This window comes from Narcine bancroftii, chromosome 8 (genome assembly GCF_036971445.1).
Source record: "Narcine bancroftii isolate sNarBan1 chromosome 8, sNarBan1.hap1, whole genome shotgun sequence".
Taxonomy (NCBI): Eukaryota; Metazoa; Chordata; class Chondrichthyes; order Torpediniformes; family Narcinidae; genus Narcine; species Narcine bancroftii.
Window position 1 is genome coordinate 10,792,839 of NC_091476.1, and position 60,948 is coordinate 10,853,786.

General features: G+C 38.7%; 2 protein-coding genes, 1 long non-coding RNA gene and 1 pseudogene across 5 annotated transcripts; 3 read left to right on the forward strand and 1 right to left on the reverse strand.

The window, feature by feature from the left end:
- The first annotated feature begins 4,985 nt into the window (after positions 1–4,985).
- On the forward strand, positions 4,986–7,048 carry LOC138740357 (uncharacterized). The gene is made up of 2 exons (XR_011342861.1): positions 4,986–5,063; positions 6,680–7,048. It is a non-coding gene; the product is annotated as an uncharacterized lncRNA (long non-coding RNA).
- LOC138740356 (ubiquitin carboxyl-terminal hydrolase 12-like) lies at positions 5,899–48,216 on the reverse strand. 3 transcript variants are annotated; one of them, XR_011342860.1, is made up of 11 exons: positions 47,956–48,214; positions 29,237–29,317; positions 27,613–27,686; positions 26,721–26,914; positions 22,717–22,793; positions 12,924–13,007; positions 12,372–12,569; positions 10,690–10,768; positions 7,968–8,211; positions 6,254–6,325; positions 5,899–6,054 (listed from the first exon to the last, which is right to left on the reverse strand). XR_011342860.1 is itself a non-coding variant. In XM_069892888.1 (9 exons), exons 2-9 carry the CDS (start codon positions 29,260–29,262, stop codon positions 8,110–8,112), a joined length of 738 nt encoding a protein of 245 aa, XP_069748989.1. In that variant the 5' UTR covers positions 29,263–29,317; positions 47,956–48,216; the 3' UTR covers positions 7,878–8,109. The 3 variants fall into 3 exon arrangements, 2 of the variants coding, with proteins under 2 accessions (XP_069748989.1, XP_069748988.1); XM_069892888.1 differs by lacking the exons at positions 5,899–6,054; positions 6,254–6,325 and having other exon boundaries at positions 7,878–8,211; positions 12,372–12,473; positions 47,956–48,216; XM_069892887.1 differs by lacking the exons at positions 5,899–6,054; positions 6,254–6,325 and having other exon boundaries at positions 7,878–8,211.
- LOC138741970 (transgelin pseudogene) lies at positions 39,002–40,900 on the forward strand (annotated as a pseudogene).
- Positions 48,217–51,771: 3,555 nt separating the features above from the next.
- Positions 51,772–57,466, forward strand: rasl11a (RAS-like, family 11, member A). The gene is made up of 4 exons (XM_069896005.1): positions 51,772–51,981; positions 53,007–53,063; positions 53,157–53,236; positions 56,368–57,466. Exons 1-4 carry the CDS (start codon positions 51,840–51,842, stop codon positions 56,833–56,835), a joined length of 747 nt encoding a protein of 248 aa, XP_069752106.1. The 5' UTR covers positions 51,772–51,839; the 3' UTR covers positions 56,836–57,466.
- The last annotated feature ends 3,482 nt before the right edge of the window (positions 57,467–60,948 follow it).

Sequence of the window (60,948 nt, forward strand, 5' to 3'; positions counted from 1 at the left end):
TTCACACCTGGTCCACGTAATATAGTTGTGGGGGAAATGTGAGGCCAGCATGGTCCAGCTCATTATTTTTCACTAGAGCTTCCTTCCAGACTCAATTTATTTTAATCGTGTTCTTTGCTGCTTCAGATCTTGGAATCAGCATATTGGTTTCTACCATCACAATCCCCATAACATCTTTGTCTTGACCTGCATGCATAATATCCATCTACTGGTATAATGCTATGACTTAGTAGTGAGAATCTGTGAAATTTGTAAGGGACCTGTCAGTTACATCGGATAATTTGCAATGCACAGATGCATTAAGCATTTCACTGATAAATTTACCCTTTATTGCATGTGAATCAAAAGACGGCTGCAGATTTCACCATACCACTTGATTTCCCAGAACTTACTGCATTATTCAAAGTACACATTTCCATCTGGATCTCAACACAGCTCTATGGGCTTCAAATCTCAAATTTGCTGTGGTCGGGCAACATCAAGAAGGGTTAGACAGGTCAGCGAGGGGCAGTGAGTCAATGCCTGCTATTCAAGCAGCAGTAAAGACGTCATTTAAAAAAAAAATTCAGCTGCTTTTGAAAAGGCCAATGAAAACCCTAATTTTGCAACTCTCCCTGTAATTGCTTTGTCCCAAGAGAGAGCTGTCTGTACAGCAACACTTCCAAACCAGCAATATAGGTTAAAAAAAAAACTCCAGCCTAAATTCTATGCAGTGAATCATTTTCTGTTACTGCCATTGTCGATCAGATTGTATTGCACCCCAAAATCACAGGCTATTCTCCATTTGCTCACACACCAAAGCCTTAGGAAATATAATAGATGTTAAGGGATCAAGTACATAGACTTTATATCTCATGCAGTTGCCCGAGTGGCAATTTCCAAAAATAAAACTCACTGCATCCCAGATTTGAAAATTTACCCAACAATGGAGGATTGCAAATAAAATATAATTTTTATTTTGAAATTAGAGAGGAGTTTCAAGACATAGTTGGACATCTTTGACTGAAAATACACTGCTGGAATCTAATCTACAATTACATTTAAAAGAACTTGGAACAAAATTAATATTACAAGATTAAAATCACGTTAATTTTAACATCCAGTATTTTAGTTTCTGTCACATTTTCTACAATATGGAGACTCGCAAATCAGGATTAGGATCATAGAGAGTTTTTACAATGGGAACCAGCAATGCATTTGCACTTTTTACCCCAATCTAGTGTGCTCCATCAATGCTCAGGGTGATCCCTAGATTTGGGAAACCAGAGTTTGGATGACTCCCTTACAAAGCATATGCATAGTCTGCAGATTAAATCCTGCAATTCGTTACCCGTCAATATAATTCTCCATCTCCCCGCACTCGTTGCCTGTCTTGGGCCTCTTACACTGGTTTTAAGAAGGCCCAATGGAATCTGAGGAACAGCATCTTGGCATTTGTTTGAGCATGCTGCTGTATTCGAGCCTAAATACTGACTACTTCTGCAAGAAGAAATCTACCTGTAATATTAACAGATTTTTTTTCCCGATGGGCATTTTCCTTAGCTTCTGACCTGAAATGTAGCAACTTCCACATCTGATTTTTTTCCTTTCTCTAACTTCCCAAACTACTCTCAACAGAATAGACATCAACCCGATAACACTAGATTTTCTCTATCAGAATTACTTTTTACCCTATCCATTCCTTCCCTCATCCTCGCTTCAGCTTAAAACCAAGCTGCTTACCCTCTTTTCCCAATCTCACAGTTAATTTTTGGACTGAACATCACCTGTGTTTCTCTTTCCATACATGGTACATGATCTGCTTGATGCTTCAAGAAATGTTTCTTCCAGGTTTTCAGCATCTTCAAATCTTGGGAAAAGTTTGCTCCAACTCTGCTGCAAATTAGCAGTAAATTTGCAAACATCAGTGGGACAGTGGATAACATTCCTCATTAATTGTAACATAATCTCATACTAGGACAATCATCACTCCATCCTGATTAGATATACATACTATAATTTTCCTTTTGCACTCATCTGAACACAGTTAAACCTATATCTGTGAATGTTGTAACAGCTTCTCTGTTCAATGCTGAAGTCAAGGATTTTTTGAACAATAAAGGAATCAATGGATGTGGAACATAAGAAATAGGAGCAGGGGTCGGTCAACTGGCCCATTGAACCTGCTACTCCGTTCAGTAAGATCATGGCTGTTCGGATCATTGACTCAACTCCACCGACCTGCCTTTTCCACCATATCCCTTAAATCTTTCTTTTAAATGTAAAAATCTAACTGAACCTGAAATATGTTTAATGAAGTAGCCTCAAATAGTACAGGAGGGGTTAATGCACAGAATAGCAGAGATAGCGCAACAGGCCTATTCTCACCATTTAAGTTCCATAAGAGCTATCCTAATTGCAAATGGTGTACGCATACTGCAAAAGAGTTCATCCTATCTGGAGCAGTGGAGAATTGTTTGGTACAAATGCAAAATCTTACAACAAGATCTTCTTCAACCAATTTCAGGCAATTCCCATTACAAAACTTGCCAATTCTACAACAGGTTATACACCTGTAATTTTAACTCCCTTTTAAAAAAATCTCCACCAACACAGATTGAACTGTTGAGGATTTCCATCAGCTCTGTGGCCTGCATCTCACAGCTTTTAATCTCCATTTGCCCACTGCCTTCAACAACAACTTGTTCCCACAGCATCCATGGCCTCACCCTATTAAGATAATAGCTTCATTCTATCCATCTCTCCCCCTCTCTCTGCAACTTGTTTGGACATAGGGTCTTCAACCTGAAACATCCACTGTTTCCACCTGACTAACTGTATTGGTGAGCATTGTTCATGGTATGAGTGGTTAAGTATGATTTACTCTAGAATCAAAGTTATGTCTGTTCTTTAAAGAGAATCCATCAAACAGTGAAATTACTGATATATAAATTTACGAGGTAAACCATGTCCTACTGCTCTTCAATGCTTCACAAACGTTTGAAGTGCAAGATTCATAAAATATCTGAGAAACAAGAACAGATTCTTGTTCATGATGAACCATAATCCTATCGTTTTTGGATTAAACAGGTTTTGATGATGCCACAGAGAAAAACCCAGACATTTTCTTCATATTTCAGCTGATGTAGGTTTGTTTTAAAAAAATCATTTTTAAAATTATATACATTATTAAAAATCTGGTAAACAGCATTTTCTAATATTAAAGCAGAAAGACAACACACATTCATGGATTAACAAGGCATTTCTCAAGAACCTATGAGGAAAATAAAAATCTCAAAATGGTAAACAAAGAACGACGAGCTTTATCTGAACTTTTGGTGAGAAATTAAAAGATTTATAATCTCAAAGGAGTTGTTTAAACACATTATGGAACACAAAAAGTTAAATTTATATTTAGTTCTATTTATGCTTTTGTAATAATATTTGTTCCTAGTTTTCCTTCATAACCTTGAAATATAAGTCATGCCTGACATGTAGCCAACAGCAAAGGTAGGAAAGTGCCTCTGAAGCAAATTGTGCTGGGAATGTGATTTTAATGGTAATCAAGCAATCCATTATATTTACAGTCAGACCACACTAGTTGGTGCAGCACTGGGAGTTTTAACATCCTCAGAAATCAAGACTGAGCAATTTATTGTATTTGCATGTGTGGCCATTTATTTATCTCACCAGAATGTGACACAAACACATAGGTTAATTAGATTAAAAAATGAACTGTGAAAAATTTAAAATAATTTTAAATGACATTGAAAAAGCATATTAATGTAAAAAAAATTGCCACTCTGATTGTCAGCTTTTCACAGTAGTAGAAAGAGGGACATTAATGATTTGTAACCTTGAAGAAAGATTAGTGAAAAAAAAAAATCAGCATTAAAAAATTCCCCGGGGATTTATGCTGCCATAAATATATCAGAAATCTATCTGAAGCACTTTTATGTGGAAAAATAAACTCACTTTATTGATACGATCTCTGAATGGAATTCAAGGAGTTGGAATAAAAACGTACATATATAATGTATTGTGGGAAAATTGAAGAGAAATCTCACTATAGCTCAACAACCCCCCCACCAAAACAGATGAAAGGAAATGAATCAAGTACCATGGAGTCAATATTCACTTAAGCTGTCATAACATTACAAAATGCCCAAGTGCAAATCCATAAGAGCGAAAATAAATAGCAGCACCTCTTTAGAAGCGTGTTCACAGGCAATAATTGGAAATGCAATACTCCCTTGTGGGATTTTTTTTTAAAAACTGGCTAGGATGCTTCCCACGGCAGACAAAAAAATTCTCTGGTTTTCCCAGAAGTGAAAACCTTTATAGCATTCATTTTCTCTTATTTCCCCTTCAAAAGATAATTGGTTCGAAAGATCATTGGTTCAGTCCTGGTCTTTTGACAGTGGAAACTGCTAAAAAATGCTTCAATACAATAAAGTGATAGTTGTTTGAGTTTGCTTTAAAAAAAACTTAAACAATCTCAATCAAGCGCCCAAAATTAAGCACAAATTCATAATGTGACTCAAAGAAAACACAATGGCTGCTGTGAGAAAGAAATTAAAAATGGTCATAGGCCAAAGACTAAATTTGGAACCCATATGTGGATTTTCCTTTTCAACCTCAGATTGTTGATAAAGAAATGTTTAATTTCTTTAAAAAAATACTAATAGCTGGAAACATAGGAAAGGTTTGATGTAGTTAGGCCAGGAAACATCTGATAACAGAAGTTAGTCGATTTATTTTTTTGTTAACTATTACAAGAAACCTTTTGTCTTAACACATTTGATTCCATCAAGAACATTTATCTTCAATTATTTAAATAACTTAAATTGGAATTCAATTAATTAAAAATTAATTTAAAAATAAATTAAATTGGCCTGTTGCTATGCTGTCATTGTTATATGGAATTTGATAAATTTCTGAAAATAAATATTAACTGAATCTGCTTCCGCCACTCCTTTCAATGGATGTTGTTTGGTTTGGTTTATTAATTTAACTAACTGCCCAGTCTTACTTGATCTCAACAAGGTTGTCTGTTAACAAGGTACCAAAAGTAGTTATGGAAGGTAAAGAAGTGGAGTCATCTTAAAATATAATCTGTACTGCTTATAGAAATCCTGTTGCATTAGTATGCTAGCTGCCAAGTAATGGTCATTGTTCAAAAAGGCATAATGATAACTGAAGAGTAAATAAGAAAGTTACTGTGAATGCAGAAGAAAAGTGTTCTCAAATATTTAGCATTTACTTTTTTGTTAACACTAGAGTTCGAAACTGATTTTATAACTCATCAGATTAAAGTTTCCTAACTATTTTCCAGTTCAAATGGTTGAGAGCTGCAATGACCAATGTTACATTTGCTAATATTACAGCTTTAATACATTTTACAAAGAGAAGTTGCAGCTTATATTTTTTGGAGCACCTCTAAAGATTAACTATAGGAAACAACTGATCAAGATGAAAAGCAAAAATGCATCCATGCAAAAGTGATTACTCAAAATATTTTAAAGCCATTGTGAACAACAACGTACTCGCATTTGATGAAAAATTAAAGAAAAAATATTTTGAAGGTTATCGCTGTGGAAAAACACATAAACAGGTTGAAATTCTATCCTGCACGCTGTGGTCCAGCACGTTTTGAATCTGCCGCCATTAGTAGAAACTCCTTATAGACAGCGCGGCACTCAAACCCTGGTCCTAATTGCTGGCACTGTAAAGGTTGAATCTGACGCAATTGGGAACCGGGGTTCGAGTCTCGTGCTGACCCGTAAGGAGTTTGTACTAACGGCAGAGGATTCAATCTTTACAGCACTGGCAAACAGGACCAGGTTTCAAGACCTGTAAGGAGTTTGCACTAACATCCTGATTGCTGACTTTATAAAGGCATTGCACTAACCACTAGACTAACGATGCCGCTCCACAATATTATTTTCTGTTTTAACCTTTGTTCTTTCTTTGATACGTTGACAAAGGGAGTTCCTTGAGGGGTCAATTTCTGTTTTCTGGCATTTTCTGTGGTCCGGCAAAGGCCAGGTCTCGACCTGCACTGTTAGAGATAAACTGGAGCACATTTTAGAAATATTATTTATGCACTATTCTTGAATTTATTGATGTAGTCACAAAAGAACAATACAAGAAGAAAGATTTGCAGCCATACAAATAAGGATTCTGAGAACACCCATTTTCTAAGCTGAACCAGAATCTAATGAGGGACCATCACAGGAATATTGCTAAAATTAAAACTGCAATTATTACAGACCTGATATCCACTATCCATTGTTTGCTTAGATTTTTTTTTCATTCATATAATAGTAACTGACGCCATTGTCCTCTGGAAAAAAGCATGATAAATTAAAGGATATTAATTTACTGTACAGCTTTTTAATAGAGTTATGTGTATGTGATTGTTAATTCTCTGAGCTGATTTTTCTCATCAAGTTCAAACACCTGTTCAGAGGAGAAAAATCCCAATGTCTATCCTTGAACATTTCTTTTAAAGTTCTGCAGAACAATCTAGCAGCAAGTTCAAATAAACCTAGTGCTGCAATGTTGCCTTTTTGGTTATTTGCACTATACGATGTGTGGGCTGAGATAAGAACAGTGGATTTTATCCATGCTGCATATAATGAAAAGTAATCTTAGCAATTACCAGTAAATGCTCATTCTACATCAATGTTTTTTCTAGATGCGCCATCATGATATCACAGAGAGAGACATGTTTGGAAACAATTCACACCACAGCTCAACGTGCTGTGCATTTCACAGCTGACACAAGAATTTAATAACAAAATAATTCAAAGCAAAGGATGTGCTGAAGCTTCAACGTTTTGTACCGCATAGTGGCATGAAAGGCCCTTGCACTTCCAATGAACTTCCTCCAAGTTAGTGGCATGGACTTGAGAGTCAATTGGCTCTGTTGATAGGCACAGTACAAGGCATTGAAAGGCTAAAACAAAAACAGGAATATACAACAACTGCTAATTGAAGTCCATTAATCAAACTAGAGCCTTGATTGACCGATTTATGTTGTGCATTACACAGAATCACTTCAGAATTTCTTTTGGACCATGTGTTACCTTTATTCAACACAGGCAATATCCTTGGAATACAGAGTGTGTCGAACAAACCTCATAAATTATGCCTGTTCAGACACTTACAAATCTGTATCAAAAGTGCACTTTGTAACAGGTTTTCAATCTACAGTACATCCTGCAAGTTTTCAAATCACAAGCTTTTCATCTGTAAAAATGTTGAACCCAATATACATGTCTCCAACAACCTGAATAACTTTCCATTACAGAAGTTGGAGCTCGTGCTCACAGTGCCATTAACACTGTACTTGGCCCACTGGTATCTAAGGGAGTGTTAATTTAGTTTGTGGAGAGGGAAAATTTTAGCTAGTTGGAGCTCTGGTGGAGCAAAATAAAAATTGAATTAATCAAGATGCCTCCAAATTAAAATAAATTTTCACGGGTATTAAATTTCATTCATTTCTTACAACTTCATATATGCATTTTTGTCTAGTTTGTTGCAAGAATTAAAGATTTAGCAGCACCTGCTGTCAAATGTAGCCCTGATCCAACTAGTTCTACTGCAAGCCAATATACATCAGTGCTCACACGCGTGAAAATTCAATAGTGATCGTAATTGAACCCCCTCAATTTTAATGGGGGAGGAAATAACAGAATGTATTCTATTAAGAAAAATAAATCTTAAAGAAAACTTTCAGAATTAGAGTTTTAAAAAAATAATGTTCTTGCCATATCAGAATGCTTTCAAATGCTGAAATCAATGGACTTAATACATTAATAACCAAAAAAAAATGTTAGAGAAAAGCAGTTGGACCAACTTGTCTTCCTCGCGCTCCCCCCCCCCCCCCCAAATCTAAATAGTGCACAATGATTTTGGAAGATGATACAGAGCAACGGGAAGAGAGCGGTCAGGAACACAAACGTCTTGTGCTGTCAACATACATTCATACTCTCAGCCTGTATTCCAAAGTATCCTTGCCGTTCATCACTCTCTTTTGGTGGATCCAGTCCCACCACATTTGTGGAGAATGCTCTTGAGTACCAGCTTCCTTCAGGATGATAAGTAATTCCTACTTCAAATGTCTTAGTCCCTTGATTGGTAGAAAAGAATATAACCTGATTCTGAGTTTTTGGAAATGTCTGATGTTAACCCATAGAACTCATCAATTGCTTGAGCATCTATTTTCTGCAATTTGAAAAGATATAATATTTTAATATTAAATATTTAATTACAAAAATTGAAAAAATATCATTTTTTTTATTTGAGAGGATTGAGGAATTATTAAGAAGCGAATGGGAGGCAGGGCAAAAATATTGTATTAACAGCAAGCTACCAATATTATTAATACTAATTTCCAAATAAAAAAAGCAGATGACAAATCAAGTTAAAGCAAGATGCATATAAAAAAGTTCCAATGCACAATTTAATTTCTAGTATAGCAATCCTCTTTGCATCGAGAAAATTGTTTCTCATCATAATTTTCCACCAGTTACCATCAGTAAACATTTTTCATATATAACATCTGCATTGTTGTAAATAGCAATATCAGATATCAAAAAACTGTGGTCACCCGATATTTTCTGTATTTTTCAGATTTTCACATGTGTAAATCAGTGATTATATTTTATAACAACAGCTTGATACTATAATGCATTGTTGAAAAGAAACGGGTAAAATTTCTGGATCTTCCAGTTTGGCTGGTTTAATAATTAAAATTATACATCATTATGACATTATAGCATCAAGCTATTCATTATAGAATAATTTTGTAAAAACCCATTGAAATACAGGATTTGCACATGTGAAAATCTGAAAACCACTGAAAATATTGGATGACCACAGTTTTTCGATATCCGATATTGTTATTTAGAACAATCCAGATGTTACACAAAAAAATGTTTACCCTTGTAAACTTATTTCTCATTATAATTTTCCAACAATCTTCTCGCTGCAAATTGGCTATTAAATGCAATAAAGTTTTATTTATAGAACAATGTGTAATCATAAACAGGCCTATATTTTCTCTTAAACCACGCTCATCTTTCTGGTAATTTTAGTACTAAGAAATTCATCCTTGTATCTGGAGAGTTAAATGCAGATTATAGAGCTATATATTTAGAATTGAGGTCCATTGAAATAAATTTCGGGAGTGAGATACAATATGGAGACACTATACTTTTGTACATTTAGCGCCAGTAATCTAGGATTATCTGAAAATCAATCAACTGAAATTCCAAATATCCAAAAGTATTTTTTTCAGGTGAGACATGACGTCACAATTTGGAGAAAAGTTGAAAAAAGATTTTCCAACCAGGCTCAAATGGGGTTACAGGGAATTAGTTTTACAAAGGAGACATTTGTCCACAGGTTACACATTGAAGGAAAAGAGGGCACTGATTATTTATTTATTTATAAATGGTCCTTTTTTTGGCCAAAAGTTACTGCAACTTAATCGCATTTTTAATTGAATACCACGCTCTCTCCCCGCTCGCCTGCCTGAGCCACACACTCTATCAAATACCCTTTCAGCGGGGTCACTGAAATTCTGCTGGAGGACAATCCCTGTGCAATCTCCTCCCACTTACAGGTGAGGTGAGACCTCGGGCTCCTGGGCAGGATTGGTAATGGCAGCGAGGTGTCAGGGATCAGTGACTGTGTGGGGAGGCTTCGGCAATTGGAGACAGCCAATACAAGTATTCTTCTGATGCTATTGGACTGGTTTAAAGAAAATTTCTGAATATTCGAAATATCTACTTAACTGAGATAGGCCCGGTCCCAAGCATTCCGGAAAATCGGGATAATCATTTTGTTCTAGAATTTTATTGACTCAAAAGTCAGATTTGAATGCTAAGGAATTGGCTATTATAGTAATTAACAATTTAGGAAGCAATTATTTAATGGATTACACCTGGGCTTTTCGTGAATATTTGATCCAATTTACTTCCTTAATGCCTATGATGCTCTAACCTTCATTCTCAGGTTCCAGCCCATCTCCCATTTAAAAATGTTTCTAAGAATTACACTACAGCAATTCTTTAGACAGAACGCATCTTTTCTACTAAAGCTTCTCATCAATTTCATCACCACTTAACATGATGAGAGCAATCCTAATTTTTCTAAACTTTCCTTGTGAAGAAAATACCCCAGTGAAATATTTAGAGTAAAAATATTTATAATATTTGTGAAAGTTCTGTCAAGTAGGCATATACACAATTTCCCGTTTTTCAAACCATAGAACTGAAAGAGGCCACTTAGTGAGAGGACGACATCTGCATCCGAGGAACATCTACTTTCCCCCCCCCCCTCCATTTTTAGACCTACAGCATGGTTGCAGGACCTTGTGGACCATGAGCCTGCCCTGCCCAAATACACCTATGGGATCAATTAACCTACTACCCCTGTATGTCTTTGGAATGTGCGAGGAAACCGGAGTACCCAGAGGAAACCCATGCAGACACACAGAGCTCATGCAAACTCCTTACAGACAGTACCGGATTCGAACCGGAGTCGCTAGCTCCGTAATAGCATTGGGGTTAACCACGACACCCACTGCGCTGCCCCTATTCTTCACTATTTGGGACTTTTTCATAATAAAAGTTACAATGCAAATCATTACAAGGTCATCTCACCAAGAAGCTGAAGACTGTAATGAAAAGAAATTACCTCCACAACATCATCATCAAAGAGCAACCAAAAACCATGACTTTTTACAATGGTGATGTAATGTCCACGATTTGGTCCACTACAGGGAAAAAGATAATATTACACTTTACAAGTTTCTATTTACAATGACAGGATGCATCGTTTTAACTTTCATATGCAACTCAATAATGAGCAGGGTAATTTGCATCGCAAATCACTATAATAATGCTGGTAATAAATCTTGACTTAATGAGTAAATCTGAGCCTTTGACTTTTCAAACTATACAGTTAATCAGCCTACTTTAAAGTATACAATATTGAGACTACTAAGATGCAGGAATGCAGCAGGCAAACGGTGGAATCTTCCTTTATCAAAGTGGGACATGGCCTGGGATATGCAAGGTACTGACATTATCACAGTGGATTCTGCAGTTAATGTGCAACATGGAGGGTGTTGCATGAGAACATCTGTATCAAGGGGATCGGGTGGGTGACACGATTGTGATTAGGGCACAGTAGGTGGTCAATTTATTATGGAGTGAAGTTTATTTTGCATGGGCTCGAGAGATGAACTTCCCTGCAGTTTATCTTTGCTGGCACTGTTGGTTTTTCATTCAAACATTAAAAGAATGTGGTGACTTTTCATATTTGAGAATTCTGGAACATTAACCTGGTTCGTTTAGCAGTGAAATTTCTCATTTTCTTCCTTTCTTAAGCAACAGTATAAATAGTTAACTATCACATATAATATTAAATAGGGTGTATATTTGTATTTTTTTTTAAATCCATGACCTTGGCATTGCTAGCAAGGCCAATATTTATTGCCTTTCCATATTTGCCCTTGAACACACTAGTTTGCTAGTTAATTTGTGAGGGCAGTTCTGGATCTGAAATCGCAGACAGACAAACTTTCCAAGACCAATGGATTGGTCAGCAACAAACAAACTCATTGTACATTTCTGTGCTGCCTGTCTCCAACCAGGCGGCATCAACATTGACCTCTAATTTCCAGTCATTTTTCCCCTGGTTTTCTTAACCTTCTCCCCCCCCCACCCCCCTCCCTTTGCTTTTTCTAATCTCTGTGACCCTATCCCTCCTTCTCTTTACCTGTCTGTCACCCATACCTTCCTTCCTCCAGCTTCCCACCCCCTTCCCCCATCGCAATGCATTTTCCTCACCTCTCTGCCTCTTCCTGCTAGCTTTTTACTTTTTCCCTCCCCCTTATATTTCCTCTCCCTCCCACCTGTATTTGCCCAGCACCTGCCAGGCCAGGGCTCCCCCCACCCACCCTTTGATTCAGGCTTCTATCCTTTTTTTGCTATTCCTGATGAAGGGTTATGACCCAAAACATTGACTTTATTGCCTTTCATGGATGCTGCCTGCCCAGCTGAGTTGCTCCAACATTTTGTATGTACATCATGTACTTCTGATATTGCTACATGGATTCAATATATTAAATACAATATTATAAAAATCAAACACATGAAAGTAATGATTGATTAAATAATACGAAGAGCAAAATTACTCGATTAGGTTACCTACTATAGTAGGCTAATATATTCCATTCTTAAATATGGATTACTTTTCTGCATTATTGATAATATTTAACTTTAAAAAAATAGCATTTGCAAGTATACAGTGTCAGTTAAACAGCAGGCTTTATTTAAGAAAATATTTGGTGGAGTTTAAAGCGTTCAAGTTACCTGCCACAGTGAACAACTACAGCTACAAGATCATACATTCGATCGGGATTGGTGGCATCCCCCGATGTGTTAAAGAGCCTCAACTCCAGGGGAAAAACCACCCTGTAAGAGAGTTTAGTGTATCGATGGAGTTGATCCATGTATTTGAAACGTTTCAAATGCAAAGCAAGTATCATTGGTAATTTCTTCACTCTCATTCTGCAAATGGAAGAGTGGATAATACGACTGTATTTTAATAGATTGCACTCATTTCAACTTGCAGCAAAATAGGAAATACCATTACTTTAGAAATTCTGAATTCATATGTCATAAATCTGTTTGAAAAATAACAAGATTAATTTAAAAATTCTACTACGCAATTAACCAAAAACATTTCATACAGAGTTACAATCAAGATAATAGACAATGACATGAGGAACTATAAATAACTAGAGAAACGGCCCGATATATGCAAAAAAAAGGCATATTACTATACAAAGAAGAGATTTTGCAATCAGTCTTAAATTTGGTAAAACTGAACACATTTTGGTTCTATGAAATAGAAATGCTTACCTCTTTTGCGCTTCTTGCTTGCTACGACATTGCTCACAGTAGTATTTGTATTCACTGCATAATGTCTCAGTGTTACTGAATCCTCTAAAGAACAGGAAAGTGAAATGATTTTAAAAAATTAACATCAGGATCTATCAAAACACGATGAAAATTGTTTAAGCTTTACATAGGGAATTACCATCACTTTGTTATGGAGTTCCTGCAGATAACTAGCTGTCATTATTTCCACAGTCAATCATAGAATTTTGTCAGTTTTTCTTTCTCCAAAATAAATTTGAAGACCATGTATTTCAACTGTAAGAGTTTGGACAGATTACCTGAATAAGGGAAACATTACAGTTCTGTAGCTTGTCTGATGTACACATGTACTTCCAACCTAAACTAGCCTTAATATTTCACCTTTACATTGTTCCATTCATCAAAAAAATTTACAGCTTTTGTTCAAACACCTTCTATCTTGCACTTCAGTCAAAAACAGCAGATAAATTATTGCAGTAAATATAGTATCTAGGTATCAAGATTCAGAAATAAAAGTCCATAATGCTGGATAGAAAAGTCAGAAAGCACATTCCACAGTTCTTAGTTACTGAGAGAGTAGAATTAAGTGCCAAAAAACTTGACTTCAGCGTAAGAGGACGTTGGAGTAGGAAGACCGTGCAAGATAACATTCATTAAGTTGAGTAGAGAGAATAAAGCTGTGATAGTTTTAGAAATGACAAAACAGCAATGACAACATGGATATGAAAAACCAATGAGAGTAAAATTCCCCTTTGGAATCCAAGCATTTCCTGTATATGGTGTCAGCAAATGCTCAAAGAGCCTTTGCCCATTTAGCAGCAGTATTCAAGTTGTGGGTGGATTTTGTCTTTGTAAAAAGTAAGTTGTTGAAAAGAAAACATTGATCTTACAGAAATATTTAGCAATAAATTTGCAAGTTTTCTATAAGCTCAAAAGTGAAAATGAGTCCAAGACAACAAATGAAGGATAAGAATTAACAAATAGTCAAATAGTATTGCAACCTCATACCAAGCTGCTTTCAGAAAATTAGAATGAAGACGTAGCATTCTGTGAGGTTGAGGCTAAACTAATAACCATCTTCAGACAAACCTAACTTGCAAGAGAAATTTTCAAATGGATACGTCCACTCTAGCTTTCTTTCCATGGAACCAAATCTGCTGAGTGTTTCAGCATTTTATATTCTTATTTCAATTTTCTAGCACCTGCAATTTAAAAAAAAAACATTTTTGGGATGTTGGAGGAAACTGGAGTATATTGGGAAAACTTATACAATAGGAGGAGAATGTGCAACTCATTATGAACATGACGAGATACTCAAATCCTGATTGTTGGAACTGTAATGTAGCGCCTCTACAAGCTGCAACTCTATGCTCTCTCTATAATTATAATTGAGCAAAATCAATAGAAATATTCCCCCATACTCAGCTGCTCATTTAATTCAAATGAATGTAAAACATGAATGAAAAGCTGGGTAAAATTATTAATTAAAATGGTGGTACCTATATACAAAGTTCGTTCATCCCATTTCCCACCCCATACAAAAGACCCAATATTAATTTCATTTGCAAATTATTTTCGGGTGACAGAAATGAAGAGAATAAAAGTCTAGAAATAATCCTGCAGACATTCTCGCTCAATTTTCCACAGCTGTGTAACTTAGTTAGCACTGAACGAATGGAAAACCACTGGGGAATTTCAGTTTAACTGAAACTGAATTGCCATCATCTCAGTAATAAAAATCTTACCTGATGTTGCTATCACAAGTATGCACCCAGCAGTGGAAAAACACAGAAAATGTCGTGCTCCCTAAAGTAAAATTAAATAAGGTAGCATTTACTTCGAAAAATTTAAACTTTGGAAATATTTTTGATACAATTACTTTTCTTTAGGTTCACTCCTTATTTAGAAACAAGGTTAATGTTAAGTAGGGATCATTTTTCCACAGATGAGCACATACCAAAAACTGCTTTGGTAGGTAAACCTCCCACAATAAAAATGGCAGTATTCGAGTTTCAGCTGGATCTTCCCATGGTTTGAGTAAATACTGGGTGAGTTTAGCTCCATGATAAAATTAATTATACACTATCTGGAAAAAGCTAGATAAATGGGCCAACAGTTTATTTCCCGTACATTCCATGGTCACTTGACCACAATGTACTTCTAACTTTAGTGAACTGAGTTCAACATGCAATGCTTATCATTTCTTAATTCTACAATTCCTGAATAATCCCCAAGAACTAACTACATACTTTCTGAAAAACACAAGTTGATACAGATAAAAGCCACAAACATTTAAAAATCTTTCTAATCTCTGATGAAGCTAACATAGAGCTATAAACCACAGAAAATCTATAATATAATTAAGTAATGCAGTCTTTAATATGTTTTTGCATTATTTTACCACTACTTAATACATGTTGTAAATTGTAATTTTATTTAGTTTAAGCCCCATCATTTTTAAAAAGTAACTAGTTTAGTTTAGTTTCCAATCCAGCAAAATTTTTTTTTTCTTTCCAGGCTATGGTAGTTTTAATTTTGAACTCAGAATTCATTTACCTACTCTGGCCACAAATGCAAAAGTCAAATCAAACCAGTTTATTACATAGAAGACCATTAAAAAAATTGCACATTTAGGCACATCAGAACACTGCAGATTTTACAACAATTCCATATCATCCACAACACATTCTGAGAAAATGTTCCGTAGTATTAACACTTGATCAGCCAAACAATTAATTCTCACAGATGATCAAGACTTGATATCAAATGGGTCAAGCAGGATTGATTAATCAGCAACTGATAAAGGTTGATGTTTACAAAAACTAATTTGAGATAGACATGCAAGGCCAATTGTAGCACTAAATACTAGCCAATCAGTACACCGGAATCAAATTTGAATCTTCTGTTTTGCACAGGTGTTCTTAAAGAATGTAGATTTCAGACACGTAAGGTCTGCCTGCAGGGAATTAACGAGTGAATCATTAAATGATGGGTTTCCCGTTAAAGCTGCCAGATGGCATCTAAGGTATCAAGCACGCAACAACTCCAAAGGAACATGGAGCAAGTAGTTAGTTATGAGAGAGGAATCTGAAGTGTTCAAAAAAAAAAGTCAAATGGAAGAGGGTGGAAGAAAAGCAGGTTCAACATAAGGATGGCTAATCAGACTGACAGTGAAAACTGTAGCATGGAGTTGATCAGTCTCATGACCCAGGAGTGGTGCCAGAGACCTCTTAGGTAGAACCAAGCTGTTGGCAAGCTATAGCCAGGAAGTTCAGGAAGCATCTCAGACTGCAAGTGGAATTCACAGACTGGAGCTGCAACTGAAAAAGGCCAGTAAAGAGGAATGGCGGTTTTTTTTAAAAAACATATTCATACCATCTATTGAAATTACACTACATCAATTGGCAAATATTACTTGCAGTTTGAACTCAGAATTGCACTCATTCTAATAAACAGTGATCAGTATGGCTAATCATGTCAGCATGAAAAGGATTTTTTTTTAGATCTTCACAAAACATACCAAATAATTAAGGTTTTCCAATTTAAATCTCTGATAATGAAATGCATGAGAAAATTAGTATTAAATTAAGAATACATGATTTTTTTTTCCCATTTAATAATGGGTTTTGTACCTTGTTCATTGTTATTTGATACTTGTACCTTAATATTAACTTACTTTATTATTACCATATGTTCATGTATTTTTCATATGTTAAAACTAATAAAAAGATTGTAAAATAAAAATTAAACTGAGGATAATCTGAACAGTAACTGGCACTTTATATTGGATCAAGGAAGATCTTTATTTAATTAGGTTCTTCTTTATTGAAGTACATCTGATACCCACGTACGCAATTCACATTGTGAGAGGTTTGTTTCATGCAAATTTTTAAAAAAATTAAATTTGATTTAAAGGTGACAATTACCCACAGCTAATCTGCCATCTCATTCCATTTAATCTTCACAGTCAATTCTACAAGCCTCTCAGCACCAACAACCAGATGTCTGCCAAAATTGGGGCTGCTGGTCCAAACATCTAAACAGATGTCTGCCAAAATTGGGACTGCTGGTCTAAACATCTAAACAGATGTCTGCCAAAATTGGGGCTGCTGGTCTAAACATCTAAACAGATGTCTACCAAAATTGGGGCTGCTGGTCTAAACATCTAAACAGATGTCTGCAAAAATTGGGGCTGCTGGTCTAAACAACAGTCACACTCATAATATTGCAACTTTTAGTCCATGTCTCACATTCTTTCACTGCCAGACCTGGGCATATTCGAACTTGTGAGGTAGAGGAAGGGGAAGTGAGGAAGGGAGAAGAACACCAGAGGTTGGGGTATGCAAGGGACTGGACTGGAGAATCTTCAGCATTGATTGCTAAACCCCATTGGGGTTCACGGCAACAGGTCAAACATCGGCTACCAACCAACATCTTCCTTTAGCTAATGAATCAATATTCCTCCATATTGTGTTTTTTTTTAAAAAAGCAAAGTGAATGGCAACAGAATACACTATTGCTAGGGAATTTCAACATTTGTATTGAAGAATGGCATCATTATTGATTAAATGGCCCGAGTTCTGTACCAGAGTGGACTTGTATCTGCTGATGAAGAAACACATGGAAAACATTCATTTCAACAATTTTCCTGGAAAGATGTGAGAGGAGTGAGCATCTCACCAAGAAGATGCCCCTCATCAAGTTGAGTTGCACTACTATTGTTCTAAACAGAATACTTTCAGAAAGGAACTTAGATCTCAAAACTGAGAGACAATGAGGCACCACAGCCTCACCAGCAGTAGTGGCATTATGTTCTGCTGTAATCTTCAACCTCATGGTTCAACATATACCTCACTCTGCCAGACTCGCAAGCCCATGGGTTAAATCTGGTTCAGAGCAGCAGCAAGCCAAATTAAAAATAAGACACCATTCTACTGAAACTACAAAACAAGTCCAAACATGTTAAAGAACAAAAGCAAAAGCTCTGGAAAAAAATAATTTGACAAGCAAAATAATGGTGCCTCTATTATTCAATGGGGGTGGGGAGGGCATTCCAAAAATACCCCATCCATAATGATGGTACAGACCAACAAGCACATACTGAGACAAAATGGAAGTATTTGCAACCTGTTTCAGCCAAAAGGGGCCTGCTCCTTCCTGCCTCTTCCCAACATCATAATGGACACAGACGTTTAATTTTATTCTTGTGGATTGTCAAATAACTCCACATATATAAACAAAAATAGCTAGACATTTTGACATTCCAACAGTACTGAAGAATAGTGCCCCAGAACCAGTCACATTTCTTGCTGAGCTGTGCAGCATTGATTAAAAACACTGGCATTCTACATTAAAGTTAAAAATTATCCACAAAAGGTAGGAGAGATGTAATCTGATCATTTACTTCACTGACAGCTACTCTTAAGCATCAAAGTGAAGGAAAATGTTGAAGGAAACGCTATAAAGCAACAATTACTCACCAACAATCTGAGCACAATGTTCAATACCAGTTCCACCAGGACTATGCAGCTCCAGACAATACAAACTTGGTCCAAACAGCTCCAAGAGAGCTGAATTCCAGAGAAAAGAATGAAAGGAACTAGTCTTGGCCATACACAGCATCAATGAGCCTAGTAAAATTTGACATCAATTAGAATCTGCAGAAAAAAAAACCATAATGGCTGGAATTACACCAAGCAAAAATGATGGCCGAAGTTGTTGGAAGTAATCTTAGGACATCACAGCCCAAGTTATTCAGGACAGTGATCTTGGCCTATCTCCAGCTAGTTCATCAAGGAACCTCCTTCCATCAAAAAGATATTGGCTGACGAATGCAGAGGATTCAGTTCCATTCACAATTTATCAGATAATGAAGTAGAGCCCATCTGAATGTAGCAACATTTAGACTGCATTCAGACTTGAATTGGTAAACAATATTTCCATTACCCGCAACAATCTAACCACTGATCTTTGTTAATCTGTGGCAGTGGCATCTCAGAGCAGAAGAGAAGTGGGTGGTGCTGATGGGCAGCAATTAATAAAAGTGTATTTTATGGCAAACCCCTAATCTCCAGACTCCTCTACACTTCAATACCATCTATATGGCACAACAGAGCTCTCATGATACTCAAGAAACATTTGCTCAAAACAGCTACTTAGTCAACACCCTGTCCATTTTAAACATTTATTTGTTCAACATTGGCACTCAGAAACTGCATTATTCACCAATTACAAGATGTAAAGTACCAATTTATTTATTATGATCTTTTCAGTAATGTTGGGCAAATGTGTGATCACTGTCATTTATAGAGGACAAAGATAACAGGTGCATGGGAGCATCACCAGCTCCAAGTTACTTTCCCAATCCACTTGGATGCAAATAATAGATCCTTCAAGGAAGGGGCTGAACTGAACTATCATTTACTTGGGCCTCACCATATTTTGGCATCCTGTGCCAAACAAAGAAACCCAAGACAAAATAGTAAGCTGTCCACATATCTGACTTCCTTCTCAACTGATATTTAGCCAGTAGAGAGTATCTGCTTAGGTCAAGGCTGGCTGACATACAGGCATGATACCATTTATTTGAATTATGTGGAAAAAGAAAAACACTGGTTATTTTAAGATTTTAAATTACTTATTCTGTATTCTAAGGGGGAGTTAAATTAAATGTAGTTCTTTTAAAAATAATTGTTCTGTTGTAACTATTTCTATTAACATAATAATGGAGCCATTTATAAACAGCCCTAAAGTTTGGGCAGCACTCAATCACTGGAAAATGGAAGTTGATGTAAGCCATTCTGGGATATCACAGCCAGAACCTCTCAGGGTAGTTCGCATTCAGATAAAGAATGACAGTTCCTCTGGCCTTTCTCGTCTGTAAATTCTGGGTAGCAGGTACAGGCTACATTAGAGATGATCGTGCAGAGTAATATCCAGAAATAGCCGACCTAAAATGTCACTGCAAGTATCTTCACATTACCTGCTGCAGTTTAAGGCCACAGTTCATCAGCACCTTCTCAGACATTTAGGAAAAGAGAATAAATGCCATCCTTTCCAGTTATCCTCATTTCTCTTGAATTGATAAAAAGATAATGATCATAAAAGATCCACTTTGTGGGGTTACTAACATGTTACAACAAGGATTAAAAGAATGGTTTTTTTGCACACTCAACTAAAAATCAATCAAAATTTTTAACTAAGGTTTAAACTTCGTTTTTTTTCTTTTCAACAGCATGCAGGGTATATGTGGATTCCACAAAAGACAATGGATTTGAGCTTGAAGAATATTTGTTTAGGAAGAGAGAGGAATCAAGAATTGTTGGTTACGATTTGAGGAACATGAGGTATTAATTAATATCACCATTTTCTTCACAAAGGTCTCATGGAAAGAAATACTGCATTTCTCAGTGTTGGTGAGAAGCAATATGAATAAAGCGTCAAGAATTTGAATGCGAGCTTGATAGACTGGATTACCAAAATGGACGTGTGTTCAATGATCCAATCATTTGCCTCACTGTTCAGATTTAGAATGTTGGTACTTAAAAAGGTTTACAACTTTATCACAGTAATTATCCATCTTAAATAATAGAATATCATAACACAAACTATTATTCCTTTGGTTGTTTGCTTTGTAAGGCCTGAAAGTTATTAAAATGAAGAGAACACAATCACATTAATGACCAGCATCTGTGCATTTAGAAAGGAATATTAAGTTTGCTGCGTCCGAACAGAATTAATGCCCCTAATGGAGTTTGTTAATTTTATATGAAGAGGTACAAGGGAAACCACAGCAAAGGTAACAAAAGTTGACTTTCACATCATTCATGCATGGACTTACATAAACACACAATGCAGACATTTGACAAAACTGGTCTGCGGTAACTTTTATATTCTACATCAGACTTCTTCGATTTCAAATATTTTAACTGCCTTTCTTCAATTTTTCCCCCTTTCCCTTGGCAATATCTTCCTTTTCTTCTTTCCTTTTGAAAGCATCTAAGCTATTACTTTTACCACTTCCTATAATAACCAGACTCTCATTTAAACCAATTTTTGTGAAATGATTATCTCTTGCTTATGGCACCTCATTTTAAAAGTTCCCATAAGTATAAACACCAGCTCCAACTCCATCCTGCACAACTCAAAGAAGTTTGAAGTCCAAAGGGAAGGTCCAAAATAATCAATCATTTTTGATAGCAGCCTGACCAGAATCCTCGACTAGTTTAAAATAAAGTAAATACTTTTGAATAAACAATGAGCAGCTGGGTGAACTCAGTAAGTCAGTTAGTCATCATTTCAGGTTGGCACCTGTTTTAGAGACCAAGGGAAAAAAAATTACATTAAGTGGGAAAGCTAGAGAAGGGACCCAGATATGAAAGGGTATAGGTCAAAAGGTGCGAGAAATGAAAGACAGGTAGAGGGAGAGAGCATTAGGAAGGGAGTGCAGATAAGTTAGAGAGAAAAAAAATGCAGGAGCAGATAAAGAAGAGTTGGAAACAGTGAAATCAGATGGGAGTGGGGTTGCCTGAAAATGGAAACATTCATGTTTATAAGGAATATAATGTTTTATTCCTCAGGTTTACATTGGGTACACCCTGACAATGGATGAGGTAGAGGACAGATACATCTGTGCAAGAATGGGCCAAACATTATGTACAAATTTTTAAATAAATGCTAATTTTCAAATCAAAACAATTAATACATTACAACAGTGGTCTCAGCAAAGGTGCTGGTGGAATAAAATATGAAAACTACCAAGTTTGCATTTTATACTGTATTTGTCAATTTATTATAGACTTCATTTTCATTCCCTGACTGCACATGCTCTAACACTTGTCATGAAATTACCATGTAGTAAGTCAATTAAAGCCTTTTTAAAAGTTTAAGCTTGGGACATCCAACCCATCATCTCTGACTATTTGTCCTTTAACATCTGCAAAATAAATAGATACATAAATGAATGAGCCTGTAATATCTTGGGAATTATGCTGCCTTGAGAAGTTCAACAATTCTTTTCACACTCATTGCAGGATATTTCCCTTCACTGCCATAAAGGGGATTAGTCAAAAGTTCACAGTTTTTCTCTCAACTCTCTTTTGGTGCCTCCATCATCACTTCCTCTTTTACCTTGATCATATATTGTTCCATATTATTCAAAATTGGGGCTTGATCTTTTTTTCATTTTGATAAATATTTTCTCCCTCTACATCCTAATTGTACAAGTAAGATGTTAAGCTCAAGTCATGGTGAAATTTCTGCTTCATTTTTTTGTAAAAACTGAAGACTATGGTCATGCAATACTTTACCCACAATTACAGAAGGTTGGCCTTTCTCAACCTTTAAGTAACTTGATCCTTATTTTAATTTTCCTTTGGAACTTTTATTTATCCATATACTATTATTTAATTTTTCATTTTATGGTTATTTGACTTTGAATTGCTTTTTGCCTGTTGAATTGTTTCATCCTTTATAGCAGGACAAAGTTAAAATGCATCCCAATTTTGATGTAAAATATCAATAGTCATTATCCTGTCTTCCTTTAAATTGTCTGCATTGATCAACTATTCACACTCAGATCATTTGAACTATAAATAGTCGACTCAAAGAGACCATGCAGCAGCTCTGAAAATTCAGTTAGAAAAACTAATGGTCACTTTAGGAACATGATGTGATACCTTCCACAAAATAAAGCAAGACAAAGAACTTCCATAGTTGAACACAAATCAAATCATCTCTAAAAATATTCTTATTTAACTTTGTCATACCAACCTACCTTAGACAGTGAGTTATTGATGTGTTTTGTTCTACGTCAACTGAAAGGTCCAAAAAATCTTCATCTTTGCTACTAACCTATATAAAAAGCAAACAAGATCATTATGAATTCATCAAGTAGAACTTTGTCCTATAATTTGTAGTCTTTAGAGGTAGGAATTGATGAGTCAGGCATTATTATGCACAACAAACTTCCCTAATGACAAAGAGATTAAAAGTATTTCCCAGGTTTAGTACTTTTTGAGACAATGCCCAAACGAGGAAGGAGTGCTTTTAACCTTAGACGGTGAATAAAGGTCAACTGAAACTTACACTTGAATGGGTGGGCTACAAACACTCATGCTATGGGAAAGGAAATTACACAAACCATGATAGAAACACCTGCAAATTTCTTGGTGGGGGCAGGAAGACGATTTTTTTTTTGGGGGGGGGATCCTTACAGGATTAGAAGAGTAACTGAAAATTATTAAGAAACATACATAATAAAGGGGCTTCTGAGAATGAGAAAGAGGTGAGGCCCGTGAACATGAAGTGAGATGAACTTAGTGACAAAGCAGATTTTTTGGCTGAGAAATTAGAAGGTAATTTTGGAAATCCTGGCATTCATCTGCATAGAACTAACAGAAAGAGAAATATTTGAAGGAGGGAATGGAATTTGAAATGAGCTGGAGTGTAAAGTTATTTAAGTCAAATAGTTGTGGAAATTGGTGGGGTTGTCAGAAAGGTCAATGATCAAATTCTTATGAATAAGGGAAAATGGAAATAACATGGAAACATTCAACTATGAAAAAAAAGCATCCAGAGCAGGACATCTTAATAAAAATCTGCAAATCAAGCCGATGGAAATTTCAATCACATGATTGAACTGGAGGAAATGACTGAAGGTGAAGGAAAATTATTCAATTTGAGACCATCAGGCTATGTCAGAAGATGATAGATTAGAGAAAGAATGGGTGATGAGGATTGAAGGAGCTGTACATTCAAAGTGAAAAGTAAACTTATGAGTAGAAAACTGCAATCAGTTAATATGGTCGGTGGCATCAAAAGAATTGCTAATATTGGATAAATTATAGTCAGAGAACCAGAAACATACTAGGATGGTAGGTTAATCAGCCTGTGTGAATGGCATTTGAATGAAAGGTAGAATTTGGACAGAGTTGATGGAATGGGATCAGTGTAATTTGGCATTAAATGCTCAGTGTGAATTTGGCAGTCGAAAGGCCTTGTTCTTGTTGTATAACTCCACAATAGTGCTCTGGATTCTGGTTCTAGCAACAAATGTGTTTATGGCACTGTCTCTTGCTGGTCACTAGGCCTGGGCCCAGACCCCAGTTCCAGCTACACGTCTAACTCACATTTGGGACCAACAAGTGAGCCAGATACCAAACCATCAACTTCCAGTTAGCAGTTTTACTGCACAAAGCACAGTTGAGTTTTGCATTCAGCCTTTGCAGCAACTCTTCCTTCTTTTCATCACTCGTCCCAATCCCTATATCAGTAATTTTAAAAACATGAGGACTGGATCTGAGAGAAAGGTACTTTTGTAGTTCAAGGGAAGATAGATTAGAAGAGTAACTGAAAATTATAAAGAAACATACATAATAAAGTTACAATAGTATTTGGTAATAATAGGATCAATTAAATGGAGTCTAAGGAAGGGGTCAAATAACTTCTATGCCTGAGTGCTTATGAAGTGCTCTGACACAAGAAAAAAAGACAACAGATCAACTAAATGGACTCATGGGACATGGAATCAGCACAGCCAGTTTTCCGGTCTTTTTATTTATCTTTATATCCCCAAAATTCGAATATTCATTATCCATCTTCCAAAAAATGCCTTCTATCATTCTATTCACACTTTCATAGAAACATCCCTTGATCTCAATTAAGCATGTGATGTTATTCCACTTTACATGTGTCTAGTATATTTAAAAGATTATTCAAAATGTACAGGGGGTGTAGGTTAATGGGGTGTAAATTGGATGGCATGGACTCATGGGGTCAATGGCCTGTTACCATGCTGCATGCCCAAATTAAATCTCTTACATCTTCTCGCTCTGAAGAAGCTCAATACCTTTCTCATTCTCTCCAAAATATTTTCTGACTCATTGAATGTCTCCAGATTTTACAAACCAGGCACGCCCTACTCCCGCCCCCGCCCCCCCCCCCCCACACACACACATATATATATATATATAAATATATACAAATTCTATTTATTATAATTTTTTTTTAAAACACACATTGAAAGAATGCACACAATTTATAATGGGTGTGGGAAAGTCACGCTGGCAATTAATAGCGAGTGTGGGAATGTTTGCATCAATCATGAGAATGTAATAGTGGCAGTGAAAGAACGCGCACAATTTGTAGTGGGCCTGGGAAATTTTGATCTTGAGAATATTTCTTTGTACTGAATGCTATGTTATTCCTATAAACAGGACATTCTGGTTAGGACACTGCACCTTATCAATGTTAAATACCCAGACCCGTCCCTGAGGGAGGAGATGAACATATCAAGTACCTCTGATTTGAGACATTAGAATTAAAATCTGCTCAACTCTGAAGTCTGTCTTTGATCTATTTAATTGATTCCTCTCCAAAGCTTCTTAATGTATTGCAGCAGGGATATCATCTATATAATGGGGGGGGAAAAGAGTTGATGGGTGTTAATTGCACAAGATTAACGTGGCAGATGCTGGTACGTGCTTGGTCTCATGTCCCATTTAAACATAAATTGCTTTGGTCAGTCAGAATTTAGAACACTACACCCACGCGATGTGTGTGTGTGTGTGTGTGTGTTTGTGCGCGTTATACAAATTTTTTTTAACAATTTATGATTTTCTGCTCATTATCTGTATTATAGGTGAAAATATGGTACCATTAACATTCATTCTTTGTTTTAGTCATAACAACAAATAAACCAAGCAACTTGTGAGTTGGAACATCTATTTCCTAAATAATTTTTTCAAGTAATCATTTATCAAATTTACACACTGTTTCAAACAAGTTCATTACTAAAAGTTCAAGTTTATTGTCATGTATGAAAAGTGCAGTGATAGATAATGGTTGTTTTGTGGGCATACCAGAAGAATTCTCATACATGGTTCAACTAGTGGAACACAATATAAAAGGGCACAATTATAGAGAAAGATCAGTTGGTACGGTGTAAATGCAGTACTATTTTGCTAATTTGGGGTTAATTTGGGAGTCCTTATGATAGCAAGAAAAAAAATCTGACCTTGAATCCAGCAGTGTTGATCTCACACTGTGAATCTTCTTCCTGACAGGAGGAGGGTGAAGAGCATGTGGCTGAGGTAGGATGAGTATTTCAACATGTCAGCTGCTCTTCCAAGGCATTGGGTGTTATAGGTGGAGTTGATGGAGTGAAAGAGGTATGTGTGATGGACAGCCATGTTCACAACTCTGCAGTGTCTTGGGTGGAGCAGTTCCTGTACCACACAGGGATACACCCTGATAGGTGCACCTTTATAAGTTGTTAATGGACCTGCCAAATTTGCTTAGGTTCAAAATAAATCAAACACTTAGGCTTTCAGTCTCCAAGGCCGGATTTTTACCTTTTGTTATCATCAGATTGTGATACTCCAAATCAGAATCCAATTAGTAAGATCAAACTTTTTATTAGTTCAAACTTTCTAGTGTAAACGTTGGATCATATCCTGTTTTAAAAGGGAGTCTCTGGTGGTTGAAGCGCTGCTAGAGATAACCCTCTAATGTAAATATTACTTTTAAAAATGCCTTTCCAGGATGCCTCTGGCCGCAACTTCCCATTTTGAACACACGATCACTAACTACAGTGTCTGTTGACAGTGTCCAAGTCATTACTGGAAAGCATTAGCTAGAAAGGTACAGATATAAATTCCCAGTTTATCTGACACACATCTTGCAAGAGAGAAGGACACAACTGTGGAGAAATAAAAGCCCCTCCTTAGTATAATTAACAAGTTCAGTTGTCAACTCAAATGTCAACATTTTGAAACTTACAGTTTCACAGTTAAGACACCTGGTTTCATTAGTTAGTGTTCCTTGAAATATTTCATGTACCCAAGTTGGTTCCATTTCCTCACTTTCCAAATTGCCATTCTGTTTCTTTTCCTCTTGTAATAGATCAGCAATTGTGTTTAAAAGATAGTTCAGGAACTCATGGGCATCTTGCTGCATATAGTTATCAAATAATTCTGGGAAAATACATTGAAAAACGCTTGAACAAACTTGCCTTTGTAATCTCCAATGAGTACATTTAATTAGCTGTTAATTCATTTATAACATTTTCCTTTTCGCCATAGGTAGGAAAAGTCGATCATGTCCATGCACTTTTGTCACATGGAAACAAAATGTACAACCAGTCCCACTACTTTATTACTTTTTCAAATAGTGCTTGCACACCACTAGCAACAAAATTACCATATACATGGAAAATTAAAAGTTTATGCCTCCACTACAGCAAAGATAATTGGACAATTTATATTGTCATAAGCACGTCTTAAGATTTTTTTAAAAATCAACATGAGTAATATGTTCTTATTAGCAATTTCCTTCTTCTATCCTGCCCTCCATTCCATTTACCAATCAACATTATGGCACAAATACAAAATTAAAGTAGCTTATGTTACACTTTGAAAACTACCCCATTATTTAAAAAAAATCAAAATTAAAGAGCCCAAGTCCAAGCCATATAGAGAAACTAAATATATAATATTCATGAATTTCTGATCATTATCCATTTCAAATTCAAAATCGAGAGCAATACGTTTTCACTATCCCTTTACATTCCAACCTTTATCTGGTTATAATTTTAAACCAGCCTTTTAATGAAGCTTAGATGCAACATATTCTTTGCTTTACAACCACAAACAGTTGGAAATGTTCACATTACCATTTTCTTTTCTTAATCTTGATACGAATTTCTTTGGTGGTATTATGCCAACTTTCTTCTTCTGTGTAGCTATGCTATTGAACAAGTCAGAGAGGCACGTGAGCAGACTTTCTTTCTTCCTGGGCTGCACTTTATAAGCCAGAACCTTTTCCCGAAATGGCCGACAGAAGTAAAGTGCTTGTAAAACAGAATTGCAATAGCAAGTATTGCCAAACTAACAAGATAAAAAAAATAGACAATAAGGAATATGACATAACATCCTTCTTCCTCAGTGTTAAGGAGTTAGATCGCTTTCAAGTTACACTACATCTGCTCGTTCACATTACTGAATTCCACAATAGGACACAATACATATACAGTACATTCTGATCATCTGAAATTGGATTCTCCGAAATCCTCATTTATCTAAACATTTTTTGGATAAATGGGGATATCCGAAACAAATCAGAAATCCTCATTTATCTGAAATTTTTAAATTGCCGAACTGATCTCATAGGTTGAAAAAACAAAATTCACTCGACATGAAATTAGGACAACGACTTTCCTCATTTCTGGTAACTCCCTCCCCTCTCTCTATCCATTACTTCTTAACCTTCCCCTATTGACTTTTCTCTGCAACTCTCCCTCTCAAACTGCGTGCCACTGTCTCCCAGCTGCAAGTGGTCGGAAGAATGCCTGTCTCGGCAGCCTCAAGGAGAGCAGCCTCCAGGTCTTGGTGTTCAGCAGCAGCCACCATTTTGTTTTGGTGAGAACTAAACATTATTTTGATGCTCAAAAAGCCTTCCCTTTTTCTTTGTTGTTGTTTGAACACTGTAGCAAGTGATTATTTTTTAAAATGACCAGTTATCCGAAAAATACATTTATCTGATATAAGCCCGGTCCCGACCATTTCAGATAATGGTAGCTGCATTTCTCTTTATCCAAAAAGGCATGCTTTGACATCAACTGAAATAATGAGATAATCATCTTTAACCATAGTACTGAGTTATCATCTTTGAAGAACAAAAAAAAAATGAAAATAATTAAAAATTTAATTTCAGAAGACATTATATTGACAGTTTACTGTTTCAAGTGGCCAAAATGTATATGTAAAAGAGCATCTTTTCCATCCAGGGAACATAGGCCCAGAGTGCCTTTACCCATGATTTACATACATTTAATCAAGGCAGATGCTTACTTCAAGAATAAATAATGAATATAATCTGATTTATCTGAGGATCAGTTTCTGTTAATATAGTAGATTGCCTGAGGACCCCCAGCCAATCGCTGTATTCTCATTATGGATAATTAATTTACTGGTCACTTTCTAGGATGCCTTCTGGCAAGTCTTTCTCACAACATCTCCCTATTCCCCTCCATGCACTGCATGGAGAACTTCAGTAAGTTTGTCAAGTACGGCCTGCCCTTTCTGAATGCAAGCTGTGATAGCATGATGGAACACGCGTCTCGCTACTTCTTCCTTAATGATAGCTTCAAGAATTTTTACAACTACAGACATTATGCTAACTGACTCATAGTTATCTACCTTTTTCCTACATTCTTTATTAAAAACAGTAATGTGGCATTCGTTGGCTTTCAACCTGCTGGGACTTGGCCAGAGACCAGAAAAAGTTGGTAAACTTACATTGACCAAGCCAAAGTAATGTTCATTTACGGGAAACTGTTCCGGCCCAATCTCTTTTTCCAAAGCAGAGGCATTGTTGCCCTACAAAATAAACAGTCAAGGAAATGAAATCACAATCAAAGAACTATGTTTAAGTTTGAGACAAGTTGAAACAATGCTACAGAAAAAATGCTGTGTGTATATGATGAATTAGAAATGTTTTTGCTGCTAAAAATGCAAAAGGTATTTTTAATAAGCTCAAATGCAAATAAAAGTAATGAAGCCAAAATGGCCACTGCCAGGTCCAATTTTAGGATGGTAAAATGTAAGTTAAGGAACCCTTTGCATTTATGTCTATTGGTAATCCAGTTAATAAGAAAGAATAAATTAGCACAGTGGTCTTAAAACTTAAGACACTATTGACTAGAAATTCATTCCTAGGTCACGTTAAATTTTCCACACAGATGCTTCAAGATGTAATTTGAAACAAATTTCAGAGAATTAAAAAAAAGACAGGTTTTTAAAAGCACATTTAATATTAATGATGGTGACAAACTTTTAGTGGTTCCCAAACTTTTTCAGGCTGCTGCCCCCTTGGCTCCTATGCCACATCCCTAGTACCCCCTGCACACATACAATGAACACACAGCTCTTTCTTGGTATTAGGTCTACCACAAATTTCTAACAACTAATATAATACTATATACAAGCGTATGTATTTCACAAATAAAACTTTATGTAAACCAATTTATTTAACAATATGAAAGAGTAAATTTACATCTCAACTGTAACTACATTGTCTTCAGGCCGTTGGGTGCTGGATGGGCAGAAGATCCCCAATGAGGCCATCGGGGTAAAAAAAATTTTGGGGTGGGGGGGGGAGGAGGATGTGAGTGTATTTCCACACAATTTAAATGTACAGGACACCCAAAGTTAATTTAAAATTCTTACAAACCTGGAGCTTTAGCCCTTGCAGACGCGAATGTGGAGCTTGACCTATCCAGAGCATGTCATCAAGAAACAGACACTGGCCGCCCCCTTGGTTCTTTCCGCCGCCCCCTTGGTTCTTTCCGCCGCCCCCTTGGTTCTTTCCGCCGCCCCCTTGGTTCTTTCCGCCGCCCCCTTGGTTCTTTCCGCCGCCCCCTTGGTTCTTTCCGCCGCCCCCTTGGTTCTTTCCGCCGCCCCCTTGGTTCTTTCCGCCGCCCCCTTGGTTCTTTCCGCCGCCCCCTTGGTTCTTTCCGCCGCCCCCTTGGTTCTTTCCGCCGCCCCCTTGGTTCTTTCCGCCGCCCCCTTGGTTCTTTCCGCCGCCCCCTTGGTTCTTTCCGCCGCCCCCTTGGTTCTTTCCGCCGCCCCCTTGGTTCTTTCCGCCGCCCCCTTGGTTCTTTCCGCCGCCCCCTTGGTTCTTTCCGCCGCCCCCTTGGTTCTTTCCGCCGCCCCCTTGGTTCTTTCCGCCGCCCCCTTGGTTCTTTCCGCCGCCCCCTTGGTTCTTTCCGCCGCCCCCTTGGTTCTTTCCGCCGCCCCCTTGGTTCTTTCCGCCGCCCCCACTTTGGGAATGACTATTTTAGCCAAATCACTCTTTTCAACTTCAACCTGCTAGTTCAAACCCAGAAAGTATGAGAACATATATCCAAAACTGTATAATAATTCCTCATTTTGAATTTGAATCAAATTTACTTCTATTCAATTTAAATGCTGAATAAGGATGCAAACATAATTTGATATACATTTTTGACATAACACTGACAATGTGTAAAAAAACAAAATTCCAGTGCTTGAAATGCTCTGAATATAACACCTGTAAAATAGACATCTGTGGAGAGATAAAGGAGGGAGGCAACAAAGTTTTGCCCCTCCAAATATGTTCAGTCCCTTGATAAATACTAACTTACTGACAAAAATAAAGAAATGTCATCACACTAATATTCAAGTGTTAAGTATTTTGGTATGCTCAGAAGCATTTTTACAAATTTTCCATTACAAATACTATGCAGACTGATTATAATTTAATTAAATAGCTGTTCAACTGCAGACACTATTACAGAGAAGGAATTTTGTTGTTTCATGATACAGTACTAATCTGCATCATCTCAATGCTTCTCCATTTTAACCTGCATGGTTAAAGGCAGTAAAATTCTAAGATTTGATCAATTAAGTGCAAGTTGTAGATTTTTTTTCTATTGTCTGAAGTATTTTACGTGATTAAATTTTACCTTTTTATATAGCATTGTCACAGGGATGTAGGCTAGCAACAGATGAATAGACTAATCTCATGCAAGCCTAACAAAAATCTATTTAAAGTATTTGGTCAATAAATTATGATGTGAAAGAAATAAATAATATTTCTTGTTTACTATGCCTGGAAGAAGTTCTTAAAATAGTGTTGCTGTGCAAAATTTCCAAACATCAACTTGCTGCATAGTATTTTTTTTGTATACTAATTTATTGTGCCATAATGGGAGGTCCAGATTCATATTCAAACATCTAGTTTATAACTTCTGTGAAACAAGGCAAAGAATGGATAAAAGCAATTTTCTCATCTTTGTTTTCCTGGTTGAAAATATTGTGCTTTTTGAAAAGCTCTGTTACTAGTTGAAATGGATGCATCAAAATGGCTGGATAGAAATTCATGGATATAATTTTAGTATAACTCACCCTAAATATTATTGCCAATTTTTTAAAAAACACAGATCATGCCAAAACAGTAACCTTTGGAATTGATAGATAGAAGTATTGCATTTCTTCCATGATCATATTTATATCCATGATCCATGATCATAATTATAAATATTCATTTCTCATCTACACAGAAACACCAAAGGACTTCAACTGGTCTTTATACTTCCAGCAAAACCAATAAATGTTACTAAAATTGATAAGGAAAATGATGGAGTTGGAGAAAGAATGTAGTAAAAACACAATTCTTGAGAAACTCCGTAGGTTCTTGGCGAAAGAATATATTTTTAACAACTGCATTATACAAAAAGTGTGAAATGCATTAGAAAAATGTGTTCACATATTTATTCAGAAAAAAACACAATAAAAATAATGCTCCGATAATCCATCCCCAGATTTAATAAGCAATTTGCTCACCAGTCTGTTTCTGAAATCAGTAATCAACACAGATCCATTTGTGATTTAAGACCTTTTGGAATAAAGGAGTCTCTTTTACTTTGTTCTAATCCGATATGAATTTTGGAAAAGTAAGAGCAATGATCTCACTATCTGCTTATTTAAAGACATAGAGGTGATCACGACTGGGCCAGATGATTTGCTCAATTCCACTTCTGTGATGATTGAAAAGTTTCCTAGTTCCTTCTTCCTTCCTAATTCCTGAGTTAGTGATAACATAAACCATGAGAGCCTGCAGATACTGGAAAAGTGGAGATCATACAAAATGCTGGAGGAATTAAGTGAGTCAGAGAGCATCCATCGAAGGTAACAGTCAATAGGTGCTTTCAAATTGCACCACCTAGTAGCCCTCCCAAGACCTGGATGTGATTACTGGGTCGTGGGTGCTGGATTCAAATCGTAGCCAGACCTACCTGATAAAGCGCCAACCCAGTGATTGAAGAGGGATCCTACCCCCGTGATGACACAATAACGAGTCACGCACTCACCAGAAATATCGGCCATTAGTCACCCCACCCCCCCTACCCCACACTCTCTTCTCCCTCCTTCCATCACAGAGAAGGTTCAAGAATACAAAACCATGTACCAGCAGGGCTTAAAAATGGCTACCGAATGAACCTCACAATTGTGTTAACATATTGCCTTTGCTTGGTAAAGAGGAAACTTCTATTTTTCTAGAAACTTTGCTCTCGATACAGCTGCATAGAGCTGATCTGTTAGATTGCTCACTGAAGTAGCCTCACTGTATAATGTTCAAAGTTCAAATTTATTGTCAGAGTGCATACATACAACTCAGAGATTCTTTTTCCTGTGAGTCTGGCAGAATTTCTACTTATTAATAAAAAAACCTGTATTCAAGAAAAGGTGGGTATACAAAAAAGAAATGTAAACAAGGTAGTGCATACAAACTGCAATTCAGAAATAAATATTCAATAATAAATAATGTGCAAACTAAGAGTCTTTAAATAAGTCTCTGATTGAGTTTTGTTTTGTTTTTATTCACACTATGAACCATATTAATCAAAATACACACAAACATTTCCCTCTTTAATATACACAGTGGCATTTTCTCCCTTTTTCCCCCCCCCCTCCCTCCTTCCCACCCCCCTCCAAATCCATTAAACGTTCTACATATACAATACAATAAACCCATTAAACAATGTCATCACACAATGAAAATAAAGAAGAAAATTGCATCATCTACTTTTACACACTGAGTCAGTTCATTTCGTCTTCTTCTCGTTCTATCATTTTAGGGGGTGGAGGTCCGCGGTAGGCCCTCTCTGTTGTGTTCCATGTACGGTTCCCAAATTTGTTGAAATAATGGGACTTTATTTTTTAAATTATATGTTATTTTTTTCCAATGGAATACATTTATTCATTTCCATGTACCATTGCTGTACTCTCAGGCTCTCTTCTGATTTCCAAGTTGACATATTATTTTTTGCTGCAGCCAAGGCTATCATAATAAATCTTTTTTGCGCTTCATCCAGTTTGAGGCCTAATTCCTTACTTCTTATATTACTTAGAAGAAAGATCTCTGGATTTTTTGGTATGTTGCTTTTTGTGACTTTATTTACTACCTGATTTAGATCTTCCCAAAACATTTTCACTTTCTCACATGCCCAAATTGCATGTACTGTTGTTCCCGTTTCCTTCTTACAGCGAAAACATCTATCTGATAATGTTGGATCCCATTTATTTAACTTTTGGGGCGTGGTGTAACTAATTATATTGTATAACTAATTATATTGTATCATGCGTAACCTCGTATTTATTATACTTTGCATAGTTCTAGAGCACAACTTTTCCCATATTTCATTTTTTTATCTTTATGTTTAAGTCTTTTTCCCACTTTTGTTTGGGTTTATAGCTTATTTCATCCTTTTCTTTCTCTTGCAGCTTGATGTACATGTTCGTTATAAATCTTTTAATTATCATTGTGTCTGTAATCACATATTCAAAGCTGCTTCCTTCTAGTCATCTCAGTCTGTTTCCCAATTTATCCTTTAAATAAGCTTTCAATTGAGGATATGCAAACATTGTACCATGAGTTATTCCATATTTGTACTTCATTTGTTCAAATGATAATAAATGATTTCCCAAAAAACAATTTTCTATTCTTTTAATTCCTTTTCTCTCCCATTCTCGAAAGGAAAGGTTATGTATTGTGAAAGGGATTAGTTGATTTTGCGTCAATATTAATTTTGGTAGTTGATAATTTGTTTTATTCCTTTCTACGTGAATCTTCTTCCAAATGTTGAGCAGATGGTTCAAGACGGGTGAATTCCTATGTTGCACCAGCTTTTCATCCCACTTATATAGTATATGTTCAGGTACTTTCTCCACTATTTTACCTAGCTCTAATCTGGTTTTTCCCCTATTTGATAAAAATTTGATAGGTATTTTAATTGTGTTGCTCTATAATAATTCTTAAAGTTTGGTAGCTGTAAGCCCCCTTGTTTGTACCATTCTGTTCATTTATCTAGCGCTATCCTCGGTTTCCCCCCCTTTCCATAAGAATTTCCTTATTATTTTCTTTAGCTCCTTAAAGAATTTCTCTGTTAGGTGAATTGGTAACGATTGGAATAGGTATTGTATTCTTCGGAAGATATTCATTTTAATGCAATTTACCCTTCCTATCAGTGTTAGTGGCAATTCTTTCCAATGTTCTAAGTCATCCTGTTTCTTTGGCTTGGCTTCGCGGACGAAGATTAATGGAGGGGTAATGTCCACGTCAGCTGCAGGCTCGTTTGTGGCTGACAAGTCCGATGCGGGACAGGCAGACACGGTTGCAGCGGTTGCAAGGGAAAATTGGTTGGTTGGGTGTTGGGTTTTTCCTCCTTTGTCTTTTGTCAGTGAGGTGGGCTCTGCGGTCTTCTTCAAAGGAGGTTGCTGCTCGCCGAACTGTGAGGCACCAAGATGCACGGTTGGAGGAGATATCAGCCCACTGGCGGTGGTCAATGTGGCAGGCACCAAGAGATTTCTTTAGGCAGTCCTTGTACCTCTTCTTTGGTGCACCTCTGTCTCGGTGGCCAGTGGAGAGCTCGCCATAATTTGTATAGGTGGCCTAAATTATTACCTAATCTAATACCCAGGTATCGGATTGCTTGTGTTTGCCATTTAAATGGTGATTCTTTTTTAAACTTTGTGAAATCTGCATTATTCATTGGCATCGCTTCACTTTTATTTGCATTGATCTTGTACCCCGATATTTCTCCATATTCCTTCAATTTCTTATGTAGTTCTTTTATTGATATTTCTGTTCTGTTAAGTATACTATGATGTCATCTGCAAATAAACTGATTTTATATTCCTTCTCCTTTATTTTTATCCCTTTTATTTTATTTTCTGTTCTTATCAGTTCTGCCAATGGTTCTATTGCTAAAGCAAACAGTGAGGGATATAGTGGACATCCCTGCCTAGTTGACCTGCTTAATTTAAACTGGATTTATTAAGAAAAGACGAACAACGGACAATGTCTGTAAGTTCATTAACTTAATCCGTGCAGTATAAGGAAATAAGATACCAACAGTGGCTGTTGCTTTAGATGCAGAGAAAGCCTTTGACAGGGTAGAATAGAATTATTTATTCAAACTATTACAGATGTTCAACCTACCAGAGAAATATATTAATTGGATTAAAGCATCATACAAGGGACCATTGGCGAAGGAGACAGTAAATGGATATATATCGAACCAAGTTTTTTTGGAGTTTGAGGGTGGCGGGGTAACAACTAAACCTGGTGGCACCTATACCTCCTTCCTGATGATAGCAGAGAGAAGAGCACGTCCTGGGTGGTGTGGATCCTTGATGATTGCTGCTGCACTTGGATGGCAGCGTTCACACAGATTTTCTCGATGGTGGGGAGACTTTTGCCTATGATGTACTGGGCTGTGCCCACTAGCTCTTGCAGGGATTTCTGCTCAGAGTTACTGGTGCCCCCATACCAGGCTATGATGTAGCCGGTCTGCACAATTACCACTAAACACCTGTGGAACTTTGGCAAGGTTTCCGATGTCATACCAAACCTCTGCAAACTCCTGAGAAAGTAGAGGCGCTGACGTGCTTTCTTCACGATGACATTCATATCTTGGGTCCAGAAAGGTCCTCCAAAATAGAGATTACTAGGAGTTTAAATTTGCTCACCGTCCCCACCTCGGAACACCAATGATCACTGGATCATACACCTCTGATTTTCCCCACCTGAAGTGCACAATCAGCTCCTTGGTTTTGAGGACATGAAGTACTAAGTTGTTAGTACATCATTCAGCCAAGTTTTCAATCTCCTTCTTGAATTCTGATTCATCACCCTTTTATATAACCCACTATAATGGTATCGTGAGCAAATTTGTAGATGGCGTTATTGTCGTATCAGTGTAAATAGGTGATAAGAAATTGATCTTTGAACATGCCTACATGAAGGCTGATGTGGTCTGAACATGTCAACCACTTCTCTTTCCACAGGTGCTGCTGTGTAACCTATTTTTTGTTCTCCATACACTTGAAGGTAACAAAATATCAACTCCCTGTGTTCCAACCGGAATCAAGTTCCAATCAACTATCAACAACAACCAATCAGCCTCTCTCGCTGCAATTTCAAAAGCTTCAGCATTGCGAATGTAATTACTTTCAACAATAGCAGATGCATCTCATCAGTAAAGGTGCTACATGCTGGAATATCCCCCTTTGGCCTTTTCATCTTGTTTGCTGAACTTTTGGATAGCTCATGGCTCAGTACAGTACAAAGATTTTTTGAACATTATAAAAATGGGCAATCGCTCCCTGCAGGATATACCTTTTTTTTTTTAAATCTCACTAACTTTCGATTTTGATTAAGTACAAGTACAAAGAGATTTTGGAAAACTATGAACGTATGAAAATGGTGCACAAAGAAACACCAAATATCAAGAAATATTATAGCCCCAAAGCTCTCCACCATGTAACAAAATGGAATAGGAAAGAAAAGCTCTGGAATCTGATGAGAAGCTAACAAATGACAGTCCCTCCAGCTTCTTCTTCTTTGCTCTTGGTAAATAAAAATCCAGGCAAATTTTCAAAAAAAAAAAACCTTAGAAATTTCCCCAATCTAGGATATCCAATAAGAAGAATCACATAAATAATACTTTATCCACATCTTGTATGCAGTGATATAATCCTCAGATAGGAACACATGCAATTGCACATGCATTAGGGATGAAGACGCTGTTTACATCCGGTACCGCACGGATGGCAGTCTCTTCAATCTGAGGCGCCTGCAAGCTCACACCAAGACACAAGAGAAACTTGTCCGTGAACTACTCTTTGCAGATGATGCCGCTTTAGTTGCCCATTCAGAGCCAGCTCTTCAGCGCTTGACGTCCTGCTTTGCGGAAACTGCCAAAATGTCTGGCCTGGAAGTCAGCCTGAAGAAAACTGAGGTCCTCCATCAGCCAGCTCCCCACCATGACTACCAGCCCCCCCACATCTCCATCGGGCACACAAAACTCAAAACGGTCAACCAGTTTACCTATCTCGGCTGCACCATTTCATCAGATGCAAGGATCGACAATGAGATAGACAACAGACTCGCCAAGGCAAATAGCGCCTTTGGAAGACTACACAAAAGAGTCTGGAAAAACAACCAACTGAAAAACCTCACAAAGATAAGCGTATACAGAGCCGTTGTCATACCCACACTCCTGTTCGGCTCCGAATCATGGGTCCTCTACCGGCACCACCTACGGCTCCTAGAACGCTTCCACCAGCGTTGTCTCCGCTCCATCCTCAACATCCATTGGAGCGCTCACACCCCTAACGTCGAGGTACTCGAGATGGCAGAGGTCAACAGCATCGAGTCCACGCTGCTGAAGATCCAGCTGCGCTGGATGGGTCACGTCTCCAGAATGGAGGACCATCGCCTTCCCAAGATCGTATTATATGGCGAGCTCTCCACTGGCCACCGTGACAGAGGTGCACCAAAGAAAAGGTACAAGGACTGCCTAAAGAAATCTCTTGGTGCCTGCCACATTGACCACCGCCAGTGGGCTGATAACGCCTCAAACCGTGCATCTTGGCGCCTCACAGTTTGGCGGGCAGCAGCCTCCTTTGAAGAAGACCGCAGAGCCTACCTCACTGACATAAGGCAAAGGAGGAAAAACCCAACACCCAACCCCAACCAACCAATTTTCCCTTGCAACCGCTGCAATCGTGTCTGCCTGTCCCGCATCGGACTGGTCAGCCACAAACGAGCCTGCAGCTGACGTGGACTTTTTACCCCCTCCATAAATCTTCGTCCGCGAAGCCAAGCCAAAGAAGAGAAGAAGGGATATTCACATTCAATTTCGTTGTGAATATCCCTGAATGCACAAGCAAAGCATCAACTACATGTTTTCTCTGGAGTGCAGAGGGTCGAGGAACAAACTGATAAGACGATATAAAATTATATGAGGCATTGATAGAAGAGTCAGGCATTTTCCCAGGATGAAAATGTTAAATACTAGAGTGTGTAGGTTAATAGTGAGAGGGGGAAAGTATGAAAACGATTTACAAAGAAAGTTTTTTAAAAAAAAGAGTGATGTGCCTCAAACATGCTGCCCGGTGAAGAACATTTAAGAAACATTTAGACGGACTCATGAACAAGCAGGGAACGGAGGGGGAAAGACCACATGTAGGTTGATGGGATTAGATGAAGTGGCATCAAGGTCAGTCCACACAACATGGGCCAAAGAGTCTGTCCTGTGCTTATTTCAGCCACAAAAATGGCTCATAAAACAATATTATGTTTTCAGGAATCAGTCCTCTAATGCAGAAATTACTGAAAGCACCTTAATTATAGTGTATATATTATTTCTACCTGGTTAACTTTGTTCATTAATTCAGTAATGACCAACATACTGAATAAAAATGATTTCCATGAAAACTTGGGTGCTTCTAATATTCCTTTCTTCACTCACATATCCATCAGCATCCCGAAATATTTTGGTATCCTGCAAATTTATTCATTTCTCACTCCACTGTTGCTTCCTCACTTGCTGAGTTTTTGTAACATACTCCTATTTTATTTCACATTTTTAGTAGCAGCAGTAATTTGCCTCCCCAGTGTGCATCTTACAGCAGCAAATCCGCATGATTTCCTCTTTAATTTCCTCCTGCAATTACAGCTTGGAGGGGAATCTGTAGAAGGGAGTTTTTGTATGTTCTGGCTGCTCAGATCCTTGATGGTGCAGGTCAGGTGTTTGAGAGGTTCAGTCAGGCATGCAGCTGTAGGACATTATGTACATCACATGCATTGCAACCTCTATGCACCAGTGGTGGAGGGAATGAATCCTAAAGTTCAAATGAACTAGTAAAATCATATATTTAATCTGAAATGCTAAATCAGTTTCACATTCTGTAGTTGGTGCTGGTCTGTTCCTTATTTAAATTTTAGCCATGTGATCTTTAAATATCACAATTAATTTTTATTTCAACATTGATCACAATTGACTAGCATCTTCTCGTTTAATATGCTGCTCAATTAAATAACTTAGCAGGGTTAGTTTCTGTAACTCCTGGAGAAAGGTTTAATTTCAGTCTTAAAAAAAAAACTGCACAGACAGGGCAGGAGCTCCCAATCATTTTCAACTCCCCACCCCGCCCCCACCCCCCCCACCCCACTTCTTGTGGGCCTCATTTTTCCACTCTTAATTCTGTTTTTCCATTTATTTAATGCATTTTTTCTCCTACATTAGTTATTCTGCCTCGGTTGTGTTACTACTATTCTTTCTCCTGCTGGCCACGCTTCATTTGTTAGGGTCACACTTGAAATTTTTTTCATCTCCAAAGTGCAAATTACACATTGCCTTCACCAGAGAACCTTTTTAATTCTGTCCCATATTCGCCATAAATTTACCCGGCCAGTCTTTTTCTGGCCTTCTGCTCAATTCCTACACTTTTGTTTCCCCCCAACTGAGTTGTGCAACTTGCCGTCCAATTTAAATTTCTACCCTTAATCTTTACCATAATTTGGATACAAATAACACATTGGCCGTCCAGATTGCTCATTTCTGATATTTTACCCAAAGGAGGGTTTAATCCTGATTTATAGCAGCTAGTGGAATGGATTGTTGCCCAGTGTGAGACAGAAGTGGATCGACCAGAGTCGGGAAGAGTAGGTATCCAGGTTTGACTTAAAGATGGAACTGTACTGAGCCAACTGATAAATAGTCTCTACTCTGATCAGACCAGTGATAAGGCTTTCAAACAAATGGAGCACGTTTTGCAATATCTTGTACCTGCTGAAAAATATCTTGTCAACAAAACAGACATCTGGAAGCAAAAGACTTGGCTGCAGTCCAAAGGACCCTCATGGCCTTGGGAAGTATTACAGTAACAAAAAAAAAATGGATATTATCACAGCGATCCACACTGGTTTCACTAAGAAAAGCGCAAGAAACCAAACGTGAATTTACAGAAGAACAACTGCACCATGGACAGAACGTTATCGGCCTACAGATGGGAAGCAACCAGGGAGCATCACATGCTGAAATAGGTGGCTATGGAAATACCAGGCAGATTATCAGCATCATTTTGTAGGAAACCCAGAAGTATGAACCAGTGGATCAAGGAAAAAAACCTTTTATGCACCTATCTACCCTTGTAGATTTACTGTTCTATACTGTCCAAGTATCCTCCACGGTCCTTTTAGTAGTTATCATTAATTGAGAAAAGGAAGGAATGAAGTAGTAAAATGAATAATGTATAATAATCCTTAGAATACTGAAACCTTTAGAAGCTTGTTGGAATCCAGTGTCTAGGGAAAAGGTGAAAGGTTAAAAAGCAGTACTGTACTTTAGTGCCTCTCACAGACTGGAACAACCTTGGGGTGCCTAAGGAGAGAGTCACAGCATAGAGTCCAGGAATGCAAGAAGAGATAAGAGGTCCTGATGTTTTCGCTGATTCTGAATATTGTACACTGTCCCTTTGTTCTAACAACATGTATTTTTTTTAAACCTTCATCAAGACTGCAGGCTTGGGGGATGGGGGTGGGGTTTGCTGCTTGTCCTACATGTATTGCTTTACTTTGAGTATGCTATACTTTAAGATCACATGTGTATGTGGCTGATGTAATCCTTTTTCTTACTACCTTGCTTGACTTTATAAATATCCAATGCATCCCCATGCAAGGCGGAGACCCCACGAGACTGCTTCAAGTGTGACAGCAGAAAGGGCTCTTCCAGGTAGCTGCTGCCCTAATAAAGATTTAACGAAGAGATTTCTGTGTGCCGTGATTAATTGCATCAGGTGTGATGAAAACCAGAACCACACAGATTTGTCCTAGAAGATGCGAAGCTGACTTTTTTTCAATTCACTCATCCAGAAAAATGAAAAATAATCCAACACACTCCTCACTTGTGAATGGTGGAAATGCTCTGGGATGACATGGTGGGAATCATTTACTCCAGAACACCAAGTCTCTGACCTGCTCTTGGAGCCAAGGTCATAGAAACAAGGAGATGCACTTCAACTCAATGAATCTGCACTGACCATTAATCACTCATTTACACTAATACCATTTTTATTCTCCACACACCAGAGTTTTGTAGAGCTGCATCATTGCTTCGTGGCTCTTAAAATAAATCCCTTGATTTATGAAAACTAACACCACATAAACTTCTCCGTCTACGTGAGGCAAGTTTCAGGATACTGTAGGCATGGATTCCCAGATCCTTCTGCTCTTCCATGCCACCTCCCACCATCATGTCAACCTTCCACAGTTCTACTGGGTGCATCCTAGCTGGCCTCATCACAGAACTAGATCGGAGATCAATCCGCAGGACTAGAAAAGTGGTAGAGAAGATCACCCTCCATGAATCACATTATTTATCAGCATTGTTGCGTGAAGATGGCGCGCAAAATCATTGAGGACCCCTACCACCCTACGCACAGCTCCTTTCAGCTACTCCTGCTGGGAAAGTGATACAAGAGTACCAAAGCCAGCACCACCAGGGGGAGAAACAGCTTCTTCCCACAGGCAATGAGAATGCTGAATGACTAATGAGCTGCTCGTACTATCTGAGAATGTAATGTTTAATTATTTATTTTTATACATATACAGTAATTCCTCCCAGTATCTGGCACCTATGAGGATTGGTAGATGCTGGTTAAATTAATTTTCCAGTTGCTTGACATTGTATGGATTGGTGAACTAACCACTAGGGGGCACCAATTTTAAACTTTTGCATTTTTAACCTAATTATTTTCCGCAATGTTTTTGCCAGTTGCTTGAGGCTACCAGTGCTTGAATTCCAGATTACAGGGATTTTTACTGTATATTTATCCTGTATATATATGGTCCAACCAGAGTTTTGTAGAGCTGCATCATTGCTTCGTGGCTCTTAAAATAAATCCCTTGATTTATGAAAACTAACACCACATAAACTACTCCGTCTACGTGAGGCAAGTTTCAGGATACTGTGGGCATGGATTCCCAGATCCTTCTGCTCTTCCATGCTACCATTAACTTTGTACACTGCCTTGGAGTTTGTCCTTCCAAAGTATACCACCTCACACTTCTCTGGATTAAACTCCATCTGCCACTTCTCAGCACAGCTCTGCATCCTATCAATGTCCCTCTGCAATCTTCTACATTCCTCGACACTACCCACATCACCACCAATGTTTGTGGCATCTGAAAACATGCCAACCCACCCTTCCACTCCCTTATCCAAGTCATTAATAAAAAAAGAAAATCACAAAAAGCAGAGGTCCCTGATCTGATCCTTGTGGGACACCACTAGTAATAGCCCGCCAATCCAAATATACTCACTCCATCAAATCCTCTGCTTTTGTTTTTACAGACAAGCCAATTCTGAATCCACATGGCCAAGCTTCCCTGGATCTCATGCCTTCTGACTTTCTGTATAAGTTTACTGTGTGGAATCTTGTCACACTACCCTCATCAATATGTCTGGTCACCTCCTCAAAGAATTATCAGGCTTGTGAGACTTGATGTGCTCTTCACAAAGTAATGCTGACTGTCCCTGATTCTCTAAATGTCCATAGATCCTATCTCTAAGAATCCTTTCCAACAGCTTGTTCATCACAAACATAAGACTCACTGGTCTATAATTACCTGGACTTTCCCTACTACCATTTTTGAACAAGGGGACAATATTTGCCATCCTCCAATCCTCTGGTACCATTCCTGTGGATAACAAGGACATAAAGACATTGGCTAGAGGCTCAGCAATCTTCTCCCTCGCCTCTTGGGGCAGCCTGGGGAATATTGTCAGGCCCCGGGGACTTGTGCGTCATAATGCATTTTAATTGCTCCAACACATCGTCTCCTCTTAATATTATCATGCTCTAGAACATTAACCCCACCCATATTGTCCTCGCCGTCATCAAGGTCCAGCTCCTTGGTGAATACTGAAGAAGTATTCATTGAGGACCTCACCCACTTCCACACCTCCCACCTATCTCTCATCAGTCCAACCTTCACTCCTGTCATCCTTCTGTTCTTTACACAAGTGAAGAATGCCTTGGGGTTTTCCTTACCAAGGCCATCTCATGTCCCCTTCTTGCTCTCCTTAGCCCCCTCTTAAGCTCTTTTTCGTGCTGCTCGATATTCCTTAAGAGACCTATCTGATTCTTGCTTGCTTAAACCTCATGTATGCTGCTTTATTCCACCTGACTAGATTTTCCAACTCTCTTGTCAACCATGGTTCTTGCTCTGTCTCACCAGGACAAATTTATCCACAACTCCCTGCAAGAGATCCCCAAACATCGACCACATCTCCATAGTACATTTCCCTGCAAAAATGTCATCACAATTCACACCCACAAGTTCTAGCCATATAGCCTCAATTTTCCCTTCCCCAATTAAATATTTTCCTGTCCTCTTAAAGGCCAGAGAATGGTGGTCACTCTCCCCCAAATGTTCACCCATTGAGAGATCTGTGACCTGACCTGGTTCATTACCTAATACTAGATCTAATATGGCATTCGCCCGAGTTGGCCTGTCAACAAACCCCTGCCTAAAGCTTTGGAACTAAGCAGGTGAACTAAGCAGGTGTCAGTCAATGTTAGGGAATTTGAAGTCACCCATGATAACAACCCTGTAATTTTTGTATCTTTCCAAAATCTACCTCCCAATCTGCTCCTCTGTATGCCTGCTGCTACCAAGGTTTGGGGGGTGGGGGGGCGGGTGTTATAAAATGCTCCCAGTAGAATAACTGCTCCCTTCCTGTTCCTAACTTCCACCCAAACTGACTCAATAGAGGATCCTGCTACATTACCCACCCTTTCTGCAGCTGGAATAGTATCCCTGACCAGTAATGACTCCCCTCCTCCCCCTCTTTATCCCTCTTTAAAACATTGAAATCTAGGAATATTCAGAATCCATTCCTGCCTTGGTGTCAGCCAAGTCTCTGTAATGGCCACTACATCAAAGTTCAATGTCTGTATCCAAGCTCTCAGTTCAACACCCTTATTTCTGATGCTTCTTACATTCAAGTTCATGCACTTTAGCCCTTTTACCTTACTATTTTTTCTTACCCTATGTTCTGCTTCTCCTTCCTCAAAGCCTCTCTAAATGATAGATCTGGCTTTACTCCATGAACTTCTTCCACTGATCTAGCACTCTGGACCCATTCCCCTTGCAAACGAGTTTAAACCCTCCCGAACCACACTAGCAAACCTGCCCACAAGGATTTGTTCCCCCTCAAGTTCAGGTGTAAGCCATCCAATCTGTATAGGTCTCACCTTCCCCAGAAGAGATCTCTATTATCCAAAAAAAATCTAAAACCCTGACTCCTGCACTAACTCCTCAGCCACACATTCATCTGCCATCTCCTCCAATTCTTATCATCCCTATCATGTATCGCTGGTAGCAATCCTGAGAATCCTACCCTTGAGGTTCTGTTCTTCAGCCTCGCTCCCTAAACTTGCTCTTCAGGACCTCGTCCCTTTTCCTACCTATGACGTTGATTCCAACATGTACCACAACTTCTGGCTGTTTTCCCTCTCGTACCAGAATGCCATGGACCCAATCAGTGACATCTCGGATCCTGACACCCAAGAGGTAACATACCATGCCCACAGAATCTCCTTATCTATAGAGTCCCCTATGACTACAGCTCTCCTCTCCTCCATTCCAGTGCCCCTGCCACTGTGGCTCCCTTCTGGTAGGTTATTTCCCCCCAACAGAATCCAAGACGATATATTTACTATTCAGTAGAATGGCCACAAGGGTGCTCTGCAATACCTGTCTGCTCACCTTCACTTTCCCCTCTGACCGTCACCCAAGTACCTGCTTCTGGCAGCCTGGGAGAAGAGCCAGAGTGATCACCAATTCTCGTCTGCCACTCAAGTCGAGGCCAAAACAATAAAGTTTCTGCCAAAGGTAAATGTTGGTGACAGTGGATTAAACAATAGTAATATTGTTAGGTGTTGCTTGTTGGAGATGATCATTGCCTGGCACTTCTGTGGTGCATATGCTACTTGCCACATTAGCCCATACCTGAATGACTTCTAGCCCTGCTGCACACGATCCTGAAGTGTTTCATTTATGGAAGAGTTGCAAAATTGATTACACATCCCTATTTCTGACCTCATGACGGAAGGACAGTCATTGACGAACCAGCCAAATGACATTTAATCTCTCTTCGTCTCTCCTCTACCCTACTGCTTTGTCATTCCCATGTTCTCTGCAATTTAATTTTTAAAGTTTTTTTTAAATTTCTGATAAAAGACCAATGACCAAAAATTGTAAATGTTTCCCATCACAGTGGTTCTCAAATTTTCTTGGGCTGCCACCCACTTGGGTCACCGGCCACATCCCTAGTCCACACTCTCCCCCACCCCCAAAACACATACATTCAAACACACACCTCTTTCTCAGTCTACTGCAAATTTAAAACACTATAAACAAGTGTATGTATTTCACAAGTAAAACTTATAATAAACCATTTTACAGTCACCGTCCCAGTCAGTCTCCATCCCAAGCCTCACCCCCACCCTCTCCTCACCTGACACAATGAGTGCTGCGGGCTGAGTTTTGAGGAAACATTCGGACTGCCCCCTTTTTCTTCACCTCCCTCCTTTTCCTCCCTGCCTCCTTGTATCTTTCCACTGCCCACCTTGGGAATGACTATGGATTGTGTTTGGTGAGCTATTTCCAGTTTTTTTTTAGATTTTCAGCATCTGCAGGTTTTGTCTTTATTTCAATATTGCATTTGGGATTACAATAAAGTTACCATTATAATCCCAAACAGTAAGAAATTAAAAAGAACACGTTAATAGTTAAAATAGGATTATTTTAGTTGAGAGTTCATACAGTACCCATATTATTTCTGTTTATTATACTGAATGAGTTCCATTTATTTGATTTGGAACTATTTTAAAATGTAGCTGAACATACTTTGGTTTTACATCGCTAGAGCTCTCAAGAACACAGAATTGTGATTTTGAAAACAAGTATGAAAATGAAATGGATTTGCTCTTTGTGAAGGCAACCAGAACTGCAACGATGGTGAAAAGTGAGATTTGCAGCCCAAGCATTAACCCCAGGACATAATTATAATAGGCACACACAGGGGGGGGGGGGGGAGGAGAGAAAGGGGGGGGGGAGGGAGAGAAAGGGGGGGGGAGGGAGAGAAAGGGGGGGGGGAGGGAGAGAAAGGGGGGGGGAGGGAGAGAAAGGTGGGGGGGAGAGAAATGGGGGGGGGGAGAGCCCATCCACAAGTTCAGGGACATTATTTCAACATAATATGGGAGAACAGTATTTCTTGAGATTGAGAGATGCCAGTCCAAGCTATCAAAGATCTGTTGACAAAACTTGTTCGACAAGCAGCACCACCTGATAGATGAACACCAAGTCAACTTAGATAAAATTCCTTATTATTGGTCCTCAAACGCCCCAGTGCCAACATTGCTCATTCGTTAACATCCTGAATGCTCATATTAATCCAATGCCATTTAATTTCGCAGTAATTTTCTCATTTAAAAAAAAACACATACACAACGTGGACTGGGAGATTCAACCTGCGAGCTATTTATCAACCCAGATGTTCCCAGCAGAGGCGAGTGAAAACAAGGACGGAATTTGCAATGGGAACAAGATGTTTCCCCTGATACTGGGAGTTTTGTTCTGCGATGAGACGCCGCTCAGTCCCGTATTTACAGCGGCTCAAACAGAGCCGGGGATCCTGACATTGCGTTTTGTTGGCCGTGGGCACCACGTATCCGTGGCCCAAGCTGCGATCCGGGACCGGGTGGGCTGTCGGTTGGAGGGGGTAGGGAGGGTGGAGGGGGTAGGGAGGGTGGAGGGGGTAGGGAGGGTGGAGGGGGTAGGGAGGGTGGAGGGGGTAGGGAGGGTGGAGGGGGTAGGGAGGGTGGAGGGGGTAGGGAGGGTGGAGGGGGTAGGGAGGGTGGAGGGGGTAGGGAGGGTGGAGGGGGTAGGGAGGGTGGAGGGGGTAGGGAGGGTGGAGGGGGTAGGGAGGGTGGAGGGGGTAGGGAGGGTGGAGGGGGTAGGGAGGGTGGAGGGGGTAGGGAGGGTGGAGGGGGTAGGGAGGGTGGTGGCCTCCTCCTCCTCCTCCTCCATCCTCCCGACCCCGCAGAGAGGGGAGGGAGATGCGCCCCGCACTCACCATCGTACAAATCGAGGCGATCTTCCTGACCGTCATCAGTAGGGCCATCCGTCCTCCTCCCCCATCTTGCCCGAACTGTCGCCCCGCCACCGGACCGGCTTCCCCACCCGCCTCCAACACGGAATCGCTGCCGGCTGCGCACCACGTGCCCCGCACAGTTGTTCCGCTGCAGATGCGTTCGTCCCGGGTCTGGGCTCCGCCTGCACCGCCGCGGCTGGGAGGGGTTGCGCTGAACAGAGAGAGAGAGAGAGGGAGCCCTCAGCAACCGTGCAAATTGCTGAATCGTCCCTTCTCAGCCTCGAGATGCAAAGCAAAATAGGGTCAGAGAATAATCCATGGGAGGGGAAAACACTGGCACAAAGTGCGTTTGCTCGGGTGATTGCATCCAAAACAGGCTCTGTGTTCAAATGGGACTCCGGCTGTCCGAAGCCGGGTGCTTTGTCAGGCCTGGGAATGAATGTGGGGATGGGTCATTGGGAATCGTCCTCGTTGAGTTATTTGTTCAGAATTGCCCGGGGCACAATTCCTGTTCCCTTCCAAAATGTCCTATGAGGTGTCAGGTCGCTGTGTGACAAAACATCAACTCAGACTCGGAGCTATTTGCCCAGGTTCAGCACCGATGTTCCCGGAGCAGAAAATGAATGATGCAAATCTTTGGAAATACTTAGATTGCCAACAAAAATCCCACCTACATTTTGTGCCTGATGTTATAGTTCTAATAAAGTATATCCGCTGCATGTTGGTAATAAGTTCTAATAAAGTATATCTGCTGCCTGATGGTAATAAGTACTAATAAAGTATATCTTGCTTTTAAAAGCCTCCTAATTGCCAGACATTGTTTGACCTGTAAGTAGTCTTTCCCAATCAACCTTTGCAAGTTCCTGTCAAAATTAGCCTTGCCCCTAAATTGGGCTTTAATTTGTGGACCAGTCCTATCTTTCTCCATAACTATTTTAAAACTAACAGTATTATAGTAATTGGCCACCCACTCACTTGCCCTACCAAGAGGAAATAGAGTGTTCCCCCCTTTCTGATATAGATTGCTGAAGACAACTTTCCTGTGCACGTTTAAGAAACTCGATCCCATCCCTGCTCTTAGCACAATTACCATCACGGTTCATATTTGGGAAGTAAAAATATTTTATTACAACCATAATTTTCCTCATTTTCTGCCATCTCTTTACGTATGATTGCTAGATTATTAGGGCATGATCTCATCAAAGTGATTTTCCCCTTCTTACTTCAAAGGTCTGTCCATATAATCCCAGTGGATTGTCCCCTCTCAGTACGGTTTTGCATCAAGGGTGAATACCAGAATTTTAACGCCATGTTATTGCTGTTGTGCCTATTCCGGATCTTTTTTTTTAAATTTTTTTTTCCACACTATGAACCATATTGACCAAAATACACATAAACATTTCCCTCTTGAATATACACAGTGTCATTTTCTCCCCTTTTTCCCCCATCCCTTCCCTTCCACCTTCCCACCCCACTCCCTACCCACTCAACGTTCAACATATATGATACATTAAACCCATTGAACAATGTCATCACGCATTGAAAATAAACAAGAAAATTGTGTCATCTACTTTTACACACTGGGTCAGCTCATTTCATCTTCTTCTCATTCTGTCATTTTAGGTGGTGGAGGTCCGAGGTAAGATTTCTCTGTTGTGTTCCATGTACGGTTCCCAAATTTGTTTGAATACTGTGATGTTATTTCTTAAATTATATGTTATTTTTTCCAATGGAATACATTTATTCATTTCTATGTACCATTGCTGTATTCTCAGGCTATCTACTGATTTCAAGGTTGACATAATACATTTTTTTGCTACAGCTAAGGCTATCATAATAAATCTTTTTTGTGCTCCATCCAAATCGAGGCCAAGTTCTTGACTTCTTATATTACTTAGAAGAAAGATCTCTGGATTTTTTGGTATGTTGCTTTTTGTGATTTTATGTAATACCTGATTTAGATCTTCCCAAAACTTTTCCACTTTCTCACATGTCCAAACTGCATGTACTGTTGTTCCCGTTTCCTCCTTACAGCGAAAACATCTATCTGATACTGTTGGGTCCCATTTATTTAACTTTTGGGGTGTGGTGTATAGCCTGTGTAACCAATTGTATTGTATCATGCGCAACCTCGTGTTTATTGTATTTCTTATAGTTCCGGAGCATAGCTTTTCCCATGTTTCATTCTTTATCTTTATGTTTAGATCTTGTTCCCACTTTTGTTTGGGTTTACATCTTATTTCCTTGTTCTCTTTCTCTTATAGTTTGATGTACATGTTTGTTATAAATCTTTTAATTATCATTGTGTCTGTAATCACATATTCAAAACTGCTTCCTTCTGGTAACCTCAGCTTGCTTCCGAATTTGTCCTTCAAGTAGGTTTTCAGTTGGTGGTAAGCAAACATTGTACCGTGAGTTATACCATATTTGCACTTCATTGGTTCAAAAGATAATAATTTATTTCCCGAAAAACAATTTTCTATTCTTTTGATCCCTTTTCTCTCCCATTCTCTAAACGAAAAGTTATCTATTGAAGGGAATTAGTTGATTTTGTGTCAATATTAATTTTGGTAGTTGATCATTTGTTTTTTTTCCTTTCTACGTGAATCTTCTTCCAAATGTTGAGTAGATGGTGCAGTACTGGTGAATTCCCATGTTGCACCAGCTTTTTATCCCACTTATATAATATATGTTTGGGTACCTTCTCCCCTATTTTATCTAGCTCTAATCTGGTCCAATCTGGTTTTTCCCTTGTTTGATAAAAATCTGATAGGTATCTTAATTGTGGTGCTCTATAATAATTCTTAAAGTTTGGTAGCTGTAAGCCCCCTTGTTTGTACCATTCTGTTAATTTATCTTGCGTTATCCTCGGTTTCCCCCCCCCCCCCCTTTCCATAAGAATTTCCTTATTTTCTTTAGCTCCTTGAAGAATTTCTCTGTTTGGTGAATTGGTAATGATTGGAATAGTTATTGTATCCTAGGGAAGATATTCATTTTAACCCTTCCTATCAGTGTTAGTGGTAAATCTTTCCAATGTTCTAAGTCATCTTGTAATTTCTTTAAAAATGGCTGATAATTTAATTTGTATAGATGGCCTAGATTATTATCTAGTTGAATACCTAGGGATCGGATTGCCATCTAAATGGTGCTTCTTTCTTCAACTTTGTGAAACCCGCATTATTCCTTGGCATCGCTTCACTTTTATTTGCGTTGATCTTGTACCCTGATACTTCTCCATATTCCTTCAATTTCTTATGTAATTCTTTTATTGATATTTCTGGTTCTGTTAAGTATATTATAACGTCATCTGCAAATAGATTGATTTTATATTCCTTTTCTTTTATTTTTATCCCTCTTATTTTATTTTCTGTTCTTATCAGTTCAGCCAGTGGTTCTATAGCTAACGCGAACGGTGAGGGAGATAGTGGACATCCCTGCCGAGTTGATCTGCTTAATTTAAATTGGTTGGATATGTATCCATTTACTGTCACCTTCGCCAATGGTCCCTTATACAATGTTCCAGATCATTAGTTGAAAGAGCTGTTTATTTCTGAGGAATTTTCTCGTCGGAAAGTCACAGTTTGAATCTTCAAGACAGCACATTCCAGATCATAGCCATCCCCTGCGGAAGGGATCCAAATACTTGCGCGACTGGCAGATGGAGCTTTTAAATATCCCATTGGCCGCTGCAGCAAGTTGGGAAAGTAGCAAACCAGCCGTGATTCGTGTCGCGGGGTGGGGGGGGGGGGGGCAAGGCGGAGGGTTACCGGGAGCGAACCGAGTTGGGACACGGTCAAAACAGGTCAAACTCCAAATCGGGGCTGTTCCCCAGGAGTGAGTTTGCCCTCTTTTCGCTTGTCTCATCAATGCTTCTTTCCCATTACACCATGTCAAACAGCTCGAGTAACTTCCTGCTGGTCCCCATTCCGGAGGTCCCGGTGGTCGACTGTCTGCATAACAAAAATGTGAAGATCGCGGTGCTGGGAGCAGGGAGCGTTGGAAAGACGGGTGAGCAAGGGGTCGGGGAGATGGACGAAGCGGGACAGGTCATTTTAAGTCTCTTCGAACCGTGGTCGTTGATTAGCCCAGTCCACTTCTTTAGTGGACTGGATATGTCAACAAATTATACGATGGTACTTTTCACCTCCCATCCCAATTCAATGTATAAATCTGCTCTCCTTTCTAAAACTAACAGTCAATTTCGCGTTAATTTCATTCCTTCTCCTCGCTGGTACTTCCGCACGACCTTTACCTTTGTGGGGAATCTTAACACATTCAAGATATTCTTTCCTGTTAATTTCCCCAAGTTTCTCTGTGACCGAGGGAGCGAAGTCGATATAATCATCTGCAGTATATTTTCACTTGAACCCCATTAAGAAAAAAGTCGCACGAATTGTATCATGCAACTCTGTGGCCCCGCTGCACTGTTGAAGTGCTACATAACTTCAGTTCAAGACCTTATCGAGGATGACAGAAGCTATGCTTTCGCCATTGACTGTTGAAAACTCATAAGCATCATTGGGAAGACTTTACCCCCCCCCCCCCCCCCAGCCGTCTTGGACCTCGCCATGCCGCTGGATCCGGGAGGGGATGTCAAGAGGGTGGGTCTGGACCTGTGCCACTCCCCCACTCACCTCAATCCATGCACACCCACGCTGTTCCTCTCTGAGGAGTGGGGGATCCTCATATCAAATCCCCAAAACAGAACCATCACCATCCGATGGGATTGATAGCCAGAAGAAGGTTAAATATTTTCCCCAGAAAGATTAGGACAATAACTGAGCATGGTTCTACTTAGGGGAGTTCTGAAGTGTAACCCTAACCAAGTAATAAATAGTAAACTGCTGTCCTGAATCCAGAGATGACATTCAAAATAATGGCAAAATAGAAACTGGCAAAGAATACCAAGGACTGTATTGTGCAACTATAACTATACATATGGATAGATCCGAGATATGAATGAGAATGGAGCAGGACACCTTCCTTCTGGATGAAATGGAGCCTTTCAAATGTTTCTTTTAATTTTTTGGCAGCTTTGATTGTACGTTTTCTCACAAAACGATTCATTGGGGATTATGAACCGAACACAGGCAAGTATAATACGCGATGCTGCCTTATGGGTAACTCAAACTAATGGTGGCTGTTTATTTGCATTTTACTTTGGCTTATTCTTTTCATTTTAGGAGCTTTATACTCAAGGCAGGTGAATATTGAAGGGGATCAAGTTACACTGCAAGTTCAAGACACTCCCTTTGTTATTCAGGTAGAACCCATACTTATTTTTACTCTTGCTGTGCAGTTTACACGCTGCCAGATACGTTATTATTATTTCTCTATCGGCATACAGTCGCGGCGATACAGTCAAGGATAACAAGTATCAAGCTCCCCCTACTTTGCTTTAAAATTATGTCAGTCTCCACTTCAAAAGAGGTGCAACATAAAGAAAAAAAATCCATTCTATCTATGACCTTCTTTCATAAGGATCCAAAGCTCCAATGAGATGATAGTGTGAGGGGGGCCTTGCCCACTGGACTGAGGACTGACAGCAATTTGAAACGCTAATGAGGTCAAAAAAGTCTTATCAGGATTTTTTTTTAAAACAATGGTATCACTGGCAGTGATACTCTTCACTTGAACTTTGGTGAAACAGTGCCTGGTTTAGAGATGGATGCTTGTGAATATTGAAGTGCCAATGAAGATCTAATAATTGTGATGAATACCAAGGTAACACATCTTAAAGCATACACTTTCATCTTAATTTGCTGAAGGGTGCTATCGGTTGGGGTTTTTTTTAACTTCTGTGATCCATTGTCTTTGTTGAACATTTCAAGGCCAGAAATACATGTCCAATAAAGTTCTGTTTAGTCTAACCAAATAATGCATTTGCCTAAATTATCAGGAATGTCTCCTCATAGACCAGTTGTAATAGAAAAGCAGCTGTTGAATTCTTGTTTTTATGTGGAAATCTGCCTATTCTTCAGGAATTCAGCATGTGTGAGATGACTAAAGAAAACCAACATACCATCGATTGGCTTGCAATGGTTGGGCAAGATTGCTGCACCAACAATAGTGTGGGGGGTGGCTGAAGGATTAGCAAATCATGTGGAAATTACATTGTGCTCTTTCAATAGTTTGACAAACATGTACATTTTGAAATACAAGTCATATCAATTTAATTGGTTTCTCTCAATGGAATGTAGTTGCCACGAATACTTTCCTTTCCTTGAAACATTTTGAGCTCTTGTGAAGCTTTTTCAAATATTAGCCAGTTTGCGAAGTTAATGATAACACAACACACATGTTGCTTGTCAGCATGCTCCATTTCTTTCATCTGTGATGATCAGCCAAGAATATTGATGACTCATGATGAATTTTCCAGCCTTTTTTGAGACTGTTTACCAGAAATTATTGCATCCAGTGCTTTTACAATCTGATAACTGGTTCAGAGAATGCAAATTGTTAGTGAAGATCAGTTAAGATGACTCAAAATATAAGAACTTAATGCCATTGAGTAAACATAAATACTGTGCTATAAATTCTTTTTAACATTCACATCCCTCTGGAAAAAAGATAAATTGGGAATAAGAGGGTTGAATCAGAAATATAAAAATAAATAACTTGGAAACTATGTCTAATGAGGTTGTCCAGACAGGGTGGTGGTGGATGTTTAAGCATTTGTACAGCATTGACACAGTAAGGATAATTATTCTCTTTGCTTCCATGGGAATTGGCAGCTTCTAATATATTTATAAATATGTCTTTACACATTTAAAACCAATTCTCTGTTATATTAGGCAAAACATAAAATTTGGTAGATCTGTCACCCACACTCTTTCAAGTCCAAAGGATGTGGATAGAGTAAGTTAATTTAGTCATTCATCACTGTACCTGGCTGAACCATATTATTATGTCCTGTTTTCTTCTGCCAAAATTGATCGAATACGTTGGTAGATTTTCTACAAACTGCAAGAATAACAAGGGAAAAACAGCAGGGAATGGCAACTTTCCTCGTTTTGAAGCTGTAGAGGATTCAAGAATTTAAAGAAAGGTGTAATATTCATTCAAGAGGTCTTGAAATTCTTATGTACTGTGGCAAGCCCAACAATTATACTGGATTTAGGTTACAAAAATAATTGAGTGGGATGGTGGGTAGTGAGAGAGCATTTTAATGGCAGTAATTATAATTCAGTTAGATTTAGCAATCATTGAGATAAAGAACAAAGATCATATATTTTTGGAATATCTCAAGGAGGATATAGAAAGGGAAACTTTTGACAAATAATGAGAGTGCCTCAATACAGCAGAAAGCCAGGGTGAAAATAGTGGGTGTATATTTTTTAACACACACACACACACTGATACTTAGAAAAATATATTAAAAAAGAAATGCTCTTATTAGATTTAAACTGGTAAACTGAGCGTGGTGGTGGTAGATGTGTATGTACATTTGGATTGAGGTATGTGGAATATTGGAATTGATAAACAGAGAGAGGAAATAGAGAGAGAGAGAGAGAGTGAGTGAGAGAAATAGACAGACACTCAGACAGAGGACATAAGAAGATTCCTAGCATCTTTAAACGTGGATAGCTAGCCAGGTGCAGTGAAAATACATTGTAGGTTCAGACTATTGTTTTTCAATCCCCTTTGACTATAGTTATGGGACAGAAGAATTGGAATATAACCAATGTACTAATGCTATTCATTATTCAAAATAAAAGAAGAGATAGATAGCATCAACATAGGTCAAAATATGGTGGGCAGAAAAATCTGCAGGGCTGTGTAAACAGCATCTAGCGAAGCAGAAATTAATTATTGAGCATCAGCGTGGATTTGTTAAACTCATGTCTTATCAAATTAAATGACAAAAGAGGCAATTGCAACTCATTCCAGGGAAGTTGGGGAGGGCAGCACAATTCAAAAGGTTAAATGTGCATGAGAATTCATGAACATGGTAAGAAACTAAGAGGCGTAAAGGAATAGAAGGATTTTGGAGTGCATTTTCACAAATCCATGAAGGTAACAGGACAGAGTTAGCTGAGGGAATGGAGGATACTCAGCTGGTCTGGAAACATCAGTGGAGAGAAAAAAAAGCAAAGTTAATCTAGTTCCTTTTTTCACAGATGGTCCCTAACCACATTTCCAGCATTTTCTGATTTTATTTCAGATAACAAACATCTGATTTTTTTCTCTTCAATAGCCAATATAGGAGGTTAAAAAAAATCTACCATCTAAGTGTTTACCTTTGGAGGCACAAAGTCATTCTGAAACTTTGATTGATTGAAAGGAGAATTGAGTTCAAAGGTACATTTTGTGCTGATTTGCGGACACCCTGTATCAAGTATGAATTTAGTTCACTAAAGAACAATAAATGATGTCCTTGTGTTCCTATGACAGGGAGATGAGGACGATCCTTGGAGTCAAGATGTTATAACCCGATCCCTTCAGTGGGCAGATGGTTTTGTTTTAGTCTTTTCGCTTACTGACATGGACAGCTGGAAAACTCTCCGTCCACTCCATCAGCAAATCAGGAAAATTTACCCCAACGCCCGACTTCCAATTGCACTGATAGGAAACAAAGCTGACTTACCTCATGCACGCCAAGTCGAAACCAGTAAAGGGGTCCAGTTGGCAGATGAAATGGGGGGAACTTATTTTGAAGTCTCTGCAAGGGAAAATTGTAATGAAGTCTGTGATGCTTTCCACCAAGTCTGCCAAGACATTAGTAAAGTGATTGGAAGCAGCAACGGAGAGAAGAAAAGAGGACTGCTTTTAGCTAGGCCTAAATCACCAAACATGCAAGATTTTGGAAGGCGCTTAAAACAAGCTCTATCATCAAAAGTAAAATCTACTAGTGCTGTTTAATTTTTGCTTATATGTGCAGGTTCCCAGTTTCAAATGTTTACTTTAGAGATAAATGGGAATTGTGTTCAGAGGACTCCAATTAAATGAAAACCACAAGATGGTTTAAGGACTTAAAAATACAAAGAGTGGCTTACTTGCAGTTTTCAGTTTCCAGCTCTGTTGTATTCCTAATGACAAAATTTAAACTGTCGGGCACCTTATTGCTCTAGTCTAGATTAAGGGTGAACAGATGATGTTTACAGTCATTAGAGCAGCATCCGATTTTGTGCCATTAATCTGCTAAATTACATCGTTAAAATAATTTCTAGACTGACAGAATAGAAGTTGACAAGCATCCACAGGGTTTGCTGATTTGCTTAGCACTTTGAAGCATGGTTAGCACCATGCTATTATTGCACCAGAAACCAGGGTTCAAATCCGGCCCTGTCTATAAGGAATTTGAATGTTCTTCCTGTGACCTGTGTGGGTTTCCTCTGGGTGCACCAGTTTTCTCTCATCTTCCAAAATCCTACAGGATTGGTTGGTTTATTAGGTGTAATTGGGCAGCATCGGTTTTGTGGACTGGAAGGGGATTCTACTCTCCTGTATCATTAAAATTCAAAAAAATAATAATAAACCAAATAGACTGACAAGCTTGAAATTAAACCCCACAGCCTACAGACATTATTGATTGAAATGGGCCTTGAAAGAACTGGATATGAATAAAATAGATTTTTTTGGTAGGTTATGATATGGAATTATCAAACCAGAGTTCAAAGCCTTCCATGGCAGAGTGTATATCTGAATCAGCAAATGAAGCAACTCCTTCTCCCAGCGACCTTGGTTTCATGAGTCACTGAGAAACTTTTCTTGAAGGCCATCAGTGACTACAGTTGATACTGAGACAATGGAGAATAGAAGCTGTGATGTCTCCTTACGTTCCGGTTGTGATCCTCAGATAGATGCTGCGATGTGAGGAACAAGGTCTGCGGGCCCAAGAAGCAACAGTATAGTGAAAAGATGCAATGAATGGAACCTGGTGGAGGCAGAGCGCCCTGATTAGATAAGAAAAGTATTTACACTGATTCTCGCAACACAAGCACTATTGTTATTATAAGCATGTACCGCAATAATCCCCCAACTTTTAATGGCACACACGTTGCAAATGACCCCCCCCCCCCCCAGTGTCGTACATGGCTCACAACCTGGAGTGGACCTTGGGACCTAGTTGTTCCATGTGTTTGGCTCTATACTTCAGCCAGCTAATGGGGCCAGCTCAGGAATGCCCAAAAAGGGCAGATGGATGGTTAAGGGGGCCAGTGGCGAGTTGTGAATTCTTTCAAAGAGGACAATGGCATGATCACTATGGGTGATCTTAACTTTGGTTGGCAGATGTGATGGCTTCTGGTCAGGTTTCTGCTGGAAGGATCACATGACCCTCCATACTACAGATGCCTTACTTCATTTTTGGGAAAAAAGTTTTGCTCAGGTACTGTCTAAGATTTCCCTATGTCTAGTTCACATTGTCACCTGGAAATTCATATCAATGCAAATGTCATGTTGCTGAATGGACATCAAGGACTGAAAGATAGGGAATATGAAACATAACATAGATCAGGAGAGAAGGAGCGGAGATGCAGTCCTGCTCCCCAGGGTCCTACTACCCAGCGCTGATGCTGATGGTTCTGTACAGGCTTTTAAATGCCGTTTTTTAAAAACCCTGCAACCACGCAGGTCTGTGCCTAAGATGCCAGTGCCTTTAATGGGGAGCATACCATGGGGGGGGAGGGGGAGGGTTGTAGACTCTGAGCCAGCAGCAGACCAGCGCAGAGAACATTTCCCGCCCACCCCCCCCCCCCCCACCTTTGAGAAGGAGAAGCACAGAAAATGACCCTTCAGGATGGTGAGCAGCAAGAAACCCAGCTGCTGAAGGACCCACACAGCTGCAGGCTGCTGGCAACCTGTGGTAGAAGGACTCACAGAGGCCATGGCCTGCTGGCGACTTGCCGTCAAAGGACCCACACGAGCTGTGGTGGCTGGAGTGGCTCATGGAAACCAATTGTCAGAACCAGATTTCTGGAGAGTGCTGAGGGCAAAAAGGGCTCCGAAGGGTTTCGGGAACTGAAGGCTTTCTGATCGTATCAGAGGTCTGGAGCTGGATGGTTGAAGTCGAGTCTATACAGCTGCAGAGGCTGCAGGAGCTCTAGAGACACATGCACGGATACTCAGTATCTCTGAAGGGATTATCTTTTCTTCTCTATCTCCCATTGTTCGAGGCGCCGGGCAATGCTGATTGCTACTCTTTGCTTGCCTTATAACAGACAAAAGTTGAAGTATATCTCATATATTACATTTGTAATCTATTATTACATGACAATAAAAGGGAACCTTTGAGGAATATTATCATCCATTTCCATTGATGCTGATTAGATAGATAGTGAAAATGTACGACTTATTTCCGACACTGCTGCTTGTCAATCAAAGAAAGGCATCACTCCATAAGACCATGAGACATAGGAGCAGAATTAGGCTATGCAGCCTATCGAGTCTGCTCTGTCATTCAACTGTGTCAAGATGAACTAGACAACCCTATTCTCCTATAACCTTTGATGCTAATCAAGAACCTGCCAGCCTCTGCTTTAAATATTCATTTATGTCATTTATGGCAACAAATTCCACAGATTCACTACACTCTGGCCATAGAAGCATCTGCAAGGATGAGTTGGATTACAGAGAAGAGGTGGAAAATCTCGTGATATGCAGAATCCTTGTCTGCCCAAAGGCAGACTAAATGCAATTTTGTGTAATATTATATCTGTATTATTATGTGACAAAATATGAATCTTGAATCAAGCCTAAGTACACCAGATAATCATCTCCCAAAATATGTTACAAATTTAAAATTAAGCACATGGTACATCAGTAAAATGCAGCATTTATATTGTGATCCATGTAACTGATTTCCTGGCTTGGTTCAGGGAACCACTTCATCTCCAATACCCACCATGGGAGCACAGACATCTTGGCATTGTCACATACACATATAGAAATGGTTGAAAGAGTTTTGATGGAAAAACTTAATTTTTTTTTAAACTTTATTTATTCGTTCAAAATACAGATAATAAGTAACATATATAACAATAAACAAAGCATGAATGTTATATTTTATATATAAGAACCCCCCCCCCTTTCAGCCAATTTTCCTAAGGAAAGCCATAAAGAAAAAAGAAAAATATAAAGAAAAGTAAAGCATACATATTAAAATCTAGTCAATATAAATCAAAATGTAAATATTCTGAATATAACAGCCACCTATTAATATAAAAAAACTATAGTTATCTGTGAAACATATGTAATCTTTTCCATTATTAAACAATATTTCATCTCATTATGCCAAAAGTCTCAAATTTAATCATTTCAGGTAAAATCATATCTTTACCGAACACATGTTTTACCAAAGTTCGAACTTGATAAAAATACGCTTACGCTTAATCGAACTGTTTAAACCCCGAACATTAAAAGTAGCAAACTTCAACTTTGACATATCCACTAATATTACTAAAAACTAATAATATCAATATATAAAGACTCCGATTAACGTAAATAGGCCCTCCAATTTGAGAAAAAGAAACCACAAATTAAAGTCTAAATAAAATGAAAATAAAAAAAAGATAAAAAGAAACCCCCCCCCCCCAAAAAATGCTTCCAGAAGGTAGTAATCCCTAAACAAAAGATGGGTATAGATCACCCACCAGTGACTGATGACTAGTAGAACATAGAGCAAATTTCTCCCTCCCCAGCCAAACAAAGAATAACAACAAGATATCATAATGACATAAAAAGAAAATAAAAATAAAAAAGTTCTTCTATTCATCCAAGAAATTCCAGACTCGGCGACCCCATTTCAAGGAAATGGACTCTTTCCATTCCCATTTCTCCCATTTCTGCCGTTTCTTCCATTTCCAGAACAACCAGATTTTTCTTTAGGAGACAATGGTGGGCTACGTCTTTGTCCTCTTACATCTGGCAACGAGTCAGCAAAACTCATTGCTTCACACTCATTCTCAAAAAACCGAGATTGAAAGTCTCCACAAAACACCTTCAACACTGCCGGATAGAGAAAAGTAGACTTAT

Bases quoted from the DNA above. Each gene is read 5' to 3' on its own strand.
- LOC138740356 (XM_069892887.1), bottom strand. From the start codon at position 29,262: ATGAACATTACTTTGGCTTGGTCAAT. The intron at 27,687-29,236 runs GTAAGTTTACCA...CTTGTTCAATAG, and splicing joins ATTACTTTGGCTTGGTCAAT to CATAGCTACACAGAAGAAGA. The intron at 12,570-12,923 runs GTAAGCATTTCT...TTCCATTTGCAG, and splicing joins AAGCAAGAAGCGCAAAAGAG to AATGAGAGTGAAGAAATTAC.
- rasl11a (XM_069896005.1), top strand. From the start codon at position 51,840: ATGCTTCTTTCCCATTACACCATGTCAAACAGCTCGAGTAACTTCCTG. The intron at 53,064-53,156 runs GCAAGTATAATA...TTTTCATTTTAG, and splicing joins GGATTATGAACCGAACACAG to GAGCTTTATACTCAAGGCAG. The intron at 53,237-56,367 runs GTAGAACCCATA...TTCCTATGACAG, and splicing joins ACACTCCCTTTGTTATTCAG to GGAGATGAGGACGATCCTTG.